Source organism: Anomaloglossus baeobatrachus, chromosome 4 (genome assembly GCF_048569485.1).
Source record: "Anomaloglossus baeobatrachus isolate aAnoBae1 chromosome 4, aAnoBae1.hap1, whole genome shotgun sequence".
NCBI classification, from domain to species: domain Eukaryota; kingdom Metazoa; phylum Chordata; class Amphibia; order Anura; family Aromobatidae; genus Anomaloglossus; species Anomaloglossus baeobatrachus.
The window spans coordinates 172,092,478-172,164,566 of NC_134356.1; the positions used below are offsets into that span (position 1 = coordinate 172,092,478).

Here is a 72,089-nt window from a genome sequence, read left to right on the forward strand (position 1 = left end):
GGTGGATCGGGAGCGGCGGCGGGGACAGCGGTGCAACGGGAGCATGGCGGCGGAGACAGCGGTGCAGCGGGAGCATGGCGGCGGAGACAGCGGTGCAGCGGGAGCATGGCGGCGGAGACAGCGGTGCAGCGGGAGCATGGCGGCGGGGACGGCGGTGGATCGGGAGCGGCGGCGGGGACAGCGGTGCAGCGGGAGCATGGCGGCGGAGACAGCGGTGCAGCGGGAGCATGGCGGCGGGGACGGCGGTCGATCGGGAGCGGCGGCGGGGACAGCGGTGGAGCGGGAGCATGGCGGCGGAGACAGCGGTGCAGCGGGAGCATGGCGGCGGGGACGGCGGTGGATCGGGAGCGGCGGCGGGGACAGCGGTGCAGCGGGAGCATGGCGGCGGAGACAGCGGTGCAGCGGGAGCATGGCGGCGGGGACGGCGGTGGATCGGGAGCGGCGGCGGGGACAGCGGTGCAGCGGGAGCATGGCGGCGGAGACAGCGGTGCAGCGGGAGCATGGCGGCGGGGACGGCGGTGGATCGGGAGCGGCGGCGGGGACAGCGGTGGAGCGGGAGCATGGCGGCGGAGACAGCGGTGCAGCGGGAGCATGGCGGCGGGGACGGCGGTGGATCGGGAGCGGCGGCGGGGACAGCGGTGCAGCGGGAGCATGGCGGCGGGGACAGCGGTGCATCGGGAGCATGGCGGCGGGGACAGCGGTGAAGCGGCAGCAGCAGCGGGGCGATCGGAGACAGCGGCGGTGAAGCGGGAGCAGCGGCGGGGACAGCGGTGAAGCGGGAGCAGCGGCGGGGCGATCGGGGACAGGGGCGAGCGGCGGGGCGATCGGGGACAGGGGCGGGCGGCGGGGACAACAACTTACCGCTCTCCTCGGCTTCTAGGGACGATCACAGGCCGCAGATCCACATTGATTGGAGAGAGCGGTCACAAGACCGGTCTCTCCAATCAGAGCTGGGGGCGGGTGAAGCATCGATCACCCAGCTCCAGCCAATGGCCAGTGCTACAGCAGCACTGATCAGGGCTGGATTTCAATGTTCCAGCCATTTTCAATGGCTGGAACATTACAGTGGCTGTAATTGGCTGAGCGGCGTTCGTCAGCCAATCACAGCCTCTGTAGGTTCGGAGAGGAGGCACCACCCCTCCTGAGGTCAGGCAGAGGTCCCCTCCTTTCCGAATCTACCGTTTAAGTAAATAAATTTCACTCCCCGGGGCTCCGGGACCGCGATTTCGCCATGACGTACTGAGTACGTCATGGGTCGTTTAGCACCATGTCACCATGACGTACTCAGTACGTCCAAGGTCGTTAAGGGGTTAAAGCTTCCAAAACAGCAAAAATATGTTTTATAGTGCAGCACGACTGTTTTGGCAAAGCCTTAAGCATCCTAGACTATTGATATAAGAAAAATTGAGGTGAATGAGAGACAGGTATAGGGCTGTGCTCCCACAACATTTCAGGCAGACAGCAGGATAGTGGCATCAATTGCCTCCCCCACCATTTTCCCAATAGTATCATTGCACAGCAGGTATGTATGGTCCAAACAATACCCAGGATGTGGCCTGGGATTTCAATTTTAAAAACCCAAAGGGAGATGAGTGACAGGATTATGCCTGCTGGTCCCACCCTTCTGACAGTATACAGAAGACTCAACTTGGAGGCCCATCTTGGAGTCTTGAGATTTAAAAACATTGCAGGCAGACAGTACAACAGTGGCATCAATTGCCCTCCTTTGCCCATACTGTCCTTCCACAGCAGGGAGGTATGGTCCATGCAAAACAAAAAAATTCAGCCTGGAATTTAAATTTTAAAAATTAAAAGGGGATGAGAGACAGGATTAACCTTGTTGCTCCCACACCCCTGCCAGTACAGACAAGACACAACTTGGAGACCCATCTTGGAGCCTTGATATTTAAAAACTTTGTAAGCCGTTAGCAGGATGGTTGCATCAATTGCCCCCAATATCTCTTGTCTTTGCACAGCAGGGAGGTATAATCCATGCAACACACAGGATGTTGTTTCAATGTCTCACATGGGTCAAAAACATCAGGCATGGTCACTTCCGTAATAGCTAATATAGATTAGGTCTGGCTCACTAGATAAATTGATTGGTGCTCAGAAGTAAAAAATACATACAAAGTTCAAGCGTATACTTCGGCACGCAAAGTCAGTAATAAAACAAAAAAAAGAAAAAAAATAGAAAAATATATTTTTCTTCCAAAGATGACTTTTATTGTGTGTTCAAAGAGAAAACAAAATTAAGGACATGTTCTTGAATCCACGTATCGGCTAATAGCCTTTTTCAAGATAAACATGTCATATTTTCTAATGTAAATGAAGACAGTACAAAAGCCATAGGTAATAAAGGGACCATGGGTGAGATTATCAATGTGAAAAACGTGCGCCATAAATAGTGTGAATCTGATGTGCTGGCCTGGAGCCACCATAAAGGCTGGGGACAAAGCAGATTACTGAAAGGTTATGTAAGGATTGTATAAATCTGATTGGAATAAAGAGGTCACCTAGGATGAAAGATGATTCAGTGGTGTAAACCACGTCATTTGGTGATGTACATCTGTAGATTATAGGGAACTGGCTCAGACTGCAGAAAAGACAAGATGGTAATTCTGCTTGGGTTTACTTGAACAAATCAAGAATTGCTTGATAATTGTAGGATAAAGAGGATAATGGCCAATATGAGCCCTTATGTGACATATATCTAATGCAAGCTATGAGTTCAAGGAAATACACCATATCGATATAGGCAGACTGTATAGGGAAAGCCGGAGGATACTGAGCTTTTAGTCAGGAGAGTGCCTGGAAATGCAGTGGTGGCAGCGGTAAGTAGAAGACCTGTGTGGGAATAGTTCTGACGGTGACACAGGAGGAAGCACCAGACACGATTGATTGGTCGGCCAGTAGTTGGTTAGGTCCAGTAATCCGCATTTTTGCACAATAAGATTCCCATAGTAAGAGATGTTGGTTGTGCATGTGCAGGTTCATGCACGTAGTAATCAAATTATTTGAATTTGTTCTTCTACTGAGTCTTTGTTTACAATGTTGCCAGGCTAGGCAACCCTTCCTGTCACCTGCAGACACGTGACCGCTGCTTGCTACAGCCAGAGTTGTGGCTGAGGATGCAGTGCATCTCATGGTTGCATCACTACATGTTTGTGTGGGAATCGCCAATGTAACATCCTTGTCTTTCTTTTCCTCCTCATCTGCTGAGCTACTCAGCTGCATGCCTCTGGGTTAACACCAAGTGGGAGCTAGAACATCATTGTCATGCTCTATGTTGTCCCACTCCTCCTCTTCTTGACCTGACATGACAGGACAGTATGTGTGCTCCTCAGGTATCTGAGTCTCATCATCATTACCTCCACCCCTGGGGGTTAACGTCAGTTGACGATGGTCAAGATCCTACTCGGACCCTACTTCATCCGGTCAAGCATCAACTCACAAAGATTTTTGCATCAGTGCAGATGCTTTCCTCCTCTTGAGTCTGGGAATCTTTGGAGCAGACCTCTGATACCCATCGGATAGAATGTGTGAACAGTTCTGCAGACTCATCTACATTTAGTTCCCCATAGTCAGCTTGCTGGATGGAGATTTGTGACGTGAGAAGAAAACAAGTGTAATTCGCTGGCACGTCTAAGGAATTAATTGTGTGTGATGATGAGATGGAGGAAGAGGATGGGAGGCCACTTGATGCAGCGCTTGCCATCCACTCTAGCATGTACTGTTTATCACCTTTATTTCGAAGTTGAAGCGATGTGCGGCTGTCAAAGAAATCTAGTCGAGTAGGCTGTCCAGTAACGGAAGTTGTTCTAATTTTTCTTGGAATAGGATGAGCCGGTGTTTGCTCGCTAGAGCTTTGGCTAGCATTAGAACTTCTCACACATACACCTCGAATACCCCGCTTAGTCACCCTTCCACCACAACCTCGTTGTGATTTACCACTCATGGGTGATGCACCCTTCCCCTTTCAAACAGATGTGTTGCAACCCTACAGCGACATTCGTCAGATACCAGACACAACAGATAAATTCTTTATTTCTTGCCTCAGATGGCAATATTGTGAAGGCACTAAAAAGTACCAATAGCTATAAATGTGGTTCAATGCGTAATAGGTCTTGGCACTTGTGAGTGCCTACTCCAATTTAGCTACTTCACTAGCAAATTTTAAGCAGGCACTACTAACTAACAATACCTAGAAATGTGGTTCACTGTGTAATTTCGAACAGGCACTAAAAAGAGCCAAGACCTACTTACCTATTTCACTATTAAATTTACAAGAGGTACTACTAACTAACAATACTTAGAAATAAAGGTCAATGTGTAACTTTAGCAGGCACTGAAAAGTGCCAAGACCTATTTAGCTAGCTCACTAGTAAATTTACAGCAGGCAGTACTAGATAACAATACCTAGGAATGTGTAATATACAAATATCCATAAATCAGATTATAGGGAAGGGAAAGCAATTCCCACCCTACATTGCACACTCTGAAAATCAAAAGAAGAACTGGGAGGACAAAAAAAAGAGTATAGTGCAAAGATTTTTATAAATTAAATATTAGTAATTAGGACTGGCACAAAAAAAGTCAGCAGCACAATCCATGGGCATGTGTAAAGTGAAATGTTCAGATCATAACACAATACTAGAATTGAGTACAAAAAAATTATTATTGTTATTAGGTACAATCAAAGTCTGAACGCAGCCAGAGCAAAGTTAATGCTCCAAAATACATAAAGTATGTGTCATTCACAAAACAAGTATGACAATAATTATATAGAGTATATGGTAGCACTTTACTATGAATAGAGAATGTACAGTGGAACATACAGGGTTAAATACCACAATTGTATGAGACACATATATAGCACATTGCCCTAGCAGCATTTGCAAATGGAGTATGCCAGTACTGCATATCGGTATAGCGCAATCCGACACCCCCATAGTTAGTATAAATACTTACCATCCAGTCTGAACATATCCATAGTTAATCACTGTTAGTTCTGGCTAACAAGTGCAAGACTGAGAAATAAAAATAACAGGTAAAAGGCCCTGCAGGTACTGATATATATATATATATATATATATATATATATATATATATATATTGCGAAAGTATTCGGCCCCCTGAATTTTTCAACCTTTTCACACATTTCAGGCTTCAAACATAAAGATACAATTTTTAATGTTATGATGAAGAATCAACAACAAGTGGGACACAATTGTGAAGTTGAACGAAATTTATTGCTTATTTTAAACTTTTTTTAAAAATAAATAACTGAAAATTGGGGCGTGCAATATTATTCGTCCCACTTACTTTCAGTGCAGCAAACTCACACCAGAAGTTCATTGAGGATCTCTGAATGATACAATGTTGTCCTAAATAACAGATCATGATAAATATAAGTCACCTGTGTGTAATCAAGTCTCCGTATAAATGCACCAGCTCTGTGATAGTCTTCCGACAGTGTGCGCAGATAGCATCATGAAGACCAAGGAACACAACAGGCAGGTCCATGATACTGTTGTGGAGAAGTTTAAAGCTGGATTTGGTTACAAAAAGATTTCCAAAACTTTAAACATCCCAAGGAGCACTGTGCAAGCAATCATATTGAAATGGATCATGACTGCACTATTGAAGATGCGTCCTCCCCAGCTTTTACCGAACTCCCCCTCCCCTCTAACTTTAACCATTTTCCCATAAGTTCTCCCCCTCCCCAATAAACGCAGGACACCAGCTTGGATAAATCGGCCAAATCGGCCTTTATTAACAAAACAACAATAAATATTTTTTCTTTTAGCGAGGAGGGATCCTGGAGCCCCAAAACAATCTGACGGATAATCCAATAATATTGGTAAGACCATCCGGCATTGCCCCCAGCCGCAACCACCAGCTCGGGGACACCACTTGCCGGAAAAACATTTCCCTAACACCGACTCCCAGGGGACCCCACCCTGGAGAGCCCCAAAGTCCGCCAGACAATTGCCATTCCAAAAGGAGAAAAGGAGAAAAGGATGGGGTTACCGTCCCCCTGACGTATAACCCCCACCACTATTTTACCACCGACTCCAAGAACCTCCCTTACCACCGCCACCGCATTACTGAAACCTCATAATGCGAGATGCCCCACCAAACCAAGCGCCCACTCTACTCCTTCCTAAATGGCCAAAACCGATAGATCAATCCCGACCGCGGTAAGGTGCACCCCATCACTTCTCCAAAAATGCCCCTCTGCTGATTCCAGATCTATGTGCCACACCACCACTCCGCCTTTTCGGGCAATGAAGCTCTCCACCGCCCTCTTCACCTTGATCCTGGTCTTATTGATCCTGTCCACCGACCTGGCCCCCCGCCAGATTTTCCTAGGCACGATATCTGACCAGACTATCCTTATCTGTGGAAACTAAGACCACAGTCGAAGCAAGTCAAAGCGGATATCTCGGATCAACTCCCTACAGGGCCGAACCCCCAAAAAATTTCCTCCCACGTGAAGCAGTAACACATCAGGGGAGACATCCAACCTGGAAAAATAATGAAAGTCTGGTGCCACATGCCACCAACTCATACCACGAATCCCAATCCACCTCACTATTACCGGCTCTCTTGGACAACCCAATTGGCACCCGTTCCTCTGCATATGAGCCCGCAAGGCCCCCCACTAAACAAACTGTGACCAAAAATCCACACTAGTCAAGCACCGCCTAGGAAATAAAAACAAATTGGAGGGGTCAGAGAGAGAAAAGCAAGGAAGTAAACAACCATGCAATAAACATTTCCGGCTATACATTCAACATTTTTTTTTTTTTTAACAAGACACAACCCCTCCAACATCCGCACACCCCTTCCCCATACCGGCCCACAAACAGCTCACACCAGGTGCGGGCGAACATATCCTGTACTTCGTGGACTCCCACATACCAATCCTGTTCACAACCTCTGCTAGAAGGCCCCACCTGTCCTCCTCAGTTGCGGCCCCAATTCAGAAGGAGTGAGCCGAAAACCTGCCGGCTTCCAGGCCCATCCGAGTCAAACATTTCCTGAAAACTGCTACGAACTGGTAGCGTGACAAAAAGGACCCATCCTTATGCTTCTTCAGCAACGGGCCAGCCCTATCAGCATCCAAAGACCAATAATTTCGCAAACACCCCACTGGACACATTAACGACCCACTCAATGCCCCCAACTTCACCATCTTTCCTCTACCAAGTTGATCTGTTTTAGACCTACATATCCAAAATTCCACCGAGTTGTCTAACACCACAACATCCTGCCCCAACAAACCACCTCCCCAAGAAAATGATGGTAGGACTAATTCCCAAATTCTCATGGCCCCAAAAAACAACCAGGAAAAGGCCAAACGAAACAACGCCTCCTAGGAATGGCACACAAATTCCAGCTGTGCACCCACTCCCTCAAGCAATTGGAACGAGACCGGTCTACGGTTGTCCAGCTTATGAAAACCTTTCTTAAAGCTCCTCAGTGCTTGACTGACCAAAAAATGCTTAGTAACGTCACTTAGACCCCGAGATTTGCAATCAAAAGAGATCCCCGCCATAAAACGATTCACCTTAGCTACGGACCATCCGTCAGACGCCACCTTACTTAACCAACACAACAACGCTCCCACGGAATCCTCCTCCTTCTGTCCCTGGCCAAATTCTATCCGCCATTCTTCCCATTCTCTCCACGCTGCCTCGTATCCCAACCATGTACCCTCTGTAAGGGATGCTCGAATTAAAGAATTCAACGCTCAAATACCAGCTCCAAGAGCTCCGCCGGCCATGTGCAGCCGTCATACTCCGCCTCTGGTGCTAAGCTTCAAAAGCGTTTCCACTGCAAACGAGATATAGAATCGGCAATTAAATTTTTTGCACTTGGTACGTGCACTGCTGTTACCAAAACATTAAGGCAAAGGCACCGTAACACAAAATACCTCAACAGCTGCACCACCGGAGGAGAAGCAGTGGACAAATTGTTAATTGCCATAACAACGGACATGTTATCGCAATGCAAACGGATCTTCTGGTTGCTAAATTATTCCCCCCAAACACACATGGCCACAACCATCGGAAATAGCTCCAATAATGTCAGGTTCCTTGTGAATCCGGCCTCCACCCACGACGGAGGCCAAACACCTACACACCAGCTGTTCCTACAATAGGCTCCAAAACCCGACCCTCCTGCCGCATCTGTAAACAATTTGCAATCAAAGTCGTCCACCACTTCTGAAATTATCAGTGACCTTCCATTGTATCGATCGAGAAAACCCGCCCATACTGCCAGATCATCTCGCAGCTCCCTTGACAGACATACGTAATGCTTGGGGGACCTTGCTCCCGCCGTTGCAGCCGCCAGCCGACGGGAAAAAATCCGCCCCAAAGGCATGATGCACCAAGCAAAATTAAGTTTGCCCAACAACGCCTGAAGGTCCCTCAACTGAATTTTCTTCATGCGACCTCCACCCGCAAATCCACAATCTCCTCATCCGGCAGCCGACACTCCAACCGTTCAGTGTCAATGGTGATGCCCAAAAAACTCAAACACGTGGTGGGCCCTTCCGTCTTTTCCTGCGCTAATGGGACCCCGAAGTGATGCGCCACCGATTCCATAGTCTGCAGCAGTGACTGGCAGACCGGGGAACTAGGAGGCCCAATAAACAGGAAATCATCAAGGTAATGAATTACCGACGATAACCTAGCCACATCACACACAACCCATTCCAAAAATGAACTGAAAGCTTCAAAATATGCGCAAGAGATAGGTGTTTGCCTATGGGATGTTCTATCTACAAAGTATGAACCGTCCCAAAAACATCCCAGCAGATGCATACTATCTGTGTGAACTGGTAACCAACGGAATGCCGATTCGATGTCCGTCTTTGCCAATAGTGCCCCTTTCCTGTACTCTCGGACCCAGCCGACTGCAGCATCAAACGAGTATAAACCACAGAACAAAGTTCTGGGTCTATGCCGTCGTTAACCGACAAACCCTTTCGGAAGGACAAATGTTGAATGAACCGAAATTTCTTCGGCTCCTTCTTTGGCACAACCCCCAAAGGCAAAACTACCAAACCGGGAATCGGAGGAGAATCAAACGGGCCTGCCATATGTCTGCATGCCTCCTCCTGCCCAATCTTCTCTCTTACCACCAATGGATGCTGGCAAGCAGAGACCAAATTCTTCAACTGAAAAGGAACCACATAAGGCGGGGAAGGAATTTTAAACCCAAAACAAAAAACGTCAAACAACAACGTCGCCTTATTCCTTTTAGGATACCTACTTAGATAAGGGGCCATTGCGGGAAGAATCACCGGACTCACCCCCTTTTCCAGACTCCCCGCCGGGTTTATTCTTGCCTTTCTTAAAACAGTGGGCTGCTCCATGTGAGGAACCTCCGCAGCCTGAACACTAATGTTTAAACCTGCAGTTTGCGCCGAACTTACACTGCCCCTCATTGAACTGCCAGCAAACTCCTGATTTTGAAACTGCGCAGTCCCCATGGGCAGAGGCCCCGCCCGTGGCATGCTGGCTGGAGGATTCAGCCCCCCCTTGAAAGGACTGCCCGTAACGAGACGGTGCCATAACTTTCAGCCAAAGCCCTATATCTTTCTGATCCCACCTTAAACTGGGCCGCGCCGCCTTTCTCTGCCTCAACTGTTCATCATACCTCAACCAGGTCTGACAGCCATAAACCCCATGAGCCTCCGCAATCGCATCCAGATAGCTAAAAAGCCCGAACAATTTCCCAGGGCCTTCTCCTCTATAACACTTGCCAAAATGGCAAATGCCTGCAGCCAATTAACAAAAGTCTGGGGTATAAGCCGCCACCTCCTCTTCTCTTCCTCCTCCTTCTTACTTTCATCCTTTTTTCTCTTGTCAAGATTAAATTTTTCTAAAGGAAGGAGGGAAAAAATCTCCACATATTCATCCTTCCAAATCTTTTCCCTGACTTCCTTCTTCAAGTGGGCCCCGAGTGGAACCTCGAAACACACGTATACCTTCTTACTTTCATCCTTTTTTCTCTTGTCAAGATTAAATTTTTCTAAAGGAAGGAGGGAAAAAATCTCCACATATTCATCCTTCCAAATCTTTTCCCTGACTTCCTTCTTCAAGTGGGCCCCGAGTGGAACCTCGAAACACACGTATACCTCCCCTTTAGCTCTATCATCCAAAACTATCCTATCCCCTTCCTTATCCTTCTCCGTCTGCACCGACACAGAAAGCCCTCCACCAGGTAACGCCTCACTCACAGCGGTGGGGCAAAGAAACAGGGACAGCAGTGTTTTGGGGAGTGTGCGGGAGTTGCTGGAAAGTTTAGAGCGTGCAAATACCGGAGCGATAGAGTCCCCTATTATCGGACCCCGACACACCCCCCCTGGCGAACAGACACTGAGACCCCCGCCACTACCTTGGGCCAAATGCAAACCCAAGGGCACGACTGATCTAGCAAGGGACATACGTAACGCAGAATCATACTCACAAGGCTGCGTCGGTGCCCGCCACCCACCAGCCGGAATTCTCGTCTCCAGGCGACGACTTGCATCTGCATCCACAAGCACTGAAGCCGCTTCAGCAGCTCGCACAGGGGGACCCCGGCAAGCCACCGCACTCGGACCTCGCTGAACCACCAGGGAGCGGACCGCATGCTGCGCTGTGTACGCAGGGGACTCCCTCCTAGACCGCGACATCCTTCCTGTAGGTGACCTCAGATGCGACGATGATCTCCTTGGCGATGGCGACCTGGACCCAGACGCCGACATCCTTCCAGCTGACAACCTCCACTCTGCCCTACTCGCAGATGGTGACCTTCTCCCTGGGGACGACTGCCTCCTGGCTGCTGCTGCTGACATCCTCTCAGACACTCCTGCCCCCCTCCCGGACCAGGGAGCGCTCCAGACGATGTGCTGCAGCTGATCCCAGCGGTCACCCTGACGGGAGCATCAACAGGAAGGACCGCCATCATCTTTGTGTAGCCCTGGACACTAGAGGCCTGGAGCAGGGGGCCGATCATGTGATCGCCGCAGGCCCCGGCTGCCTGGAAGGATTCCTTCCTCGCCGCATCCTGCGGCTCCTGGTAGCTGGAAGCGGGGATGGGCAAGAAGGGTCCCCGGAGGGGCTCCTGCGGCGCCGCCAAGGCTTAGGAGCCGCATCCGGTGACAGTCTTTCCAGCGGTCTCACCTGGCGCACCGGCCGGGCAGCTGGATCAGGGTGAGGAGACTCAGCAGCCGGACCTCCCAGGATCTCCAAAGCCTGCGCTCTGACTGCAGCTCCATCCACGCCGCCGGTAGCAGCCCGAAGTTGCTCCAGGAGATCACGGACCGATGCCATCAGATCAGGAGACCCAGGTGAGGAGGCACGGGACCTTTCCTGGTGGCCACACGCGCCGAAGTAGTAGTCCCCACCCCCCCTTGACTCTATATACTCCCACCTATTCCAACCACCCCCCCTTTGCTTCCAGAACCCACCTCCATAAACTTTTGACCCCTCTGTAGCCCGTGCTTTCCTTCTAAGCCACTATTAACCCCTCGTTGCCCTCCAAAGTGAGTCATATCTGTGGGCTCCGTTCAGTCTTATTGGAAATCTATCAAGACCATCCAAACTTTCATCTCAAACAAGGAAACGACTGATCAAAGATGCAACCAAGAGGCCCATGATCACTCTGTATGAACTGCAGAGATCTACAGCTGAGGTGGGAGAGTCTGTCCATAGGATAACAATCAGTCATACACTGCACAAATCTGACCTTTATGGAAGAGTGGCAAGGAGAAAGCGATTTCTCAAAGAGATCCATAAAAAGTGTTGTTTAAAGTTTGCCACAAGTCACCTGGGAGACACACCAAACATGTGGAAGAAGGTGCTCTGGTCAGATGAAACCAACATCGAACTATTTGGGCACAATGCCAAACGATATGTTTGGCGTAAAAGCAACACAGGTCATCACCCTGAACACACCATCCCCACTGTCAAACATGGTGGTGGCAGCATCATGGATTGGGCCTGTTTTTCTTCAGCAGGGACAGGGAAGATGGTTAAAATTGATGGGAGGATGGAAAGAGCCAAATATACGACCAGTCTTGAAGAAAACCTGTTGGAGTCTGTAAAAGACCTGAGAATGGGACGGAGATTTGTCTTGAACAAACAGACTGGCCCTAAATAAGCCCTAATCAGCCTCTCCCTACCTAGCAATGGAGGGTATGATGCCCTAGGGTTGTGGCGCCCCCATTCACCGACGGAAAACCCTGCATAAACTTATTTATTTATGGCCAGTCTGTTTGTTCATCCTCCCTCCTAGCATATGTTATTATATATCCTGCACATTATTCATTTTTTTGTTTATTTGTGATTTGGTCTATGACTTTTTAAATAACACGATTAAAAGTTATATTTTATTGGGGTTCCCCCTTTATATTTTTTGAATGTTTCTACCCCTATTTCTCATCGGCTGCGGCCTGGTTATATATAGGTTCCTTGAAGTGCCAGAGAATTATATATCTGAAATAAAGATCATGGAAAAACATGACTAAAGATTAAAACTTTAAAAACAAAGCAGAAAATACCAGGAAAATCAGGAGAGAGAGACAGTGATCGCAAGAATGGTGCAAAGCTAAGGTTTTCATTTAATCCTATAGGGGACAATGTTCCCAATGCATAAATCCAGCGTGTTTCATGCTGGGCAAGAATTTTACGTAAGTTGCCTCCCCTCGCACCTCCATGTACAACTTCGATGCCCCTGATTTTCAGAGACACCGGGACACAATCATGGCATGTGCAAAAGTGGCGTGGGATTGTCATCAAAATTGTGATGTCCACCACTATCTGGGCCGCAGCAATGTCCCTCACATGCTCCCTTACACATTTACGCATTTCCCTACTAGTAAGTCCAACATATATCATACGGCAACCACATGTGGCATAATAAACCACATTAGTGATTCCGCATGATATATATTGTCTGATGTCGTACTTGTGCTGACCATCAGCTGATGTGAAAGAGGAAGTGTGAAGGACATTGCTGCAGGCCAGACAATGGCCACAAGGGAAACATCCTTTTAAAGGACTCCTCAAATCCAAAAAGGCATAAGGTTGACTTGGAACATAGTGACTCCGTACAAAAATATCACGCAAGTTCCGTGACCTACGAGGTGTTATAAGGGGATTCTTTGGTAATAGGTCCCTCAAAGTGGAGTCAGCTTGGAGGACCCCCCCAATGTCTGCTCAAAATAGATTGCATTGTGGACCATTCATGGTTAAAGGTTGAAATGAACCGAATTTGGTCAGAACATGAAGCATTGTCAGTTCTGGTATTATTACCATAAAGTAAGGTGGAGCGAGCTGTATGTTTTGCCCGTAAATAAGCTCTTTTTATACCCCTATTGCTATGGCACCGTTGTTGAAACCTAATTTTTTGGTCTGCCGCCTGTTCCTCAAATTTAATATCAGAGGAACAGATGCATTTCATACGCAAAATAGACCCATCAGGATGGTCCGAATGGTCGATTGTTACATGCCTAATCGTCTCATGACCAAAGAGTTAACTTAGGTCATTTAACGACAGACATCAGTCTGTATAAATCTGTTGTCATCGACCTCAATGTCAATATCAGAGAAATCCACTTGTTTAGCACTACGTTTATAGGTTAGCTTGAGATTGAATGGATTTTCGCCCAGTCGGCTCATGTAATAGTCGATTTGCTCTGACCTGCCCGTCCACAAAATAAACAAATCATCAATGTACCACAGTCAGCACTACATATGGGCGTCGGCCGAACCACCCCCGTCGGAAAGCAGCCCCCTCTCCCAGTACCCCAGGAAGAGGTTTGCATACAAGGGCGTGGAGGCTGTGCCCATGGCAGTGCCAAGCTCCTGCAGGTAATGTACATCTTTAAATAAAAAGAAATTGTGGGTAAAGACAAAATGGAGCAACTCGAGTATTAAATCGCACATCGAACCATCCCTACCGGAGTTCATCAAAAAGAATTTAATTGCTTTCAGGCCATCCTCATGGTGGATGCATGTGTACAGGTATTCAACGTCTGCCATACAAGTTACATAGTTACATAGTTACTTAGGTTGAAAAAAGACCTAGGTCCATCTAGTTCAACCTTCCTCCACCAGTTCTACATTTGGTCACTAAGTCATTTATATCCAACAATGTTTTGTGTACTGAGGAAATCATCCAGCCCTTTTTTAAAAGCTGTTATAGTATCTGCCGTTACTACCTGTTGTGGTAGGGCATTCCACAGTCTGACTGCTCTAACTGTAAAGAACCCTTTCCTATTTAGCTGTCGGAATCGCTTTTCTTCCACTCGCAGTGAGTGCCCCCTGGTCCTTAGTATTGTCTTTGGAAGAAATAAGTCATGTGCCAGTCTTTTATATTGACCACACATGAATTTATACATATAAATGAGATCTCTTCTGAGACGTCTTTTTTCTAAGCTATACATATCTAACTTTTTCAACCTGTCATCATATGGGAGGCCTTCCATTCCTTGTAGTAGTCTAGTTGCCTGCCTTTGAACTGACTCTAACTTCTGAATGTCCTTTTTAAAATGTGGAGCCCAAAACTGGATCCCATATTCCAGATGTGGCCTTACAAGTGATTTATAGAAGGGTAACAATACGTTGGGATCACGGGATCTAATCTCTCTTTTTATACACCCTAAAATCTTGTTTGCTTTAGCAGCTGCTGCTTAATATTGAGTGCTGCTGCTCAGCTTATTTGTAATAAGAATACCCAAGTCCTTCTCCTGTTCTGTAGTCCCGAGTTTACATCCATTTAATGTATACGCAGTTATAGGATTACTCCGTCCTAGGTGCATTACTTTACATTTATCAACATTAAATCTCATTTGCCAAGTATCTGCCCATTCTGACATCTTATCCAGATATTTTTTTAATATTGTGCTAGCAAGGTCAGTTTTTAATATCCTACATAGTTTGGTGTCATCAGCAAAGACTGACACTTTACTATCAATCCCATCCACAAGATCATTAATAAAGAGATTAAAAAGAATCGGTCCTAGCACAGATCCCTGCGGCACCCCACTGCTGACTATAGCCCATTTAGAGAATGTACCATTTATAACTACTCTTTGTTTCCTATCTTTTAGCCAATTCCTTACCTAGTTGCATATAGTTTCCCCTAGTCCATGCTTCTGGAGCTTTAGTATAAAGCTATTATGTGGTACAGTATCAAATGCCTTTGCAAAGTCCAAATAAATCACATCAGCTGCATTACCAATATCCAAGTTTGCACTTACCCCCTCATAGAACCCCAACAGGTTGGTTAGACACGACTTATCTTTTATGAATCCATGCTGTTTGTCAGTTATTATATTATTTTCTGCAATATATTTTTGCATGTCATCCCTTAAAATGCCCTCAAACTTTGCACACTTCTGATGTCAGGCTTACTGGAAGGTAGTTGCCTGGATCTACCCTCTTTCCTTTCTTAAATATCGGTACCACATCAGCAATCCTCCAATCCTGAGGCACCAACCTAGTTACAAGCGAGTCTAAAAAGATGAGATACAGCGGTCTGTCGATTACGGAACTCAATTCTGTAACGTCCTGGAGGCGGATTCACGGGACCGTGCACCGGACTCCCCCAGAGAGGCAACCAAGAGCTATCCCCTATACAGGGACTGTCTGGTCACCCCACCAGAGGGCCAAAATGCACGGCAGCCGGAACACAGGGAGTACGGGGTACGGGTCCTTCAGAGATCGGCACGGCAGATGACTAATAGTCCAACGGGAACCGGAGGCAGGACAGATGACGGGAACCGGGTACAGGTGCCAAGTAGTCACAGCCGACGGGGTCCGGATCTAGCGGGACGTGCAGGCTGGAGCTTCCAGGTGAAGTCCAGGTGACGGGTTCAGGCTGGCGGGAGATGGCGGGATCCTCAGCAAATAGTCACCAGGACACTTCCTGGGTAATCGGCACTCTGGGACCAGGTCAGGACGGCAGACGGGCTCTGCGGAAGAGACAGGGTTAATCTGGGTACAAGGCACAGAGGGACCTGAACACCTAGCTATGGGAACACGTTGAACAGGCACCGCCCACAGGGAAAAGGAATTCTTATATACCGAGTACCTGGAATTAGCCATATCCTGTTCCCAGGATGCTGGCCCTTTAAGAAGAGGTGAGTGAGCGCGCGCGTGCCCTAATGCGCATGCATGAGGCCCGAGTGCCGGAGACCAGAGCAGGAAGCAGTGGGGAAGGTGAAGGAGATGCAGGGGAGCCAGAGGGAGTGTCCGGGGTCGCAGGGGAAAGCCGGGACCGGCTGACGGAGGGCACAGAGGATGTACAGGAGGGGGAGTGAGAGGGACCGCCATGGGCAGGAGAACCGGAAACCGGAGCGGTGAGTGACAGGCGGCGACGGGACCCGTGGAGCGTGACAAATTCCCTCAATGTTCGTGGATGAATGCCATCTGGCCCTGGGGATTTGTCAATGTTTAAATTACTCAGACGTAGGTGTACTTCATCTTGTGTTAAATTAATTATATCGGGTGGTGAACTTTGATTTTTCACTTGTTGAATGATCCCTGGTACAGTCAGTTCTTTGGTGAACACAGATAAGAAATGCCTATTTAATATCTCAGTAGTTTGTGACTATCCACAGAGATGCCATCAATCCTCTGTGACGTATCAACCGGCTGTATTACAAAGGGCCGGTATGTTTTGCAGAAGCATGGGTGCTCTGCAATGTGAAGTTGGCTGGGACCTGTGGTTCCACAGGATTGCATTACATGCAGAGCCATGGAAGGGTGTGTGATGCTGATTACACACTCCTTACCACCTGTGGGTGTGGCTCCAGGGGTTAAAGCAATCCTGTCTCTGCCCTAGACACACTCCACCTAGGTACAGTCTAGATAGAGACTAGCTCCAGACGTCCAGTGTGTGGACTGGAAACAAGTAAGAGCAGGGAGCTCTGAGTGTGTGTCTAGAGCAGTCTAGATAGAGACTAGCTCCAGACGTCCAGTGTGTGGACTGGAAACAAGTGAGAGCAGAGCCGGGAGCTCTGGGTGTATCAGCCTGTGTGGAGGCTGAACACAAGGCTCTGATTTTGGAGTCTGAGGTGAGTGCAGCCTAGCCAGGCCAGGGCTGTAGGGCCGAATCTCTCCAGGAGAAGAGACAGACAGGGGTCTGCAGAGGGCCCTGGGGGCTGGAAGGAACCTTGGCTAGAGTTGTACGCTGGCAGGAGCCAGAGAGTGGGGAAGTTGCTAAAACTTCCATTATGGACTTATTGTTTATGTTTGAGGGCAGTTTATGCTGAGTGTTTTTAAATAAACTGCCAGAATTTCTATGAAGAGACTGTGTACGTGTGTTGCTGAAGCTACCTCACACCGCTGCAAGCAAATGGAACCCCCACGTTGCAGGGCGCAACGTTACACCTCCTAAGAACGTCCATCGTGTCATGGACATATGAGGGGAGTGTCTCCACCAAAGGTTTTAAATAATAATCAATAAATGGACATACTAGATCGCACAACCCCTCAATGCTGGACACGATAGGACGACCAGGAGGACAGAGGGCATCTTTGTGGATTTTTGGCAATAGATAAAACGTTGATGTCGCGGGCGGAGGAGGGGACGCTGCGCTCACCCACTGCTCGGGTCCGGCTGCTGCTGCTGCTCGGTGGTGGCTCGAGCGGTGGGCGTTTCTCGCCCATGAGTGAAAGGGGGTGGTTTGGGTTTAGGGATATTGTCCATGACGCCATCCACGGTTGTGGTGAGATTGGTGACACCACCGCTGCTCTGGACGGGGATCCCAGGAGCGATGACAGGGAGCAGCTTGGATGTTGGTTCTCCCCTCCGTGGGTAGGGGGGTTGGTTGTCCCGGGGCCCGGTGAGGGGTAGGGATGTATGGCAGGCAGGTTACGGGACCTGGTGAGGTTCAGGGTCGCGGGGGCAGCACTGTGCCGCACGGCACGGTGGTACTCACTCAGCCAATGACGAATGCAAAGTCTCCGGTAAAACAAACGGCTGGATGGACGGGTCCCACAGACGGCTGCGGTGTTTCTCCTCCCGGCAGGTTGATGGTGACTGCCTTTCCCTGCACCTGTGTTGTGTTACGGTTCCAATGGCTTCCCACCGGTAACCCGCTCCCCAGCTTGGATGGATGCTGAAGGAGCCCCTTTTGCCCGCTGGCTCTGGCCCTGGGAACTGTAGCCTTGGCGGTGACTGTGTTTCCCTCTACGGTGTGAGCTGTTGCCTTCAATCGGGTCTTGACTGCTGGGAAACCCCGGAGGTTCCCTTCGCTAACAGATTTGACCAGTTTTACGGCGACTCCTAGCCTGGTCGGGGTCCGTAAGCCCTGCCGGATGGTGCTGGCTTCTCTTTGCTCTCAGATCCGGTACCGTCGGGCCACCGCCCGTCCACGGTCCTTACGGTTCGCTCTAATCAGCCTCTCCTGCAGACGGTCACCACCGTCTGCCAACCTTGCTGTACCGTCCGGGCCACACACCCGGACGCCGTCAGACTGCTCCTCTACCACTTCACTTCACGACTCCTTTTCCCGCCTCCAGGACTGTGAACTCCTCAGTGGGCGGGAACAACTGCCTTACCCACCCCCTGGTGTGGACATCAGCCCCTGGAGGAAAGCAACAAGGATTTTGTGTTTGGCTTCGGTGTGCCTAACCGCGGTGTGGGGTGTGTTGGTGTAGTTCTGTGACGACCTGGCTTGTTCAGGGTGCCACATTGATATTTTGGAAAAACATACCATTATTCCCTCCACAACTTGTTTATTAATAATACCCTGTTCACATGCTCTGCCAAGGATGGCCTGCAGTTGGGTGGAAAAAATTTGAACAGAGCTATAGTGGAGTCTAGTGTAGGGAGATTTATCTGGCGAAAAATCTCCCTCTCATACATTTTGACCAGCCAGATCATAATGTTTCCCCCTTTGTCCGTAGGTTTGATAACGGTATCATCCAATTTCTCTAGGGCCTCAATCGCCAGTCTCTCTGGACAATTTTTCAAAATCATTGACAACAAGCTTGATGAATATGTCCACTGCAGGAAAAAAGGACAAAGGGGGAAATCTGGTAGATCTGGGCATGACAGAGGGCGGAAACTCACCTTGATTATCAGGTGTGAAAAGCATTTTTGGAAAACATGATCAGTTATCGAACAAAACCAAACATTGCTGACTTTTAGGGAAAGTACTCAGGTTACCGAGCCCTAGCCGGACAGGCTAAGGCTCGTACCAAATTTGAAACTGGTGAACCATCATCGAACAGCTTTGCTCATCTCTATTAGAAACCACACACTCCTCCACTTCCAATTTGAGGATGCCCCACAGACGCTCAATTAGGTTTAGATCTAGAGATAGTCTTTGCCATGCTAGCACCTTTACCCTTAGTTTCTTTATCAAGGCAGTGGTCATCTTGGAGGTAAGTTTGTGGTCATTATCATGTTGGAATACTGCCCTGCAATCCCTTTTCCAAAAGAGAGGGGATCATGCTCTGCTTCAGTATGTTACAATACATGTTGTCATTTATGGTTCTCTCAATGAACGGTAGCTCCTCACAGTTTATGGTTGCATGACTGCTGCCAGCTATGACACTACCGCCATATTCTTGACTATAGGCAAGACACACTTGTCTCTGCACTCCTCATCTGGTTGCCCCAACACATGTATGGCACCCCTGAGGCTTCAGTCGCCACAGAGGTACTGCATCTCAGCCAAAGGTGTAGTATCCCATTCTTGGGTAAGTAGGGGGTTGCAAACCTGTATACACAAAACACAGACACTCTCATTAGCAACACTCTATCAGGTCATGGTTTTGCAAGTTGTACCTTTAAGGACAACACAGTCCCCTGAGCCAGGCTGGGGTGTGGAGTCTAGTTAGTGGGTGAAGCCTGTAGAAAGTGGGCCAGTCGGAAGGAACAGTGGATGAGTCAAGGCCTGTGGTTTGGAGCTGCTGCAGCTCAGCCCAGGCACACGACAGAAATGGTCCTAGAGCCTATGGGAGCGACCATACTCTTGTGGCCTCGTTCCAAATACAACGTACCATAGTGGAGGGACTTGGCCACAGTAGTGGACCGGCCCCTCAACTAGTAGAGAACTTGAAGACTCAGCTAGCTAACCGGAGGTAGAGGTTACATCAAGTGCCAAAGCCAAATCCACACATAACCTGTGAAAAGGTGACTACATAGGGAGAAAGGGATAGAGCTTCACGCCACCCAAGAGGGCCCAGGGCTCGGGGCTCTGTGTGCAGGCACGGGACAGGTGGGAGAGGTCAGCGCAGGAAGACAAGGAAAGCAACACAGAAGGGTGTACCGGGTTGTGCCTCCGATCTATCCGGGACCGGCTGGAGCCCATCACAGCAGGACCCGGCACTCCAAAGGCAGCAATTGTCTGGACGTGCTAACCTGGAACTCTGAACTGTGAGTAAAGATCTTGTCTGCATCCCTGTGTTGTCCGATTATTCCCTGCGCCCCGCTATTACAGACTACTACTCCCAACAGCCCTGGCGCCCAACTGTACCTGTGGAGAGCTATTCCAACACTGCTGAACAGCAGTGGTGTCACCTATCTTGCCGCACACCACAGGTGGCGTCACAGCATCTCCCCAGTAAATATTCTCCCCACCACCATCCTTATTTAGTGACACCGCCGGTGTCACAGAGCCAGGCCTGGCCACCATGACATCCACACGACTAGAACTGCGGCCCGGTAACAAGTAACCCTAGGCCCCGTTGCGGGCATGTCACATGCTTGCCACCATCTGAAACAAATATGTTTATCTTGGTCTCATCAGACTACAGAACATGGCTCCAGTAATCTATATCCTAAGTAGAGTTGAGCCACCCCCCTAGAGTTCGAGTTTGGTTCGGTTCATCGAACGGGGCCCCGTTCGATGAACCGTTCAACAAACCTCTCGAACCCCATTGAAAACAATGGGAGGCAATCACAAACACATAAAAACACATTGTAAATGTACACATACAATGTCTCCCGCAGCTTTTCCATTGGTAATCGCTGCGTCCTCCCGGTAACCAGCAGTGATGACAGGACCTATCGTGACGTCAAAATAGCATTATATAGAATAGAATCTGGCTCACAAATATAAGTTAGGTGCCACCGAGAAAAAGTCAGTAGTGCAGAAAGTCAGCTCGGGCACTCAAAGAAATGAAAAAACGAAAATATTGATGCTTATTGATGCCAATTTTTATTCATGCAAAGGTCTGTGCTATTATGACGTTTCGGCCATACAATTTTGGCCTTTATCAAATAAATGTACTGGAAAAACAAAAGAAAAATACAATATCAAATCTCATAAACATGTACAATCAATTTTACACGTAATGCATGCAACAAAAAAAATGCGGCCAATGCTTTTGGCGTTGAACAATTTGTACAATAAACAAAAAAACCATGATGTACACCTGTATGAATCATCAATTAATGCTTGTTCAATGAAGAGATCCTAGTATACATAATACATATGTATAAAGGCATTATAAAGAAGAAATACGTACCACAAGAAACGTATATGAGGTTAGACTGGTGAAATTAGGTTCACATATGTTGACCAATGGTACCTTAGTGATCAACCTGAAGTAGAAAACAAACCCATCTTGAGAACATTATATGTACCTCATGTATAAGTGTATGCAGGGGACCGTAAGGAAACATGAAGACTATATAAATCACATAAAATCGGTTATAAAATTTACCTTTGCTACTATCTATATGATATGTCTCTTGAAGACCCAATGTTCACTTGTAAGCTATGGTATATGGTCCGCTAAATGGCTTGAGATACAGAAAGAACGATAAGAGTTAGATTACAACCTCCATCCGGTGACGGAGGGGGGGGTGGGGAGGGGGGGGGAAAGGCCAAGGCTCACTACAGATTCAGTCACCATGTTGAGCACAAAGAGTAATGTAGTGTTACCTTAATTATCGTCATTTAACCTCTCAAAGGGGTGTTGCTGCTGTACTATGGGACCAAGTTCCTTCAGATATGGAGAATAAAAGACAAACTGAGAAACATGGAAAAGGTGAAACATGTATAGAGGATGGGATTTTGATCACTCACCACTATGTGTGTCCAAATAAATACAGCTTGTAATCCTATACATTTAGTCCTTGGTATACTGTTAGAGACTCTTTCAGGAATGGAGGCCCAGTGTCTATCGCCTCTCTTTAAGAATCTATAAGTTTTTTATATAGAGTTATTAAAATGTCATTTGCTTTTCTATTCGCCGTATGCGAATCTATTCATGGCACATTTCGAGGACAATTTTGTCTATAACCATCATCTATATGCCTCCCATGTCACCACTTGGTGCAGATATATAGATGACGTATTCTTGATCTGGCACGGCGATTTGAACTCATTGCTTTCCTTTCACATTGATCTTAATAGCTGCTTGGAGGGTCTACAATTCACGCTGCACCATGACTTACAGAATATTAGCTTTTTAGACACTATGGTAGTGAAGTGCCCGGACGGTAGACTAATCACTGATCTGTATACGAAACCAACTGATAAAAATAGCCTCTTACATTTCACAAGCGCACATCCAAAACACGTGAAAAAGGCTCTTCCAATGTCACAGATCAAAAGGGTACAACGCATAGTGTCTGATCCGGTTACTCAAACAGAACGCTGTGCAGAAATCAGCCAAAAATTTATTCATAGAGGTTACCCACAAAGTATTGCAGTCCCTTGCCCCTCTAATAGAGAGAAACCCGTGATTAAGGGCCCTAGGGTTGCGTATGTTTCTACATACCACCCCTTTCAATCGCAGATAAAAAAGGCCATTCTTGGCCACTGGTCCTTGCTGGGTAAATCTTATCCCGAGGTGCCAGCCTTCCAGAATCCACCCTTGTTTTGTGATAAACGACCGAGAAATTTGCGGGATTCATTAATTAGAGCAGATGTAGGTTCCCAAAAGAAGGAGCCCCGTCAAACGTTTCTTCATACTGCACGAAAGGGCAATTTCCCGTGCTTACATTGTATGCAATGTTCGAATATGACAAAAGGTAGCTCTTTTTCCCATCCACGTACAGGCAGAATCTTTCATCTTCAAGACTTTTATACATGTGATTCATCCTACGTGATGAATCACGTACCCCCCCCCCCCTCCGTCACCGGATGGAGGTTGTAATCTAACTCTTATCGTTCTTTCTGTATCTCAAGCCATTTAGCGGACCATATACCATAGCTTACAAGTGAACATTGGGTCTCCAAGAGACATATCATATAGATAGTAGCAAAGGTAAATTTTATAACCGATTTTATGTGATTTATATAGTCTTCATGTTTCCTTACGGTCCCCTGCATACACTTATACATGAGGTACATATAATGTTCTCAAGATGGGTTTGTTTTCTACTTCAGGTTGATCACTAAGGTACCTTTGGTCAACATATGTGAACCTAATTTCACCAGTCTAACCTCATATACGTTTCTTGTGGTACGTATTTCTTCTTTATAATGCCTTTATACATATGTATTATGTATACTAGGATCTCTTCATTGAACAAGCATTAATTGATGATTCATACAGGTGTACATCATGGTTTTTTTGTTTATTGTACAAATTGTTCAACGCCAAAAGCATTGGCCGCATTTTTTTGTTGCATGCATTACGTGTAAAATTGATTGTACATGTTTATGAGATTTGATATTGTATTTTTCTTTTGTTTTTCCAGTACATTTATTTGATAAAGGCCAAAATTGTATGGTCGAAACGTCATAATAGCACAGACCTTTGCATGAATAAAAATTGGCATCAATAAGCATCAATATTTTCGTCAAAATAGCATGTGACCAGTCACGTGTCTATTATCTCATTGTCTACAGACAGGATCTAGCATGACGTCAAAGCCATGTGACCAGTCATTGCATTTCTCTGGTATACGGTGCACGTTTGTGTATCGCCGTGTACCGGCGACCCGCTCTGGCACACGGTCGACCCCCATTCTGCTTCCCCGTTCCGTTATTGACCGACTGACACAGCCGGTCAAATACGAAGATCACCGTTGCCATAGCAACGCACCTGTTAGCAGTGACATCACCGCTAACAGCACACAGTGGCACCGGGAATCACGTGATCGGAGCACCATTGCTATGGTAACCCGTCTGTCAGCGGTGTCGTTACCGCTAACAGCCAGCAGCACTGATCACTCACGGAGTGAAAAGCCTGCACGGGGTGCAGCAGCGTCTTTCTTCCATGCAGTGCTGCTGATGGAGCAGAGCTGCATGGGTTGAAGGAGAAAGAAGACACAAGACCAGGATCGTGGAGGGATGAGAGGGAGTAATAAACATGGAGTCTCTAAGTGTGTCTGTGTATTTATTTCTATTAAAGTATTTTTTCTCTGTGTGGTGTCTTTTTTTAACCCTTTATTGGAGATTCTTAATGTCAGGCAAGTTTGACCCAGCCAGTAAGAATCTCTGACTTAATACTAGCTTTGGTTTACTAGCTAGTATTAACTCACTATTACCCAGCGAGCAACCAGCATCAGGGCAGCTGGAAGAGTTGGATACAGTGCCAGAAGATGGCGCTTCTATGAGAGCGCCATTTTCTGGGGCGGCTGCGGACTGCAATTCGCAGCAGGGGGCCCAGAAAGCTCGGGCTAACCTGTGCTGCGGATCCAATCCCCAGCTTTCTAGTTGTATCTGGCTGGACACAAAAATGGGGCGAAGCCTACGTTGTTTTTTTTTTTTAATTATTTCATAAAATTCATGAAATAATTAAAAAAAGGGCTTCCATATATTTTTAGTTCCCAGCCGGGTACAAATAGGCAGCTGGGGGTTGGGGACAGCCGAACCTGCCTGCTGTACCTGGCTAGCATACAAAAATATGGCGAAGCTCACGTCATTTTTTTTGTAGTTTTTTGGCAAAAAAAAATAAAAAATGCTTCCCTGGATTTTCCATTGCCAGTGAAGGTAACACCAAGCAGTGGGGGTTAGCAGCCAGTAGCTGCTTGGATTACCCTTAGCTAGCAATACAAAAAATGCAGCGGGAGCCCATATATATATATTTTTTAATTATTTATTTAAATAACTAAAAACAAAAAGGGCTTCCCTGTATTTTGATTGCTGGACATCACAGTGCTGTAAAAATAAATCATTAAAAAAAAATGACGTAGCGCTCCGCAGTATTTTTGATTCTCAGCGCAGATAAAGCAGACAGCTACAGGTTGCCACCCCCATCTGCCTGGCGTTATCTTGGCTGGCAATCAAAATACAGGGAATCCCATTAATTTTTTTTTTTTTAAAAAATAGTTAAAAAAAAATGACGTTGGGTCCCCCCATTTTTGATAGCCAGCTAGGGTAAAGCAGAATGCTGTAGCCTGAAAACCACAGCTGGCAGCTTTACCGTGGTTGGGGATCCAATTTGGAGGCAACCCCAAGCTCTTTTTTTATAATTATTTTAAAAATATTAAAACACACCCCAAAACTTTCCCTCTTTCACCAATTTATTGTAAGGAAAAAAAATAAGGGGGACCCACGATGACTCTGGACTGCCTAGAATATGGGGGGATACGTTCAGGGAACGTATCCCCCCATTTTCTAGGAGTGCAGACCCTCCATGTGAGGAGTGTGGGTGCAATGAATCTGCACCCACTCTCCCCGGGTCCTCAGCAGCAGAGTCCATGTCGTAACTGTCGTTACCAAAGCTGCAATGCCCTGCTCATGAGGTAAGGGCATGCCCAATCAGGAGAACTATTCTACATTTCCAAATATTGGTACTTGCTGATATTATTGCTATTCCACCTACTATATATTGGGGATAGGATCTTTGAGATGGAATACCCCTTTAAGTCCAGTTATCCAGCTGAATGAATACTAAACAACAGAGGTCGCTATTTAGACATGTTTTCTTGTGGCGTATAACGGACTCTCATGTTTGGTAGTCATTCAGCAGGGCAACTATAAAATCAAATACCTCCATTTGGAAATGTAGTATAGCTCTCCTGATTAACTATGTTCCTTTTCTCATGAGCAGGGCATTGCAGTAGCTTACAGATGCATGGTTACCACCACTCACTGTGTCTGAACACAGGAAGCTGAGCTAACAGCCGTTCTTGGCATGCGGCAGCATCTATTGTGAAGGAGGGGGCCGCGGGGGATCAACGCTGCACAGGTACCGTGGGACACCGGGGAACACTGGTGTGGTTATAGGGGGTGACCTGGCAGGGCCTGGGGAGGAGTTTTCTGTCGAATGTGTCATGGCCCCTGTGTGCGCGGCCATCTTGGATTTCCGGGAGGGGGTCGGAGGGAGGCACTTTGGCGACAGCGGGGGACCGGGGAGGAGATTTATCTACCATCTGAAATGTTTGTTCATGCCAGATGGGAGATAAATAATTTTTTACCGGCGCTGTCCTTTACTGTAACGTGATCATCGGTATACTGTGTATACCTGTGATCATGTGAGCGGGGACTGGAAAAACTGTCCTGAATCATGATCTTCAGAGTCTCAGCTACCCCTGAAACCCCGGAGATTTTCTGACGCTGGGGGGCGCTATTCACTTATTTCTGCCTGCTGTTTATAAACGGAAGATCAGAATAAGGCTGCATTCACACGACCGATCCGTTTTTGCGGTCCGCAAAAAAAGGTCCGTTTTTTTCACGGGTGCATCTGTGTGGCATCTGTTTCTGTTCCGTATACGGTCCGTATGTCATCTGTATGTCATCTGTTTGTCATCCGTGTGCCTTCCGTTTTTTTTGCGTACGGCAAAAAAACTGAAGGAGGGAAAATACATAAATTTACCCAGGATCCATAGTTTCAACCGACATGAGGCGGTCACATGTTCACTCCAGTGCCATTTTCTACTGCTTTTCACAGCATAGAGCGCTCTGTTGATTTTCCTGTGCTTGTACACTTCATATCTGTCTTTTCTGTCATTATAATGGCAGAAAGACACAATGTCCCACTCTCCTGCATTTTGTGATTTTGTACCCTTTGGTGCCTTTCATGTAGCACTAAGGGGTGCTTAGCCTTGTATTTAGGCAAAAAAATAAATAAATTTTAAAAAAAAGGACGTAGGGTTCCCCCTATTTTTGATAGCCAGCTAGGGTAAAGCAGACGGCTGCACCCTGCATACCACTGCTGGCAGCTTCACCTTGGCTGGTAATCCAAAACTGAGGGCACCCCACGCTGTTATTTTAAATTAAATAAATAATAATAAAAAAAAACAACTCATGGGGTCCCCCCAAAATTGGATCACCAGCCAAGGTAATGCGGACAGCTGGGGTCTGATATTCTCAGACTAGGGAGGTCCATGGTTATTGGACTCTCCCCAGCCTAAAAATAGCAGGCCGCAGCCGCCCCAGAAGTGGCACATCCATTATATGTGCCAATCCTGGAGCTTCACCCCAGCTCAACCTGTGCCCTGGTGCGGTGGCAAACGGGGTAATATATAGGATTAATACCAGATGTGTAATGTCACCTGGCATCAAGCCCTGGGGTTCGTGAGGTCAGGCATCTATCAGATACCCGACATCACCAACCCAGTCAGTAATAAAAAAAAAAAGACGACAAACACATTTTTATTTGAAAAAACACTCCCCAAAACATTCCCTCTTTCACCAATTTATTAGAAAGAAAAATAAATCCAGGTCTGGTGTAATCCACGGGGGTCCAACGACGATCCATACCATAGTCAATGTCCCAGTCAATGAAGAGCAGAATGTTCCCCATTGGATGGGAGAGCAATGCAGTGACCTGAGCTAACATCAATAGGTCAGCCCAGGTCACTGCAGGGCATGAGAAGTGCTGCTGTCAGGAGGATAGCGAGGTACATTACCAGCGGTGACGAACTCCTGCACTGCTGATAGCAGAGCTGTCACTGACTTCAATGACCGCCGCCTTCACAGCCAAGTATCGCGGGAGCCTGTGACATTACGCTAGTGACAGTCTCGGGTCGGCAGCGAGAGGAGGAGATGTGACAAGCGGCGGCCATTCAGGACAGTGACAGGGCTGAGGTCGGGAGGGCGGGACTTCATAACCGCATGTAAGCTGAGCAGGGCAATGTGTGCAGAGTGCGAGGTGGGTGGAGCCAAGCGGGGTAATGTGTGCGGAGTATGAGGTGGGTGGAGCCAAGCGGGGTAATGTGTGCGGGCAGCGGAGTGCAAGGTGGGTGGAGCCGAGCGGGGTAATAAGTGTGGAGTGCGAGGTGGGTGGAGCCAAGCGGGGTAATGTGTGCGAAGTGCGAGGTGGGTGGAGCCAATTGGGGCCATGTGTGCTGAGTCCGAGGTGGGTGGAGCTAAGCGGGGTAATGTGTGCGGAGTGCGAGGTGGGTGGAGCCTAGCGGAGCCATGTGTGCAGACGGCGGAGTGAAAAGTGGGTGGAGCCTAGCGGGCCATGTGTGCGGGCGACGGAGTGCGAGGTGAGTGGAGCCTAGCGGGGCCATGTGGCACTGAAGATGTCAGTGCCGGGGACTGCATGGCTGGGGACAGGTGAGTGTGAGTGTGCGTGTGTGTGTGTGTACATGCCGAGTGCGGAGGGGGCGGAGCCGAGCGGGGAAGTGTCGGCTCCCTGCACACGTAACCAGGGTAAATATCGGGTTACCAAGCAAAGCGCTTTGCTTGGATACCCGATATTTACATTGGTTCCCAGTTTACCGCAGGCTGCCAGCGATGGCTCCCTTCACACTGTAGCTGTAAAAAGCCCTGCTTTTGGTGATCGAACCGTTCTCGAACGTAACTTGAACTGTCGAGCTTTTAGCAAAAAGCTCGAGTTCGAGTTCGATCTCGAGCACGCCCCAAAATCACTCGAACATGAAATTGGCGAACTTCGAACCACGAACATCGCTCATCTCTAATCCTAAAGGGGGCTTTACACGCTACGATATTTCAATCAATATCGTTAGCGATGACAAACAATTAGCCACGCCCATGTTTTTCGATCAACCTTGTTCAATTTGCGTTTTTGTCGTCTAATAATGTCACACTAAACAATCGCACATAAGTCGTTAATTGTTTATGGTTGTTCAGCATATCGTATTTGGTAGTTTGTTTAGTGTCACACGTTTTTTTTTTCCAATCCGACCTTCATCTTGTTTTTCGTCATTTAAGTACCCATCATCCACCTTTCCACACGCCATCAGAAATCCCACATGTGCATTCAATTTAACATAATTCGCACATGTTCCAGGCTTGATTGTTTCTATCGCATTAAAAAGCACTCCGCTGGCTGTTTATTGTGTCTTCTTGGCATCTAGTGTAAGGTAGGTCATTGTGATTGTATCTTCGGATACATTATTGTTATTTTAATTCTTTTGTCTTCTTAGTTTCATGACTCATATTTGTTTTAATTTTTGTTAATGTGGGAAAATATTTGGCAATGAGGTTGCTTTCAAAACCACCAAAAAAAATACAAAAACATTTAATGCATTTACCTAAGGTGTAACATTACTACTTAATTTGTATCTGCTAAGATATTACTTTGGTAACGTTTTATTATTCATAAAGTCTTTAAACCTTTTATGCGTAGGAAAAATGCCGTTATCAAGTGAGGATTTCATGCGTGATTTCATTGCGGAGTATCATCAAAATGAATGTTTGTGGCGTGTAAAATCCCCATCATACAGTAACAAGCATTTAAAAAAAGAAGCTTATGGCAAGTTGGTTTCCATATGTTCTGAATATCATCCTGATGAACAATTCAATGAACGTATTATTAAGAAGAAAATTCAGGCAATTAGAACTGTATTTAAAAAAGAACTTAAAGTAGAAGAAAGCAAATGCTCAGGTGCTGCAGCAGAATCCATTTATGTACCCAGACTGTGGTACTTTGACCTGTTAATGTTCACTAGAGATCAAGAAATGCCCCGACAATCAATGAGTATCATACCACCACTACCAGTAAATCCTGTTGTTCTTCCGCCTATTAAACTTCCTGAAGAGGTATTTGTTTTTTAAAAAATTTTTAAGCATAATGTGTTTGTATGATTTTTAAAAATATGTTGGAAATGTTTTTCAAACTCCACATTTTTTTTTCTTAGTAAATATTTTATTTTTTAAACAAATACTATTTTTTCGGGTTGTCTAATCAGCCAAAAAATGTAATCATTTTACTCAGCTTTCTAAATTTAATGCAAAATTTTGCAAAAATGTATTTAAAATAAAGTATAAAAAAATTTAAGTTGCTAATATAAAGACTCAAATTTCCAATCATATTTTACATTGTTTTTATGAAACAAAATATTTTGAATATGAATGGCTAAAACATCATCTTTATATTTTTGATAATATATTTGCACATTAGGAACCAACCATTTTTTCTAACTTTGAGGATTCTCTTGAAATATCGGCAAATGAAGAGATAACTTCAGACTCATTACCAACGCAGACAAGCAATATTACAGACACACCAGGGCCATCTCAAGTTTATTGCAGACCACTTAGGCAAAGGAAAAGGTATTCATCATCACTCACAGGTGTTGCCCAGCTAGTAGAAATGTCAAAAAATATTCTGGAAAACGCCAAAAAGATCCTGTGAGTGGTTATGCCCAAATGATTGATGATTTGTTTAAAAAAATGTCACCCGAACCAGTCATGCATGCGCAGAGAATAATGCTTTCGGTAATGCATGCCGGCCAAGAGGGGAGATTAAATGAGAATACATGTATCTCATTTATCACTCCACTCGAGTCTGATTTTGATAATGCTGATCTAATGGCCGCAAATGTAGAGCCACCTGTTGTTGAAACCTCTTCTATTGCTACACACCAAACCTCTCGTGTGTTCAGAAAAAAAACACGTAAAACAAACAAATAAAAAAAAACCTTCACAAATGGTGATTAAATTTATAAATATGTAATCTTAATCATGGAAAAGTATCAGTTTATATCAAATGGTGTGTATGTAATAGCCACTTGATGTTTCTAATCAATAATTTTTTATTTTTTTTTTTGGTTTCCTTTTTTTTACATTATAAAAAAATGTTATAAAATAATGGCTTTTTTTTTAAGAGTTAAATTACATGCAATCAAAAAGTCAGGTATGACGCAATTTTTGTTTATTTTTTTGTCAAAAATTTCTCAAGTTTAATTAAAAACTGTAACATATATAGAATAAACAATTTTTTTTTTTAAATTTAAACTTTGTGTCTTATCATTATTATATTTTAGTAATATTATTATAGCTTGCATCAGTTACATAAAGAAATTAGAAATTGTTGATGTCTTTGTCCCTAAAATAATTAGAACCTAAAGAAAACTAAACATTGATTTTCTGTAACAATATTAAATGTTCATTGGCAGCTTCTAACAAACGAACTCCAGATTCTAGGACTTCTTGATATGATGGTCTTTCTGTATTAAGGATAAACAGAGATTTTTAATTTTTTTTTTTAAGTTTTTTTGTTAATTTTTTTTTTTATAATTTTTAAACAAAACATACCTCTTAATATACCTCTTAATATTCAAAAAGGGGACAAAAACTGAGCCAGGAAATTATAGGCCGGTAAGTTTAACCTCTACGGTTGGTAAAATCCTTGAGGGTTTCTTGAGAGATGCTATACTGGAGTATCTCAAGAAAAATAACCTTATGACAGAGTATCAACATGGGTTTATGAGGGATCGATCCTGTCAAACTAATTTGATCAGCTTCTATGAAGAGGTAAGTTCAAGCCTGGACCAGGGAAATGCAGTGGATGTTGTGTATATGGACTTTTCAAAAGCTTTTGATACGGTGCCACACAAAAGGTTGGTACATAAAATGAGAATAATGGGGATAGGGGAAAATATGTGTAACTGGGTTAAAAACTGGCTCAGTGATAGGAAACAAAGGGTGGTTATTAATGGTACGTACTCGGACTGGGTCTCAGTTCATAGTTGGGTACCACAGGGGTCAGTATTGGGCCCGCTTCTTTTCAACATATTTATAAATGACCTTGTTGGGGGCATGCGGAGTAGAATTTCAATATTTGCAGATGATACTAAACTCTGCAGGGTAATCAATACAGAGGAGGATAATTTTATATTACAGGGAGATTTATGTAAATTGGAGGATTGGGCTGAGAAGTGGCAATTGAAGTTTAATGTAGATAAATGTAAGGTCATGCACTTGGGTAGAGGAAATAACATTTATGATTATGTACTTAATTGTAGAACACTGGGTAAAACAGACACAGAAAAAGACTTGGGTGTATGGGTGGATGGTAAACTTCACTTTAGTGGACAGTGTCAGGCAGCTGCTGCCAGGGCTAATAAAATAATGGGATGTATTAAAAGAGGTATAAGTGTTCATGAAAAAAATATAGTTCTACCTCTGTACAAGTCACTAGTGCGACCGCACTTAGAATACTGTGTACAATTCTGGTCACCGATATATAAGAAGGACATAGCTGAACTGGAGAGGGTGCACAGAAGAGCGACCAAGATTATTAGAGGAATGGGTGGGCTGCAATACCAAGACAGGTTATTAAACTTGGGGTTATTTAGTTTGGAAAAACGAAGGCTTAGGGGGGATCTAATCACAATGTATAAATATATGAGGGGACAGTACAGAGACCTTTCCAAAGATCTTTTTACACCTAGGCCTGCGACTGGAACACGGGGGCATCCGCTACGTCTTGAGGAAAGAAGGTTTAACCCCATAGCGACGGCCTAACGTCTCAAGACGTCGGAAAAACAGGGTACTTATTCTGTTCCGACGTCTTGAGACGTCAGGCCGGAAAAAGCTTGTAGCGCCCCCCAGTGACGAAAAATCTCGGGGGTTTCAGCTACCGGAGGTAGCTGAGACCCCCAAGATTATGAATCGTGGTGTTGTTTTTTTTGGACCCCGATAATGTGATCGCTGGTATACACCGTATACCGACGTACACATAAAAAAAAAAAAAATGGCAAACAATACTGATTTCTTTCTCATTGGACATGATCAAACATGTCCGATGAGAAAGAAATATAATCCTTTAGTGCCCCCAAAGCCCCCGGTACCGGAGAAATCAACCCCCACCCCCCCCCACCCCCACCGGACATCCAAAATGGCGCCGACGCGCGCCGAAAACTGCCGCCGCCGCCGGCTCTGCATTCATTTCCCTCCGATCTGAAATGATCAAACATTTCAGATCGGAGAGAAATGTCCTCCCCCTGACCCCTCCTCCGGTGCACCGGAGATCTCTGGTCCCCGGAGCCCCCTCCGGTTCTACAGAGCGCTCCCCCTTCCCCCCTCCGGAGCATGCAGGATGGCGGCGTGCAGCACGCGGCCGCATATATCCTCCTCTTTCTGCCGCATGTGACACGTCACATGCGGCAGAAAGGTGTCCCCAGGTCCCGCCGTCACCCCCAGTCACTCCCCCCCAGCCCCAGCCCCAGCCCCAGCCCCCGGTCTTACGTTACCTGGCGGCTGTTGCTGCTCCGTCCCCGCAATCACTCCCTCTGGAAAGCTGGCGGCGCATGCGCAGACAGCGGCTGTCAGCTGGATCCCTGCAAGCAGGGACGCTGACGTCGCTGCTGCACAGGCTGCTCCACTGTGGACCGGGGGAGAGTGAGTGCAGTAATCTGCAGCCACACTCCTCACATGGAGAGACTGCTGTTCCAGAAAATGGGGGGTACGTTCTGTGAGCGTACCCCTCATATTCTGGAATGAGGTTACTGCAGGTCACTCTGCCCTAGGTTGGACCGGGGCAGTGTGAGTGCAGTATTCTCAGATTACTGCATCCACACTGCTCATGGAGAGCTTGCTCTTCCAGAAAATGGGGGATACGTTCCCTGAACTTGCCCCCCCATATTCTAGAAGGTCCAGAGTCGTCGAGGGACCTCCAAAATGGATTACAGCGACCGAAATTTATTTATTTTCAATAAATTGGTGAAAAAGGAATGTTTCGGGGAGTTTTTTTTTCAAATAAATTTTTTTTTTTGTCTTTATTTTTTTCTATTACTGACTGGGTTAGTAATGTCGGGTATCTGTTCAGATGCCGTGACATCACTAACCCCAGGGCTTGATGCCAGGTGACATTACAGCTGGTATCAACCCCATATATTACCCCGTTTGCCACCGCACCAGGGCGCGGGATGAGCTGGAGCGAAGCGCCAGGATTGGCGCATCTAATGGATGCGCCACTTCTGGGGCGGCTGCGGCCTGCTATTTTTAGGCTTCGAAGAGTCCAATAACCATGGCTCTTCCCACCCTGAGAATACCAGACCCCAGCTGTCCGCTTCACCTTGGCTGGTGATCTGATTTGGGGGGACCCCACTTTTTTTTTTTTTTTTTTTTTTAAAAAACGCCCGGGGAGCCCTCCAAATTGATCACCAGGCAAGGTGAAGCTGTCAGCTGTGGTTTGCAGGCTACAGCTGTCTGCTTTACCCTAGCTGGCTATCAAAAATAGGGGGGACCCCACGTCGTTTATTTTAATTATTAATTTTTGGGGGGGCTAAATACAAGGCTAGGCACCCTTTAGTGCCACATGAAAGGCACTAAAGGGCGCCAGCTTAGAATATGCAGGGGGGTGGGACGTTATATATGTTTGACATCTATCCATTCATCCATTGTAGCATTTTACGCTGTGTGCCCACAATCAGGGTTTGCAGCGTTTTGGGCGCAGAGTGTTATCCCTGCATCCATAGCGCTGCATTGTGCAGTAGACGCACAGTGGAAGGATTTTTAGAAATCCTATGCCCAATGTGCTTCTTTTCTCCGCAGCATAAACCGACCTGTGGTGCAGCTTCCCGAGCCTCCGCATATCAATTTATGCTGCGGAGACTGCAGGTAGCATAGAGCTCCACAGCAGCCTGAACCCAAATCGTGGGCATGGGCAGCTGCTTTCTCCCGTGGATAACACTCAGATCTCTGCAGGAAGGCTGACACTGTGTACTAGATGCCGTGTCGCTGGATCATGGCCAAATAGCCTAAAAGTGAGAAATTTGTTGCTACAGCAACATTTTTGTGAAGTACCTGTGAATTCAAAATGCTTACTATACTCCTGAATAAAATCCAGTTTCCATAATGGGGTCACTTGTGGGGGGTTTCTGCTGTATAGGTACCCAAGGGGCCCTGCAAATATGACATGGTGCCCACAATTTATTTAAACTTTTCCAGAATTCAAATAGTGCTCCTTCCATTCCAAGCCCTCCCATTTATCCAAACAGAGGTTTTTGGCCACATGTGGGGTATCCCTGTGCTCATAAGACATTGGATAACAACCTGTGGGGTCCACGGTTTGTTGTTGCCTCTTGACAAAGTAAGAAATATGATGCTAAAGCAACATTTTTGTGAAAAAAAATGAAAATTTTCAATATGGCAACCTAAGCTTATCAAATTCTGTGAAGTACTCTTGGATTCAAACTGCTCAATATACACCTAGATAAAAGCCTTGAGGTGTCTTGTTTCCAGAATGGGGTCACTTGTGTGAAACCTCCACTGTTTAGGCACCTTAGGGGCTTTCCAAATGCAACATAGCGTCCGCTAATGATTCCAGCCAATTGTGCAGTCAAATGGCGCTCCTTCCCTTCCGAGCCCTGCTGTGCACCCAAACAGTTGATTTTCATCACACATAAGGTATCAGCATACTCAGGAGAAATTGCACAATAAATTTTATGCTGAATTTTTTCCTTTTACACTTGTAAAAAAAAAAGCTACCTGGCTGAAGTAACAATTTTGTGTTAAAAATGTATTTTTTTATTTTCACAGCTCAACATTATAAACTTCTGTGAAGCACCTGAGGGTTCAGGGTGCTCACCAAACATCTAGATAAATTCCTTGTGGGGTCTATTTTCCAAAATGTGGCCACATGTTTAGGAGCTTCACTGTAAAGACACCTCAGGGGCTCTCCTAATGCAACAATGCAACATAGCGTCCGCTATTGATTCCAGACAATTTTGCAGTCAAATGGCGCTCCTTCCCTTCCGAGCCCTGTCATGCGCCCAAACAGTTCCACCACATATAAGGTATCGCCAAACTCAGGAGAAATTGCACAATAAATTTCATGGTGATTTTTTTCCTGTTACCCTTGTGAAAAAAAAGCTACCTGGTTGAAATAACAATTTTGTGGTAAAATTTTATTTTTTTATTTTCATGGCTCAATGTTATAAAATTCTGTGACGCACCTGGGGGTTCAGGGTACTCACCAAACATCTAGATAAATTCCTTGAGGGGCCTAGTTTCCAAAATGGGGTCACTTGTGCAGGGTTTCTGCTGTTTAGGTACCTTAGGGGACCTCCAAATGCGACATGGTGCCCGCAATCATTTTCAGCCAAATTTCCTTTCCAAAATTCAAATATTGCTCCTTTCGTTCCAAGCCCTCCCATTTGTCCAAACAAAGGTTTCAGACCACATGTGGGGTACCACCGCGCTCATAAAAAAGTGGTTAACAAACCTTGAGGTCAAATTTTTGGAATTACCTCTTGAAAAAGTGAGAAAATTGATGCTAAAGCAACATTTTTGAGAAAATTATTAAAATTTTCAATATGACAACGTAACGTTAACAAAATCTGTGAAGTACCTGTGGATCTAAAATGCTCACTATACGCCTAGATAGAAGCCTTGAGGGGTCTAGTTTCCAAAATGGCATCACTTGTGAGGGGTTTCTTCTGTTTAGGTACCTTAGCGGACCTGTAAATGCAACATGGTGCCCGCAATCTATTTCAGCCAAATTTGCTTTCCAAAATTCAAATATTGCTCCTTCTGTTCCGAGCCCTCCCATTTGTCGAAAGAGAGGTTTCTGACCACATGTGGGGTATCGGCGCGCTCATAAGAAAGTGGGGAACAAGTTTTGTGGTCCATTTTGTTGTGTTATTTCTTCTAAAAGTGAATAAATTTGGGTTAGAGCAACATTTTTAGGTAAAATTTAATTTTTGCTTTTTTTTATTCCACATTGCTTTTGTTCATGTGAAGCACCTGAAGGGTTAATAAACTTCTTGAATGTGGTTTTGAGTACTTTGGGGGGGTGCAGTTTTTAGAATAGTGTCACTTTTGGGTATTTTCTGTCATCTAGGCCTATTGAAGTCACTTCAAATGTGATGTGGTCCCTAAAAAAATGGTTTTGTAAATTTTGATGTAAAAATGAGAAATCGCTGATAAACTTTGAACTCTAACTTCCTAACAAAAAAAAAATTTGTTCCCAAAATTGTGCTGATGTAAAGTAAACATGTGGGAAATGTTATTTATTAACTATTTTGTGTCACAGAAATCTCTGGTTTAACGGTATAAAAATTCAAAAGTTGAAAATTGCAAAATTTTTGCCAAAATTCAATTTTTTTTTCATAAATAAATGCAAAAAATATTGTCCTAAATTTGGTACTAACATGAAGTCCAATATGTGACGAAAAAACAATCTCAAAATCACCAGGATCCGTTGAAGCGTTCCAGAGTTATAACCTCATGAAGTGACACTGGTCAGAAGTGCAAAATTTGGTCTGGTCATTAAGGTGAAAATTAGCTCCGTCACTAAGGGGTCAATCATAATCACAGACGAGGATTCTTTACTGTGCGAGCAGTGAGACTGCGGAACTCTCTGCCGCATGATGTTGTAATGAGTGATTCACTACTAACATTTAAGCAGAGCCTGGATGCCTTTCTTGAAAAATTTAATATTACCAGTTATGTATATTAGATTTTATGACAGGGTATTGATCCAGGGAACTAGTCTGATTGCCGGATGTGGAGTCAGGAAGGAAATTTTTTCCCCATTGGAGCTTATTTGACACATTGGGGTTTTTTTGCCTTCCTCTGGATCAACATGTTAGGCTACAGGTTGAACTAGATGGACTTAGTCTCCCTTCAACCTTAAAAACTATGATACTATGATATATTATCCTCATCCTCATCAACATTGTTTGTAGATCTGGAGCTTAATTCCAAGTTCAAGTCTGATTGAGTGACATATAGAAAGGATAATGTCAAGGCCAATTATGGTACATTTATTTTTGTGCATTTGTGTACATTAATGATCTTTCTCTCAATTTGCTAAAATAATTGAGATTTACCACTGGTCTATCTGCCTGAGATGTTTGGGCTGGGTGTGGTGTGAGGCGTTTCATTTTCATTTGAGCCATGATTGGTAGCGGCGTCAGAATCATCTTTATCCTCCTGCTTTTTATTTTCCCAGCCTAAATAAGGAATAATTGTAGAATATGATGTAATTTACATTTTTTAAATAAATAATCATTATTGCTAAATTCAATGGGAAAATAAAACCAACATTTGTTACCTGCTAATCTATGTAATCGGGTACGCATATTCACAACTCGACTCCAAGATCTATACTTTAAATCAGACCATTTTTTCCTGATTTGAACTATGGTGCGCATTACTCCATAATTTTTTGTCAGGCCATGTTGTACGCGGCGTAATACTGCCCTTTTATGCGCCATGGGCCGGTCATATTTACGTATGCACTCAAAGTCCCATGCATCCAGGCATTCTACCATAAATTCTATTTCGCATTGGCCCCAAATGCTTGCTCGTGAAGAATTCGCCATATTTAATTTTTCTGAGAGATAGGTATTCGACAAATAATGGCTGAGATATAGACTGAATGAATATACCTGCAGAAAAACCACACAAAGGCAAGAGAAATATACATTGATTGCACACTTTTAAAAGAAAAAACAATTTACTTTTCAAATAAATGCATGTGTCTGCAGTCTATCGTTTAATTTTTCGATTTAGGTATCTTTGATAATCTTACAATTATGCTAATTATTTAAATTAAGATAAAAGATAATTAAAACAAAAAAAAAATTGTTATGACATTTTTGGTTTTTACAAAAAAATAATGCCGTTATTTACTTAGTTGAAAATTTTTACATTTAGTTAATGCTCACCAAAAAAATGTATTACATTAATTAAATAAAAAAAAGAAAATTATACATACATGTCTTTTGATTAACTAATTTAAAAACACTTCCAACCTGTTATGTTTTTTTGGGGGGGGTTTTTTAAGCTTAGTTTTTAATTGGCAGAATGATTTAGACTAATTTTTGAATTTTTTATCTTACAATGTACAGATCCCGGCCCAATGAAATAATTCAAATAATTTTCCCGATTCAACTTAATTTCATGGCGTGCACGCCCACTTAAGGGTAAATGATGAAGGGATTCCAAAGACGTGGATTCTTGACGCCAAACACCTGGCACGATTTCACCTGTTTGATTATTGATTGTGTCATCAAAGCCTGCTGGTGTGTATTGATGAACATGCAACTTTCTAAGTAAATTGTGCAACACACAGCAGGCTAGGATTACACGGTCAATTGAATCAAGTTTTAAATTAATCGCAGTGAGAAAAATTTGAAAACGGCTAGACAATATCCCAAATGCGTTTTCAACAACTCGCCTTGCCCTGGAAAGGCGGTAGTTGAAAATTCGACGTACTACATTTAAACTCACATGTGGATAGGGCCTTAATAAATTTTTTTGCAAAGGAAATGCCTCATCTGCTATAAAATTAAAGTTCAAATGTCCAATTGTCTGATCATTGGATGGCAAAAATAAAGAATCATTATTTAACCTTCGGCCAAACTCGGTATAATCAAGGGCTCCTCCGTCCGAGACACGCCCATTTATGCCTACATCAACATAAATAAACTCATAATTTCCATTTACTACAGCAAATAATATAACACTAAAATAACCCTTATAATTATAAAAAAAAAGAACCACTATTGTGTGGCTGCTGGATGCGCACATGTTTTCCGTCTATTGCGCCGCCACAATTAGGGAATTGCCAACGTTTTTCAAAAGAAGATGCAATCGCCAGCCAGTCTGCTTGGTTTTTAGGAAATTGCATATAATCACATAGACAGTCAATGATGGCTTGACAGGTTTCAGGGATGAGGCTGCTTAACAGAGACCGTGATATGCTTGAGGAATATTGCACATCTGTTAAACTTCTACCTGTAGTAAAAAAACGCAATGTTACACCCAGTCTTTCTTCCACAGGAATTGCTTTTCTCATCACTGTGTCCTGACGTTTGATATATGGTGTTATACGTTGAACCAGGAACAGGAAGGTAGCCTCAGACATTCTCAAATAATTACGAAAATCCTGTGGGTTGTTTTCACGCAAACTGTATATTAGGTTGATGTGGCTGTATTGGTCCCTCTTTAACAACCACTGTCTTGCCCACATGCGACGGCATTTGTTTTGTTGCCTTAATTGTGCCTCGATTTCTTCTACTGCAATTGCAGTAGTTGTTAGTAATGTTGCACATACTAAATTGTGTTGTTGTTCATTGAGCATTTTTAAATTGTTTTCGAAGGGTTGTTAAGAATGCAGTTCTTAAATTAACGGTTATTTTCTCTTCTGTGCATGCAAAAAAATAGGAAAAATTTAAAATATATTAACCCCTTCACGACCGCGGGCAGTAAAATTACGTCCTATTTTAACGTGACTTAACGACCAGGGACGTAATTTTACTGCCTAAACTTCATTTGATTGCCGTGGCCATAGCAACGGCTTTCAAATGATGTCCCCTGCTGTTTCTTACAGCAGGGGACCTTTGCTTGACCCCAGGGGGGGTGGCATCGCCACCCCCTATCGACGATCGATGTGATTGGCTGTTCAAATCGGAACCGCCAACCACATCGATCGCACTAATTTCGGCAAAAATAATGCCCGAATTAGTGCGATCCTGTGAGATCCAGCTATGAGATGCCGCAGCTGCTGCAGCATATCATAGGTGGACCTCAAACATGCCGCCCCCAGCCCCTGCAGCACTGATTGGAGCGATCGTGCTATGACGCGCAATCGCTCCAATCAGTGTGCAGTGGGGCGGTCTGATCTGCCGGTGGCCGCCCTCCCCAGGCCTGTGCTGCTCTGGGGACCCTCCCCCAACATGGCTGCAGCGTGGAGTGGCTGGTACTTTTGGTACCACGCCACCGCTGCTGCCGCCGCAGACGCCGCCTCTGCTGTCACCGCGCCAGCTCCAAAGGTAAGTATTGCGCTCCGGCGATGGCCCCTGCGCGCTCCCGTGAAGGCCCCTGCGCGCTCCCGTGAAGGCCCCTGCCCGTGCCCCCCCAGATCTGCCCCCCTACGCCCCGATCTGCCCCCCTACGCCCCGATCTGCCCCCCGGCATCCCGATCTGCTCCCCACGCGCTCTGCCTGCCTCCTCTGTCATCTGCTTCCAAGGTTCCTTCCTTCTGCTTTTGCTTCTCCGCCCCCTCTGCTCTCCCTCTAACCCCCCCCATCTGCCCCCCCCCTCTCCCCATCCCCCCCTGCCCCCCCCGACGTCCTCTTACCTGCCTTCACGGGTCGTCCGAGGTCTTCACTGGCCCGATCACATCTGCCTCCATCGCTGGGTCCTTCTGCTGATCTGTCCAACGTCCTGCCTGCTGCTGGTGTAAAGCTGTCTATCTCACTGCCTTCTTGTTCCTCTGCAACTCTTCTGGTCAGTGATCCTCTTGGTACTGTGAGTATAACTTTTTTTTTTTTTTTTTTTTTTTCTTGTATCCTGTCCATTTTTACACTTCATCTGTCCGTGCGTCCCGCCAAGCGCTGATCAGGGATGCAGATAACGGATCTGCATCCGTGGTCAGTTTTTGGCATGACTTTTTTCCGTATTCGCGACGCTTTTTGTATCGCGTCCGTCCGTGCGTCCCGCCGAGCGCTGATCAGGGATGCAGATAACGGATCGGCATCCCTGCTCAATTTTTGGCGTGACTTTTTTCCGTATTCGCGACGCTTTTTGTATCGCGTCCGACCGTGCGTCCCGCCGAGCGCTGATCAGGGATGCAGATAACGGATCGGCATTCCTGCTCAATTTTTGGCGTGACTTTTTTCCGTATTCGCGACGCTTTTTGTATCGCGTCCGACCGTGCGTCCCGCCGAGCGCTGATCAGGGATGCAGATAACGTATCTGCATCCATGGTCAATTTTTGGCGTGACTTTTTTTTCCGTATCCCCAACGCTTTTTTTATCGCATCCGACCGTGCGTCCTGCAGCGGCCGATCAGTGCACTGCGTCTGTGCGTTTGAAAAGTCAAATGGCACTCCTTCTCTTCTGAGCCCCGCCATGCGCCCAAACAATTACTTTCCACCACATATGAGGTATCTGCGTACTCAGGAGAAAATGCACAATACATTTTATGGTGCATTTTTTCCTGTTACCCTTGTGAAAAAAAAAGCTACCTAATTGAAGCAACCGTTTTGTGGTAAAAAAATTTTTTTTTCTTTTCACGGCTCAACGTTATGAACTTCTGTGAAGCCCCCAGGTGTTCAAAGTGCTCATCAAACATCTAGAAAAAATATTTGAGGGCTCTAGGTTTCCAAAATGGGGTCACTTGTGGGGGAGCTCCATTGTTTAGGCACCTCAGGGGGTCTTCAAACCCGACATGGCGTCCGCTAATTAGTGCAGCTAATTTTGCATTTAAATGGCGCTCCTTGCCTTCCGAGCACTGCCGTGTGTCCAAACATTTGATTTCCACCACATATGAGGTATCTGCGTACTCAGGAGAAAATGGACAATACATTTTATGTTGCATTTTTTCCCGATACCCTTGTGAAAAAAAAAGCTACCTAGTTGAAGCAACAGTTTTGTGGTAAAAAAAAAATTTTTTTCTTTTCACGGCTCAACGTTATAAACTTCTGTGAAGCCCCCAGGTGTTCAAAGTGCTCATCAAACATCTAGAAAAAATATTTGAGGGCTCTAGTTTCCAAAATGGGGTCACTTGTGGGGGAGCTCCATTGTTTAGGCACCTCAGGGGGTCTTCAAACCCGACATGGCGTCCGCTAATTAGTGCAGCTAATTTTGCGTTCAAAAATTCAAATGGCGCTCCTTCCCTTCCGAGCTCCGCTGTGCACCCAAACAATTGATTTTTACCACATATGGGGTATCGGCGTACTCAGGAGAAATTGCACAATAAATTGTAGGGTGCACTTTCTCTTTTCTCCCTTGTGAAAATGAAAATTTTATGGCTAAAGTAACATTTTTGTGTTAAAAAGTAAAATTTTCATTTTTTCCTTCCACATTGCTTTGGTTCCTGTGAAGCACCTAAAGGGTTAATAAACTTTTTGGATGTGGTTTTGAGCAGAGTGAGGGGTGCAGTTTTTAGAATGGGGTCACTTTTGGGTATTTTCTGTCACCTCGGCCTCTCAAAGTCACCTCAAATGTGATGTGGTCCCTAAAAAAAAATTATTTTCTAAATTTTGTTGGAAAAATGAGAAATTGCTGATGAACTTTGACCCCTTCTAACTTCCTAACGAAAAAAAAATTTGTTTCGAAAATTGCGCTGATGTAAAGTAGACAAGTGGGAAATGTTATTTAGTAACTATTTTGTGTGACATATTTCTCAGATTTATGGGCATAAATTTTCAAAGTTTGAAAATTGCGAAATTTTCAAAATTTTCGCCAAATTTCCTAAATTTTCACAAATAAACGCAAAAAATATCGGCCTAAATTTACCACTGACATGAAGTACAATATGTCACGAAAAAACAATCTCAGAATTGCCAGGATCCGTTGAAGCGTCCCAGAGTTATAACCTGTCAAAGTGACACTGGTCAGAATTGCAAAAAATGGCCCGGTCATTAGGGTGTTTTAGTGGCCGGGGGTGAAGGGGTTAAAAGACAAAATTAAGTTTTCAGGGTTACATAAAAATAACATCCACATGTAACCAAATAATTACCTTAATTAATGCAGTTCACAATGTTGACCAACGCAGAAACGTTGAGATGATATAGACACCACTCAAGATGGAAGTATCGGCGACTATCCCACGTCAATAATCTTTATACACAACATACAACCAATGAAACTGACAAGTTAATTTAAGCAAGCTATGCACGTGTGTAGTGGATTAATGTGACGTTTCTAGAACAACCATGTTGTTGATGACGCACGCATGTGCGATATTGTTGATGTTGCAAATGCTTCACACGAAACAACTTGAGATGATAAAGCACTCGAACGAACAATTCCAGATGGCCTATGACGATTTTTGACTTTTGAACAAGCTCTCCACGGAGACCGATTTTGAACAATTTTGCGCTCGTTCACAATCGCAAGGACGTTTCACACACAAAGATATTGATCAAAAGGCCGGATGTGCGTCAGAAACGACATGACCCCGACGACTTTTTAAAGATGATATCGTAGCGTGTAAAGCCCCCTTTAGTCTTCCTGTCTTCAGCAAACTGTTTCTAGGCTTTCTTGTGCATCATCTTTAGAAGAGGCTTCCTTCTGGGATGACAGCCATGGAGACCAATTTTATGCAGTGTGTGGTGTCTTTTCTTAGCACTGACAGGCTAACCCCTACCCCTATAACAACTGCAGCAATTCTGGCAGCGCTCATACTACTATTTTGAAAAGACAAACTCTGGATATGATGCTGAGCACATGCACTCTATAACGCCAGAGTCCCGGCACTGTCCCTCCTCCTCCTCTTGGCAGAGATGCTGACAAACTCAGCCAGGCATCTGGGTCTCTCCTATGTCTCTCTCCTGCTCCATCCCCAATCTTCTCTTGCAGGTCTCCTAGGAGTCACTGTGTATTGAAGGTGTCGCAGGCGGGGAGGACGCCACTGCGCTGCGCTCGCTAACGCTCGGGTCCGGCGCTGCTGCGTTTGCTGCTGCTCGGTGGCTCGAGCGGTGGGCCGGATCCGGGGACTCGGGCGGCACTCCTCGCCCGTGAGTGAAAGGTGGGACGGATGGTGTACTCACTCAGCAAGAGATGCACAAAGTCCTCGGTAAACCAAACGGCTGGATGGACGGGTCCCGCAGCCGGCTGCAGTGCCTCTCTCCCCGGACAGGTGATGGCGGCTGTCTTTCCCTGCACCTTGATGTACTTGTTTGACTACGATGGATTCCCAACGGTAGTCCGCTCCCCGGTGTATGGGTGTCGGAGGAGCCCGTTTGCCCGCAGGCGCTGGCCCTTGGGTCTCTAGCCTTAGGCGGTAGCTGTTTACGCTCACGGTGTGGGCGGTTGCCTTCAATCGGGTCTTTGGCTGTTAGGAAACCCCTGGGGTTCCGGTCACACTCGGATTTGACTATTGACTATTGTCGGTGGTTCCAAGCCTGGTCGGGGTCCGATGGCCCTGCTTGTGTGTGCTGGCTTCACTTCGCTCCCCGGTCGGTACCGGCGGGCCATCGCCCGTCCCCGGTCCTATGGTTCTGCGTTGCTCCACCACTCCTGCAGACAGCAAGGTTGGCAGATGTTGGTGGCCGTCTGTGCCTGGGCCACAAACCCAGACACCCTAGTGTTTACTCCTCACACTTCAACCTCCTAAGCTGTTCTGTCACTTTTCCCGCCTCCAGGCCTGTGAACTCCTCGGTAGGCGGGGCCAATCGCTTGGCTCCGCCCCACCTGGTGTGGACATCAGACCCTGGAGGGAGGCAACAAGGATTTTGGGTTTGGCTAATGTTACTGTCTAGTGGGGGTGGGGTGTTTGTGTGTTATCTGTGACGACCTGGCTAGGCCAGGGCGCCACAAAGGCACCTTCCCCTGTAAGTAGGTGCCTGAGGAATTAAAGTCCTAGTGTGCTAGGTAGCACTTGAACATCTGTCTGCTATTCATCTGTGAACCTGATCCTGTCCTGCCTGTCTCCAGTACCTACTTCATCTTGCCTATCTTCAGTACTTATTTCTTTATGCCTGTCTCCAGTACCCACTCTGTCCCGCCTGCCCTCCCATGCCTGCGTCCCTTATCCTGGATCAATTGCACAGTACAAGGGGCTTCCCAAAATTGGTACCTGGTGTCTACCTATAGCACAGTCGATCCTCAACATCAGACCCCCTGGTGAAGACCTGGTAGACCTAGTCATTCCCCGTCAGAGTAAGCCCGGTTCATGGCGCAGTGGCTTCACATCCACTAGTGTAACACACTGAACTTTTCTGGTTTACCATGGTGAAGCCTGCTGTGAGTGGAACCTGTCTTGTTAAACTGCTGTATGGTCTTGGCCATTGTGCTTCAGATCAATTGCAGAATGTTGCCAATCTTCTTATAGTCTGTGCTATCTTTATCTAGAGCAAAAAAAATTTTTTTCCCAGATCTTCAGAGATTTTTTTTGCCATCAAGTGTCCTGTTAAACTTCCAGTGACCATTTCGAGAGTGTGTGAGTGAAAACATCAAATTTAACACAAGGTCTCAGGTGTGAATAAGAAGCCGGTGTAACACTAATGAGTCATATGACACCATGGAGGGAAAATGGCTACTTGGACACAATTTGACCATTTTCACTTGAGACTGTACTCACTTTTGTTGCCAGTGGTTTTGACATTCATCTCTATTTGTTGAGTTATTTTGAGGGAACACAAAATTTACATTGTTATACAAGCTGTACAATGGCTACTTTACATTGCATCAAAGTATCCTATCTTCAGTGTTCACTCATGAAAAAATATAATAAAATATTTACAAAAATGTGAGGGGTGCACTCATTCGGTGATTTACTGTATATATATATATATATATATATATATATATATATATATATATATATATATATATATATATATATATACGTAGTGGCATTGTGGCATTCCCCAGGATACCAACTAAGTGTCTCTCTGTTTGTCTTCCACTCTGACATTCTTGCTCTCTCTCCCACTTTCCCTCTCTGTCTCTTTCTTTCTCTGTCTGTCTCTCTCTGTTTCTCTCTGTGTCCATCTTTCTCTGTGTGTGTCTCTCTCACTCTGTCCATCTCTGTCTTTCTCTCTGTCTTGCTCTGTCTCTCTCTTTGTCCTTCTTTCTGTCTCTCTATGTCTCTTTCTCTCTCTGTCCCTCTCTCCACTGAAATAGTATAAGACAGCTTATGTGTTGTAATACGAAGAATGTCCTTCGTTGCCTATAGCAACCAATCAGAGCTACTATTAATGACCTGTAGCAAAATAGAAACAGAGCTGTGATTGGTTGCTATAAGCCACCGGATAAATATCAAAGGTAACTGTGAAAACAGCTACTATATTACCTCAAACATCCAAACAGTTTCTGTGTGGGCATCTCTTTTTGTGTGGGTGTCTCTTTCTGTATGGGTGTCTTTCTGTGTGGGTGTTTCTTTATGTGGAGGTGTCTCTTTCTTTGTGCATCTTTCTGTGTGTCTCTTTCTGTCTGTGCCTCTTTCTGTTTGTCTCTGTTTCTGTGTGTGTCTTTCTGTCTGTATCTCTTTCTCTGTTTGTCTCTTTCTGTCTGTGTCTCTTAATTTCTGTGTGTGTCCCTTTCTGTGTGTGTCTCTGTCTGTGGGCCTATTTCTGTGTGTCTCTGTGTGTCTCTCTTTCTGTGTGTGCATCTCTTTCTATGTGTGTGCATCTCTTTCTGTCTGTGTCTCTTTCTGTCTGTATTTCTTTCTGTCTGTGTGTGCCTCTGTCTGTGGGCCTATTTCTGTGTGTCTCTTTCTGCATGTCTCTCTGTGTGTCTCTTTCATTGTGTGTGTCTTTTTCTGTATTTGTGTCTCTTTCTCTGTGTGCGTATGCGTCTTTCTGTGTGTGCCTCTCTTTCTGTCTGTATCTCTTTCTGTCTGTCTCTTAATTTCTGTGTGTTTCTTTCTGTGTGTCTGTTTGTGGATTATTTCAGTGTGTCTCTCTCTGTGTGTCTCTCTTTCTGCCTGTGCATCTCTTTCTGTGTGTGCATCTCTTTCTGTCTGTGTCTCTTTCTGTTTGTCTCTTTGTGTGTGTGTGTGTGTGTCTCTTTTTGTGTGTGTGTGTGTGTCTCTTTCTGTCTGTATGTCTTTCTTTCTGTGTGTGTCTTTCTGTGTGTATCTCTTTGTGTGTGTGTGTGTGTGTGTGTGTGTGTCTTTGTGTGTTTTCTCTTTCTCTGTCCATATTGGGAGTCTATAATAACAGATCTGTTCCAAGCTCGATTGATTTTAATGTAAGCAGTTTTTTTTTGGCAAGTAGAGGCCCCGTCACACTAAGCAACATCGCTAGCAACATCGCTGGTAACGAACAACTTTTGTGACGTTGCTAGCGATGTTGCTGTGTGTGACATCCAGCAACAACCTGGCCCCTGCTGTGAGGTCGTTGGTTGTTGCTGAATGTCCTGGGCCATTTTTTAGTTGTTGCTGTCCTGCTGTGAAGCACAGATCGCTGTGTGTGACAGCGAGACAGCAACAACTAAATGTGCAGTGAGCAGGGAGCCAGCTTCTGCTGAGGCTGGTAACTAATGTAAACATCGGGTAACCAAGAAGCCCTGTCCTTGGTTACCCGATATTTACCTTTGATACCAGCCTCCTCCGCTCTCACTGTCAGTGCTGCCGGCTCCTGCTCTGTGCACAGATAGCTGCAGCACACATCAGGCAATTAACCCGATGTGTGCTGTAACTAGGAGAGCAAGGAGCCAGCGCTCAGTGTGCGCTGCTCCCTGCTCTGTGCACATTTAGCTGCAGCACACATCGGGTTAATTAACCTGATGTGTGCTGTAACTAGGAGACTGGGGGCTGGTCACTGGTTGCTGGTGAGCTCACCAGCAACTCGTGTAGCCACGCTCCAGCGATCCCTGCCAGGTCAGGTTGCTGGTGGGATCGCTGGAGCGTCGCAGTGTGACAGCTCACCAGCAACCTCCTAGCAACTTACCAGCGATCCCTATCGTTGTTGGGATCGCTGGTAAGTTGCTTAGTGTGACTGGACCTTAATTGTAAAGCGCGGGATTAAATTTTCCCCTCAAAACATAATCTATAATGTTCCCTGAGTCAAATGAGGTAGCTGGGAAAAATGTTGTGATTGTAAATGCGACAGTGCGGATTCTTTTAGCGGACATACACACATACATACTGTACATACATAAATACATACACACACACACATACATACATACACTCAGCTTTATATTATACTGGCTGTAGTACCCAGGGGTTGTCCGGGATAGTAACTGTCTCTCTGTCTCTCTCCCAGTCTCTGTCTGTCTGTGTCTGTCTGTCTGCCTCTGTCTGTCTCTGTCTGTCTTTCTGTCTGTTTGTCTCTGTCTGTTTCTGTCTTTTTCTTTATGTCTCGGTGTTTGTCTTTCTGTGTTTGTCTGTCTGTCTGTCTCTGTATGTCTGACGGTCTCTTTCACTGTCTGTCTCTGTATGTGTGTCTGTCTCTATCTATGTGTGTCTCTGTCTCTGTCTGTCTGTGTTTATCGCTGTGTCTACCTCTCTGTCTGTTTGTGTCTATCTCTCTATCTCTATGTGTGTCTGTCTCTCTATATCTCTGTGTCTGCCTGTCAGTCTCTTTCTCTGTCTCTTTCCCCATCTATCTCTTTCCCCATCTGTCTCGTTCCAGGTCTGTTTCTTTCCCCATCTGTCTTTTTCCCAGTTTGTCTCTTATCCCGTCTGTCTTTTACCCCATCTGTCTCATTCCAGGTCTGTCTCGTTCCAGGTCTGTCTCGTTCCAGGTCTGTCTTGTTCCAGGTCTGTCTTGTTCCAGGTCTGTCTTGTTCCAGGTCTGTCTCTTACCCCGTCTGTCTCTTACCCCGTCTGTCTCTTACCCCGTCTGTCTCTTACCCCGTCTGTCTCTTACCCCGTCTGTCTCTTACCCCGTCTGTCTCTTACCCCGTCTGTCTCTTACCCCGTCTGTCTCTTACCCCATCATTCTCTTTCTCCGTCAGTCTCTTTCCCCGTTGGTCTCTTTTCCCGTCGGTCTCCGTCTCTTTCCTTGTCTCTTTCCTTGTCTCTGTTTCTTTCCCTGTCTATCTCTTTACCTGTCTTTCTCTCTCTGTTTCTCTGTCTGCCTCTTTCCCTGTCTGCCTGTCTCTTTGCCTATCTGTCTGTGCCTGTCTTTTTCCCTGTCTGTGTCTGTCTGCCTCTGTCTGTCTCTTTGACTGTCTGTCTCTCTCTGTCTCTTTCCCTATCTGCGTCTTACTCTGTCTGTACCTATGTCTCTGTGTCTTTCTGTATCTCTCTATCCGTCTCCCCACCTCTTATTATCTCACACATAAGCTTCTTATATTAACAATTTATTTTGTTCCTATAGCAACCAATCACAGCTCCTATTAATAACCTGTAGCTCGCAGCTCCATTGACTTTAATGGACGCAGATTTTTTGGATAGTAACTGTAAACTGTAGGGTTAAATTTTCCCGTCAAAACATAGTCTATGACATTCCCTGAGTGACATGGGTTGTCTGTGCAAAATTTCGTGATTGTAAATGCGACAGTGCAGATTCCTTTAGCGGACATACACACACACATACATACACTCAGCATTATATATTAGATACTATCTGTAGTACCCGGGCATTGCCCGGGATAGTGAACAACGAGGAAAAAAGGAAGTTGGACCTAGCACTGATTCCAAAAATAGGATAAAAATTTACTTTACTTTATTGGTACATTGTTAAAATTCTCATACGAAGACTGTGGATGGAAGGTTCAGTGCATAGGTAAGCTGAACGCGTTTCGGACTTCATAATAATAAAAACAAAACAGAGTCCTTAATCATAAGTTATGATTAAGTCCGAAACACGTACAGCTTACCTATGTACTGAACCTTCCATGCACGGTCTTTGTATGAGAATTTTAACAATGTACCAATATAGTAAAGTAAATTTTTATCCTATTTTTGGAATCGGTGCTGGGTCCAACTTCCTTTTTTCCTCGTTGTTCACTACAAGCTGGTTTGGACTTACCAGCGGACTTCGTGCATCCCTGAGATTCTGCAGCATTGGGTGACAGGTGAGCTGGAATTACTATCCCGGGCAATATAGTATAAAAAAAAAGTAACTGTCTCTCTGTCTCTCTCCCAGTCTCTGTCTGTGTGTCGCTGTCTGTCTCTTTCCTTGTCTGTCTGTGTCTATGTCTGTGTCTGTCTCTATCTCTCTGTCTGTCTTTGTATCAGTCTGTCTCTATCTCTGTGTCTCTGTCTGTCTGTCTCTCTCTGTCTCTTGCCCCGTCTGTCTCTTGCCCCGTCTGTCTCTTGCCCCGTCTGTCTCTTGCCCCGTCTGTCTCTTGCCCCGTCTGTCTCTTGCCCCGTCTGTCTCTTGCCCCGTCTGTCTCTATCTCAATTTCTAGTAAGGATGACAGCGTGCCTCTGGGTGAAAAAACATGCCATTCTTTATTCCATCAGTTGTTTTACAGCAACGTTTCAACCTGGTGGTCTTTGACAAAGACCACCAGGTCGAAATGTTGCTGTAAAACGACTGATGGAATAAAGAATTGCATGTTTTTTCACCCAGAGGAACGCTGTCATCCTTACTATTGGTATGTTATTTTAAGTGATCCCTTGATCTTGGACGTGCGCTCCTGAGGTGCTGATTGTGCTGTTGCACAGGCACATGTCTTTTACCAAGGTGCTGTGGACTTTTCTTTTTTTGATATGTCTATCCCAGTCTCTGTCTGTCTGTCTGTCTCTGTCTGTCTGTCTCTGTATCAGTCTCTCTGTCTGTCTCCATCTCTGTGTCTAAAAAACAAGAAAGCTGCGGAGACACCATCACATGTTTCTCAAAGCTGGCAGAAAACTAGCCATGTCTTTCACTGGGAAGGAACAACCATGGGAAGGGCAGTCTCCAGTCAAGGAAACCGCCTATGCCAAAACATGGTATCTATCCACAGACAGCTGTTTCGGGGTATTTGCCCCTCATCAGTGTGGAGTAGGAAAACTGGCTAGTGGGAGCAATGCCTAGTAAAAGGCTACATAGGTAAGGATGTTTGACTTTAGGAAGATCAACATCCAGCACCGCGGAGACACCATTACGTGTTTCTCAACGCAGTAATTCTAGAACAATGCCCCCTGGGAAATATGCAAAACAAGAAAGCCGCGGAGACACCATCACATGTTTCTCAACGCTGGCAGGAAACTAGCCAGGTCTTTCACCGGGAAGGAACAACGACGGGAAGGGCAGTCTTCAGTCAAGGAAACCGCCTATGCCAAAACATGGCAGACCTGGGCAAGGGGCGGCCCGTCTTGCTGAGCTTTGGAGGCGTGGCCTGATCTATGCTTCAGCCCCGCTCTCACCACCGGGAGCTATGTATTCCGCAGTGCAGTGATAAGCAGCTCCACGCCCCCCACTCTGCCGGTCACACCCCTCTTGCTGCCAGTTATGCCCCTTCTCTCTGGATGCCTTCTATGGCATCTATGCTGCTAGCCACGCCCATTCTGCTGTCGTCCACGCCCCCTCTCAATGCTGGACACACACACTCCTCAGATGCCTTCCTTGTCCCCTCCTGCTGCTCTCTTGATGCTGACTACGCCCCCTTTGCCTTCCCCTTCTACCCAGTATCCTTACATGTGACCGGCTCATCTCCACAGTGGCTGCTTCAAAATGTCAGTTCTACAACTGAGGTAAGTGCACCTGAAGCAGCAGGGAGAGAGCAGTGTGAGTGCAGGAAGAGAGAGCAGGGGAGCAGCACTTTTGTCTTCTCAGGTCCCCCTGTGCCTGCAATAGAAGAAGCAGACACACAGGGGACTCAGAGAAAGCAGCCAGAGGAGCCCTCAGGCTCTGCTGCTGCAGTGCTGCCTGCCTGTGCCCTCAGCACCCCTAGGGCCAGTATGTATGCCCCACTGGCCACCACTGTCAGTATGTATGCCCCACTGGCCACCAGGGCCAGTATATATGCCCCACTGGCAACCACTGTCAGTGTTGGTCAGTGGGGCATACATATTGACAGTGGTGGCCAGTGGGGCATACATTCTGACAGTGTTGGTCAGTGGGGCATACATATTGACAGTGGTGGCCAGTGGGGCATACATTCTGTCAGTATGTATGCCCCACTGGCCACCAGAGCCAGTATGTATGCCCCACAGGCCACCACTGTGTACCAGGTCATCTGACGCATGTTTCACTGTTGTATATTCATGAAGGGCGTATGTGAGGGGCCTGAATGTGGGCTTTAAATATTCCAGGTCCAGGCACAGATGCAGCAGTTTTTCCAGCTTTGCCTCAATGCCCAGAATCACTCAGCTTGGTGTCCCGCATCTAACGCCATAAAGGGAAGCCAGGAGACGTGAAGCTGAATGGATACATCACCCTGGAAATCCAACAGCTCAGCACAAACCGCAGTGCACACTGCTGCCCAGAGTAAAGGTGCAGTGCTTAATTAATAATGTATTAAGCCCAAACAGCTCCAATACCACAATACACACCATCAACAGTGGCTCAACACTCTGGTTTACTATTCATATATATACACTGTATATAAATTAGCTTTGATATAAGAGTAACTTTTTTTAAGAGTACACTCCCGGAACCAATTATGCTTGTAATCCAAGGTTCCACGGAATGATATATATATATATATATATATATATATATATTGTGACGACCTGAGCCCTGAACGTCTTGGGGCACACGTCTGGCAGCGGGATCAAGACACACACAAGCACTTTGTCACTTAAAGAATCTCGGTGATTTATTCACATCCTCATAAACCACGCAGTGTAATGGGCCACAGCCACTTTCCCGCAGGTCAATGTCTCACTGTCTGTTTAAACTGCTGATTGTTCATACAGTTCATTCTCTGGCATCAGCCAGTAAAGTCCACCTTTGTGGGGTGTTACCTGCCAGTAGGTTTGCAGGCTGTCAGTCTGCCTCCATCCAGTCCAGGGAGACTCTCACACTGGGCTCACTATCCTGGCCCTTGTACACGTTCCAATTCCTCAAAGCCTCAGTGGATTCTGCAGCTCCCTGACATTTCAGAGCCCTCACTAGCTCTGTATGCACAGGATCTCCTGCACATGTGCTCCAACCAAGATGGCTCCCACCAGCACACGGAGATCATGTGACAAACGACAGCTCCATTAAATCCCATGAGACACACCTACGTATGGGAGGTATGTGGATGGTCAGTCCCGCCCATCACTTCTGACCATCCCATGAACCCAGCCCTGAATGTGTACAACAATCCTCATGGAACTACAAGTCCCAGAGAAACATTCCAGGTTCAGATCACAGAGGATTTCCCCCTCTGTGACACATACCGGCCATCTACCACATTGCATCCTTACATATCCCCCCCCTCTGTTCCAACTTGTAGGATGGAACACTCGACAACCTACAGCGACCCTGAGACAGGGCATTAGGGAAACCATACCCTACCAGTCGAATGGGCCCTCTACGAAAATTTTGAGTTTCTGCTCCTGACCGACCATCTGCCACTGTCAACAAACCCTCCTCAGTGAACCCTCTTCTCAGACACGTCCGCCGGTCCGACATATCGTTCCATAACTGTCTCCAACGGTCAGTGTGGTAGTGAGACACTCCATCAGTCAAAACTACCGTGCGGCCTGACTCTGCGCTAACCAGTCCACTAGAGGGGCTCTTGTCCAGGTACCTCACAACCGAGCCGACAGGAGATCTCCCACAACTAGACCCTGCACACTCTCTGTTTGCCAATCTACTATGGCCTCTTCTCTCATGACGTCTTAGGTCACCTTTCCATCTCCGCCTTTTCCCACCACCACTTTTGGCTATGGACCAGTCACTCCCTCCATCTTTTCTTTTAGATTTTGTTTTAGAGGGCTTGGACCCTTCAGAGTCTGTGCCATAGCCTGATTTATACGTAGGTCTTCTATGACCTAGGCTCCTTTCCCTACAGGACCTACTTCCCTTGCCAGTGAAGGCAACACGTTCATCAGGTGGACCACACTTTTTCTCTGGGCCCTGGCCCGAAAGCGGTCGTGACCTCAAACTCACTTGACAAAGTGTCTCTGCAATCTTCTGTCTTTCAAGATCCATTTGCTTTAGTTCTTCCAGGTATCCCAGGCGGTATTCTAGGAGAACTCGTACGTTTTCAACACACTCCTTTGTTCCCGCCATGACACATGGAACCATACCAACTTCACAGGGTAACCTGGCTTTATGATAAACCTTAAGTCTTACTCTCGTCACACCGGATGTATCAACCATCTCCTGCATGACTCTTCCATTTCTGCCAATCAGTTTCTTGACAAGTTCTCTGGGCACTTGTGTGACCTCTTCAACAAAGTCCAACAGCCTTCGAGCTGTTTTCACTGCTTCTTCAGTTTTCCCATAGATTTGGAATGTTCCACTGTGCTCTTCTAATTCAATCGCTGTAATACCTGGAACCTTCCTGGCTTGCTGAATGTTACTTTTCAGCGCTCTTAATGCGAGCCCAATTAATGATTTCTTCACCACGACAACTTCCTGAAATTCTGCAGTGAGCTGCTTCATACACTCCAAGCACCTGGTGTCTTCTTCCATCTGTGCCGAGATGAGCCAGTTCGTGCGAAGACACTGCAGGTGCATGTCACTCAGGATAGCTACCCGCTTCTTTGTGACATTACTTGCAGAGCACACCACCAGCTGACAAGTCTCTGGTGCAAAGTACACTTCACAGGCCCCTACAGCCTTCTTAAACGTCTCATGCATCGACTTATGGGCACAGGCTTTTCTTAGGTCTTCGGGCACATCTACCATGCACTTAAAGAATAGACAGGTTTCTTGACCTTCAAGGAAATTAGACCATTCCTTTGGTCTCTTGCATCTATCTTTTTCTCTCATGCACGGCTCCACCTCTTGAGTTACACACTCTTCCGGTTCAGCTCCAGCCTCAGAGCCTTTGGGTTTGCTATTGTTCTTAACCAAGACCATCTCTATGTCTTCCATCTTGGTTTTACCAGGCAGGTCACTCAGGCTATCAGTTCCTGATAAGACCTCTGGTCCAGACTTCACCTCATCAGAGACTCTTTTCACTTTTGCAGCACCAGCTGTCTCTTGGGTCTTCACTGCGTTACCTTCAACTTCCTTGCGGGTCTCTGCAGTGTCACATTCAGTCCTCTTTTTTTTCTGCAAGGGTGTCACACCCTTCAGCGTGGTACTCTGTTCCTCTTAGACCTTTGACCCCGTTTTCACCCTTTATCACCCCAACACTGGGTAAGTTACCGGTCTGCTCACCATGACCTCTATGGATTTGTACTTCACCAACTTTCTCCAGGATTCCTTGTCCTGTATTACCCTCTAGGATTTCACCTCCTACAGTGCTCTCGTCCGACAGACCTTCTGCTTCATGCTTGGAATCTATAGGAGACACCACCATTACTGCTTTGGTTGGCTCATTTTTTGACATTTCACCCTGCTGATGTCTGTCGTTACAATGTGTCAGTTCAGTTTCTGATACCTCTTTCTTGTGTAGGACATCGCTGTCTGACTCTACCTTAGCAGTTGCTACTGGCAACGTGTTTTCCTCGACCAGGTACTTCACTTTCTCTGCACCCTCAGACGGTATACCTTGCACGAGCTTTTGGCGCTTATTACGTCTCCGGCGTCTGGAGGAGGTTTTACCCTTCTCAATTGTCTGTATCTCACTGCACTCTCTTGTCTTTTTATAAGAGTCAGTGTCCATTCTGGAGTCATCGTCACTCCCCCTGGCGTCCTGGACTATCATGTCCCCACTTAACCAGATATCTGCCTCCCTTTCTGGAGCTACCCCGTTTTTAACGGTCACACTATTGGTTATTCCCTTAGTCCCTATGTCACTAAGTTGGGTCCATCCATTTTCTTTGGTCACCCCTAACTTAGGACAGTCAATTTTAGAAGGTACTATCTCCTCCTTACCACACATAACTCCACAACCAGGACCCCGTTTCACCTCCCAATGTGGTAGGGTTTCCTTTGGGCTGTTCTGGCTCTTACACAAGCAACCGGATACGTCCCCCTGCTTCCACAAGTGCACAAATAATTTAGAGTCCCAACCTATAACAATTGGGTGCAGTAAATCTGAGACTACACCAACATCATGAGAACCACTGTCCCTGGCTGTCTTAATGACCACGCTGGATACCGGGTATTCTGTCTCATTATTGTGGGTGCAGCCGATGTGGATCTTCCTTCCAGGAATCAAGTTGACATCAGAAGTGGCCCTCACCAGGGTCACCAAGCTCCTTGAGTCTACGACCCCTGTTACAGATTCCCCATCCACTTCCACGGAACACAGACGTGGCTTCTCGTCGGATGGGTGCTCTATACCGCAAACCGGACACTTGTGGCATGAACACTGTTGTCCCTGGCTACAGTCCATCTGCGCCACTTCACCCTTGGATTTGGGATGCTCTGCACTATTTTGGGGGATCACCGCTTTCTGGGACTCCTCCCCCTTTTGGGCATCCACCCCTTTATGGGACTCCATCCCCTTATGGGCAACCACCCCTTTATGGGACTCCATCCCCTTATGGGCAACCACCCCTTTATGGGACTCCACCCCCTTATGGGCTTTCTGTGGCTTCCTTGCAGTGTCCTTAGATCCCAGCTCACACCGTTCCCCTTTATCTCCCTGGGTACCCTGTGCCCGTACTGGCCCCAGAAGGGAACTCACAAACTGGTCCACTGCTGCCACATCTCTGCGCACTGACAGCTCCTGCTGTCCACACACAAGGAACTGGTACAGCTCCTCCATAACGTCCAGGCTTGCGGCTCCACTCATGGTCGCTCAGCTTTCCCGGAACTTCGTGGACCCGCCGATCCACCACAAGCTGCTTGAGTGCGCCGTCAGTTTTCGTGGACCCGCCGATCCACCGCAAACCGCTTCAAAAAGTTTTTTTTCGTGGACCCGCTGATCCACAGCAAGCAGTCCGTATCCACAAGAATATGTCCTAGGCCGTTGCCCTTAGCAACCAGGCTGCGTTGCCCTTAGCAACCAGGCTGCGTTGCCCCCGCGTTCTCCACCATAATGTGACGACCTGGGCCCTGAACGTCTTGGGGCACACGTCTGGCAGCGGGATCAAGACACACACAAGCACTTTGTCACTTAAAGAATCTCGGTGATTTATTCACATCCTCATAAACCACGCAGTGTAATGGGCCACAGCCACTTTCCCGCAGGTCAATGTCTCACTGTCTGTTTAAACTGCTGATTGTTCATACAGTTCATTCTCTGGCATCAGCCAGTAAAGTCCACCTTTGTGGGGTGTTACCTGCCAGTAGGTTTGCAGGCTGTCAGTCTGCCTCCATCCAGTCCAGGGAGACTCTCACACTGGGCTCACTATCCTGGCCCTTGTACACGTTCCAATTCCTCAAAGCCTCAGTGGATTCTGCAGCTCCCTGACATTTCAGAGCCCTCACTAGCTCTGTATGCACAGGATCTCCTGCACATGTGCTCCAACCAAGATGGCTCCCACCAGCACACGGAGATCATGTGACAAACGACAGCTCCATTAAATCCCATGAGACACACCTACGTATGGGAGGTATGTGGATGGTCAGTCCCGCCCATCACTTCTGACCATCCCATGAACCCAGCCCTGAATGTGTACAACAATCCTCATGGAACTACAAGTCCCAGAGAAACATTCCAGGTTCAGATCACAGAGGATTTCCCCCTCTGTGACACATACCGGCCATCTACCACATTGCATCCTTACAATATATATATATATATACACAAACACACACACTATACTTAACCTATATATATATAACACTGAAGGGTACTTTGCACGTTGCGACATTGCTACTGCGATCTCGTCGGGGTCAAATCGAAAGTGCCGCACATCCGGCGGCGGTAAAGACGTTGCAACATGTAAAGCCTAGAAGCACCGATAAACGATCGCAAAAGCATCAAAAATCCGTGATCTGTGTAGTGTCGGTCATTTCCATAATTTGGCTGCAGCGACAGGTACGATGTTGTTCCTCGTTCCTGAGGCAGCACACATCGCAGGAAGCCGCAGGAGCGAGGAACATCTCCTTACCTGCGTCCCTCCTGCAATGAGGAAGGAAGGAGGTGGGCGGGATGTTTACGTCCCGCTCATCTCCGCCCCTCCGTTTCTATTGGCCGCCTGCCGTGTGACGTCGCTGTGACGCCGCATGACCCGCACCCTTAAGAAGGAGGCGGGCCGCCGGCCAGAGCGACGTCGCAGGGCAGGTAAGTGCGTGTGAAGCTGCCGTAGCGATAATGTTCACTACGGCAGCTATCACAAGATATTGCATCTGCGACGGGGGCGGGGACTATCGCGCTCGGCATCGCTACAATCGGCTAGCGATGTCGCAGCATGCAAAGTACCCCTAACTGTGGGCACATTAGAAAATCATAAAAAAAAATATAGTGAACCCCCAAGGCAGGGTGATTAATAGAAGGAAAGGTGAGGAGTACAGAAGTACATGTATATTACTCCTCAAGGAGAAGAGAAACAAAAATAAGCAATTAAGTAATACATAGATAAACATGAAGAAAATAAATATAAAAGGAAAAATAAGGAAAAAAGTAAAAATAAAGAATATATGTAACAAGACTGGCCACTACGCGCGGAGCTGTTCTTTAAATGGGCAACCCCTGGGGCCAGGGGCCAATCCCCAGGAATAAACTCTCAAGGCCCAGCAGACTGTCAGGAGCGGTATGTAGGGGGGCGGCCCATCGTTTCCATCACCCTGGATGGGATCCCGACCTTGCACTCCTTGATACCGGCTCCCAGGTAACAACTATTCCCTATGTACTGTATAAGAAATTTTGGCTTGATGATGAACTCACCCCACCAGATGACAGCATTATCATCTACGCCGTCAACGGGTTACCGGTGACTCAAATTGGGTTTAAGGAAGTGACCATTAAGGTGGGCCGGGTAGAGTTGGAGAGGCAAGGCCTCATAGTCGTACAAAATTACCTTAGTGATCGAAACCCTAGGATCATTCTAGGTACCAATGTGATTGAAACTGTATGGGAGAAGTATTGTTTTTGCTTCAACAGCTGTCTGAAACTGCAGGAGCAGCGTGACAGAGGGTCCTGCAATGTGAGATCCGAGCCCTCCTGCAGTGGCAACAGGTGAATCTCTCTGGAGGTGAGATAGGTAGTGTGTGGGTAATGGATGTGGCCCCTCTGATAGTGCCCCCACGAAGCGAAATGATGATATGGTGCAGGGCAGCTGTAGGCTCCCGTGGACAGGATTACCAGGCAGTGGTAGAGCCCCTGCCTTCAGAGCATTGGCCCACTGTGTTTATGGCCAGGGGGGTAGTTGATGCCCGGAAGGGGAGAGTGCCCGTGCGAGTGTTGAATTGTGGGGAAGAGGAGATCACACTACCCAGATACGCCACTATTGGCAAGCTGTTTGTAGTCAATGCCGATGCTATCCATGCAGCAGGTTCCCCAAATCGGTCCTTCAGTGTCAGCCCCCAGGAACCGTTAGAGAAATGGTGTCAGGAGCTACATGTGGGCACCGACTCTACACCCAAACATCATAAACAAGGGGTCTACAGGGTTGTCCAGGAGTATGAGCAGGTGTTTAGTAAACATCCACTGCATTTTGGGCGGATAAAGGGAGTACAACATCACATACCCACAGGCACTCACCCACCTATCAAAGAGAGGTATAGGCCCATACCACCTGCCCATTACCAATGTACCAAAGATATGCTCAGGAGCATGAAGGAAGCTGGGGTAATCCATGACAGCTGCAGTCTCTGGGCCGCCCCTCTGGTACTTGTGAAAAAGAAGGATAGTACTATGGGAATGTGTGTAGACTATCGACAAATTAATAAGATCACCCAAGATGCCTACCCCTTGCCCCGCATTGAGGAATCGTTGGCTGCCCTGAAATCTGCTACTTACTTTTCTACCCTTGATCTCACTAGCGGATACTGGCAGGTGGCTGTTGGCAAGGAAGACCGGGAGAAGACCGCGTTTGCTACCCCGATGTGACTGTGTGAATTCAATAGCATGCCATTCGGGCTGTGCAATGCACCGGGAACATTTCAGAGGCTCATAGAGTGCTACTTGGGCCACTGCAATTTAGAGACGGTCTTTCTGTACCTGGACGATGTCATTGTATACTCCAAGATGTACGAGTCACACCTGCAACACTTGTCAGAGGTATTGGAGGCACTGTCTAAGTATGGGATGAAGCTCAAGCCATCCAAGTGCCACCTGCTGAATCATACCTCCCAACTGTCCTGGATTCTGCGGCACTGCCATGATTTTTGAGGTGTGTCCCGCACTCCCGCGGCTCACAGCTGATGTCCCGGCTCCTCCCCTCAGTGCAGTGAATAAATTAAATTAAATTATCATCGGCTCTGGATTTTCGGGGCGGCCGGGACTTGAACCCGTGGAACTGTGAGTTCTACCACTGAGCTACTGCCTGTATTGAAAACCATAGGAAGATTTTGTTATCTTGACTTCTATACTGCAGGTGAGACACCAGAAACAGATTATTCAGCTGCTAAGATTGATGGAGGGATAGAGGGAGGGATGGATGGATGATAGAGGGATGAATGGAGGGATGAATGGAGTGATAGAGGTAGGGATAGAGGGATGGATGGATGATAGAGGGATGAATGGATGATAGAGGGATGGATGATAGAGGGATATATAGATACATGACAGATAATAGATAGATACATACATGATAGATATATAGTTAGATAGATAGATAGATAGATAGAATCCTAGATAGATAGATAGATAGAATCATAGATAGATATAGGGATAGATAGATAGATAGATAGATAGATAGAATCCTAGATAGATAGATATAATCATAGATAGATAGATAGATACATACATGATAGATAGATAGATAGATACATACATGATAGATAGATAGATAGAATCCTAGATAGATAGATAGAATCCTAGATAGATAGATAGAATCATAGATAGATAGATAGATACATACATGATAGATAGATAGATACATACATGATAGATAGATAGATTGATTCTATGATTCTATCTAGGATTCTATCTATCTATCTATCATGTATGTATGTATCTATCTATCTATGATTCTATCTATCTATCTAGGATTCTATCTATCTATCTAGGATTCTATCTATCTATCTATCTATCTATCCCTCTATCTATCTATGATTCTATGATTCTATCTAGGATTCTATCTATCTATCATGTATGTATCTATCTATCATGTATGTATCTATCTATCTATCTATGATTCTATCTATCTATGATTCTATCTATCTATCTAGGATTCTATCTATCTATCTATCTATCTATCTATCCCTCTATCTATCTATGATTCTATGATTCTATCTATCTATCTATGATTCTTAGATAGATAGAGGGGATAGATAGATAGATAGATAGATAGATAGATAGATAGATAGATAGATAGATAGATAGATAGAATCATAGATAGATAGAGGGATAGATAGATAGATAGAATCCTAGATAGATAGATAGAATCCTAGATAGATAGATAGAATCCCAGATAGATAGATAGATAGAGGGATAGATATAGATAGATCGATAGATAGATAAATACTGTATCTCAATGTAGGTGAAGGAAAGAGTCAGATTCATTTGTTCCCATAAAATTACTATAAAGAAATGAGGAAAAAAATACAAATACAATTTTTTCTTTTTATCTTCACCACCTTGGATTCAAACCAGCAACGTTCATAACTTGTGTCCAGCAGCCTCTCCTAGCTTTCCTAGCTGCTCTAGCTGTTGAGCCACTAGGATTGATGATGTCAGAGGGAGGATTTTACATAAATGAACCTACAATGCAGCCTCTTACACAGCAGATTACACAGGACACAGCTCCATTGTACATAGCAGCGTCTCTATCTCCTGTATTCTAGACGTACAATGCAGCCTCTTACACAGCAGATTACACAGGACACAGCTCCATTGTACATAGCAGCGTCTCTATCTCCTGTATTCTAGACGGCGAGGAAAAGAGGATTTTTTTTTCTTCTAATAAAATTACTAAAAATAATAAACATTATTCTATTTTTTTTATTATTTTATAAAAAAGTGTAATAAAATTACATCTCAAATCAGCAAATAACATGGACATATTTGGTGTCCCTGTAATCGTAATGACCTGAACAACACAGCAATCAGGTTATTTATGGGGATCGGTAAATGGCGGGGAAGAAATGGCGCAATTTATTATTTTTCTTTATTAAAACCCATAAAAAATGTAATAAAAATGTATCACTGAGGCCGTGTTTACACATAGCGTAAATGCTGCATTTTTTATGCAGGTGTCCGCGCCACAAGCGCAATAACAATCTCCTCTGAATATTGCGTGTCTGCGGTATTTTTTATGCATTGTTGCCTTATTTGATACATGTTTGTTGCTGATGTGAATCCTGAAGCTTATAAAGGAAAAAACACCAAATCCGCAGAGTTCAGCGACGTCTTTCCACGCACCCGGGGCAGAGATTTCAGGACGTCTCATCCACTTTGCTTGGACAATTAGTCCGTGTTAACATGTAGTGTAAATGCTGCATTTTTTTCTGCTGTTTTTTTGCACATTTATGCTGCTGTGTTTAATTGTCCAAGTAAAGTGGATGTGATTCCATGAAAAGACGCCGCTGAATTCTGCGGTTTTCAGGGTTTTTTTTCTCTGGAGGTTTCTATGTGGAGCTTCAAAAAATGCAGGAAAAAGCTTCTCAGTACAATAAAAACACCTAAAAACGCAGATTCACATCTGAACCAAAAACACATTAAATAGTGGAGAAAAGGCAGAAAAAATGCAGCAAAAATGGAAAAAACAGAGAAGATAGTTATTGTGTAGTTTGGTGCAGACAGAAACAAAAAGAAACAGAATTTATGCAACGTGTCAACACGGATTTATAGGCACAAATAAGCAACATGTCATATAGTGACACATAGAAATATAAACAAATTCTGACTGCTATGAATATGAATGAACAGTCCGGGACAACTGCTGAATGACCCTTACTGCCAAATGGGTGTGGCTAGGGGCGTGGCTAGGGGCATGGTCAAAATTTGCCCCAGCGCGCATACTTTGTCCCTCTTTCCTTTCTTAAAAAGTTGGGAGGTATGGCTGAAGCCGAAGGTACAGTACTTGGGGCATGTGGTCAGTGCTGTAGGTGTGGCTCCAGATCCATAGAAAATTACAGCTATCAGAACTGGCCAAAGCCCAAAACTGTCAAAGAGGTGCGGCAGTTCCTGGGCTTGATGGGGTACTACCGGAGGTTTGTCAGGGGGTACATACAGATGGCGGCCCCTTTGCAGGACCTTCTGGTGGAAAAAAACCATGCATGGCAAGTCCTTGGGCCCTCCGTTCCACTGGGGCAAGGAACAAGAAGAATCTTTTGAGCAGATGAAGTCTGTCCTGACAGGGGATGAAATTCTGGCATATCCCGACTACGGTCTCCCGTTTATACTGTACACGGATGCTAGTAACGTGGGGCTTGGAGCCATCCTGTCACAGGTGCAGAAGGGCAAGGAGAAGGTGATAGCCTACGCCAGCCAGAAGCTGAGGCCCACGGAGAGGAACCCGGAGAACTATAGTTCTTTCAAACTGGAGTTCCTGGCACTTGTATGGGCTGTGAAGGAAAGGTTTAAGCACTACCTTGCTGCTGCGAAGTTTACTGTGTACACAGACAATAACCCGTTGACTCACCTGGATACGGCAAAGCTGGGAGCCTTGGAACAGCGATGGGTAGCAAGGTTAGCAAATTATGATTTTAATATAAAATACAGAGCTGGCTGCAAGAACACTAACGCTGATGCACTATCCAGGATGCCTCATCTGTTTGATGACGGGGAAGACGAAGATGACCTGGAAGAGATTGAATTGCCTGTACTCCATCAGCCCATTCCCAGGGAGTGGCCTTGACCATATGCCCATCAACAAGAAATGACCTGTGATCCCTTGCCTCATCACGGTTGGCAGGAAGCCCAGGATGGGGACCCTGCAATCAGATTAGTCAAGGCACTGCTGGCCAGACCTGGTGCCCGCCTTTAACCGGGCACCCCAGAAGAAGCCAGGAAACTGTGGCAGGACCGAAGTCGGCTTTATCTCCATCAAGGCAAATTGTGCAGAAGCTTAACCAACCCCAAGACCCACGAGAGGATCTGCCAGATTGTGATAGCTCGGGCGTATGTTCCCGTGGTGCTGCAAGCGTACCATGATGGAACTGGGCACTTCGGATGGAAGAAGCTGGAGCTGTTGCTGAGAAGTCGCTTCTACTGGATAGGAATGAGAGACTCCATAGAAGCCTGGTGTAGGAATTGCGATCCCTGTGCCTTGAGAAGGCATGATGGCACCAGTCAGCGAGCACCACTTCAGCCGATTGTCACCAAACAGCCCCTGGAGATTGTGGCCCTGGATCATGTCAAGTTAACCCCCAGCAGGAGTGGGTGTACGTATGCGCTTACGATGGTCGACCACTATTCACGGTTCTTGGTAGTGGTACCCGTTAAAGATTTGACTGCCAGCACCGCGGCAAAGGTGTTCCAAGCGCTCTTCTGTAGGCCGCATGGGTATCCCGATCGAGTCCTTACTGATCAAAGTCCCGGATTTGAGGCTGAAATCTTCCAGAAGTTCTGCAGTCTGCACAGGTGCAGAAAGATACGCACCACACCCTATCATGCACAGATAAATGGGATGTGTGAAAAAATGAACCACCTAGTGATCAAGCTGCTGAAGACTCTTTCCCTTGAGGAGAGAAACCAGTGGCCTCAAAAGCTGCCAGACCGTGTGGACATCTATAACAACATCCCGGTGGGATCCACCAAGTGTACCCCGGCTTACCTGATGAGAGCCAGACCTAGAAGACTTCCCGTGGACTTGGAGGTGGAGGTTGAGTTGCCTGAAACCTACTTGCCCGGAGCGGATTGGGACTCACGTCGCCAGATCCAGTACAGACAGATTCAGAAGTGCGTTGAAGAGAGTTTGAATCAAACCAGGGAATGGCAAGAAAGACACTTTAATAAGCAAGCAAAAGCAACCCCCTTCTCACCAAGCGAGATTGTGCAGAAAAGAAAAAGAAAGCTGCACAAATTAGATGACCAGTGGGAAAAGGAGCCATATGTGGTGCAACCATCCGACTTCGACAATCAGAAGACCTACCTAATCAACAAGGACCAGGGAAGGACCACGGCTACTGTCTCCCGAGACCACCTGAAAAGATGTCCAGATCCCTTACGAGTAGCAGATGAGCCCCAGTCTCAACCTCAAGTGGTTGAAAGAAGGAAGAGAATGATCCGTACTATCCTGTGTGACTTTCCGGAAGATTGGCCAATGCAGAATGGAGCAGTAATAGTCCCTGTGTCAACATTCCCACAACCCGTGGAAGAACCAGAACAGGAAAGGCTTACTGACACTGCACCCACTTCAACACCTAGAGTAGCACCCGTTCCCTTGCCACGCACACGGAGAGTCCTACCAGCTACACCTAGTATTGAGGGTGAGGAACCTGTAGGCGATCTTGTCATGTCACAAGAGGGGGATGAGGGTGAGGAACTGAGAAGGTCGACCCGGGCTAACTTCGGTCAGCCCCCACGAAGGTACAGGGAAGAATGTTAAAAGTACCAGTAATGTGTTATGTTATAGCAGAACTGTTAGGTATCTGTGTTTCGTTTATTATTTTCCTAAGTTTGTTATTTTTCAGATAGAGAATGTTAGAAGAAAAGTGTCTAATCAACAGGGTTTGAAAGAAAAGAGTAAAAGTTACCTGATTAACGAGAAGATTTATTATAGTGTGTACACCCGGTACATGGACTTCGTTATATATATAGTAGTAAACATGGACCATGGTCACAGGGCTGGTTGTGACCAACACAGACTTGTGTTCTTGTAAATAATTGCACCTCCTGTGCCCACTAGAGTCGTCTATTACAACACCCAGGACCTTAACCTGGTCACGGACCCACCATAGGTATGCAGCGGGTCAGGTTGTTTGGGTGGTGGGTTAATGGGATTCGGGAAATTGGGACTGGACTGTTGAAAGAAGAGGCTGCAACGGAGCAGGTTGAGCCTCCGCTACTAACTAAACCGGTAGCATTCCATCGTTGGAACGATGAACTCTAAAGTTTTGCAATGTTCAAGTATCCAGCCTCCCTAAAAATGTTCCTTTTTCCATTTTTGCAGTTAAAAAAAAATAAATAAATAAACCTCTGATGTCCTGTAGCTCGAGGATGAGCTACGTTTAACCAAGGGGGAATGTGACGCCCTGGACTATCAGGTCGTCACAGGGTATTGTGCAATCTGCCCTTCTGTGCAATATCCACCTCCTCTTTGGTTATGGGTCTCAAACTATATGGTGTTGGCTACAACTTCTAGTCAAATCCTAGGTACACTCTGCACCACACCCACCAGACACACCAGTGGACGGCCTGAGTGGAATAGGGTCGCCCACTTGGGAGGTTGGTAAGGGGAGGTCAGGAATGTCTGAAGTCAGTCAGAGAAAGGGAGAGTGAAGTGTAGGAGGTGAAGGAGAGAGGAAATCAGGAGCCAGACTGCTTGGAAGCAACTAGGCAGCAGACGGTAGTCTGGGCCTAGTAGGAGCTGGACCCCCGGTCGCAGGGGATCATGACAAGGGGCACGGAACTGTTGAGGTGGACATTGTACCATCACTAGGCTGGGACTAGGGCACGACGGGGTACGTGGACCCTAGGTCAGGGAGTAGCTTCAGGCAACCTGACAATTCACCCGACGAGAACGGAGCCTTCATGCTCTGCTCTCCACCCACTCCAGAATCGGGGTACTAGCGCAACGAGGGGGATAGGACTTTCCACTAAAACGGTCCAGAAAATCCCAAAAGTGAACCCTGAGAGCAAAGCTCCCACAGTTAGCCACACTGGGAAGCGGGACCCGACTAGTTTTACACTACCGGGACCAACTGGCAAGTGAACTTAGTGCCAGGAGGAAGGTCACGGATCACCAGGCAACACCAGTGGGGATGGGACTCAAACTAGCTCCCCTCAGCAGCAGCGGTGTACAGAACTTTGGTTTATCCAGTTGTCGGTGTCAGCTTTATGGACTGAGTGAGTACGCAAGTGACCCCTTCACTCCCAACGGCACTCCCCAAACACCATCACCGAGTCCCAGGGCATCCCCCAACCCGTGGAGCGTTCCAACACCTAGTTGCCCCACTCCATCGCCCCTGGGTACTCCCAACTGCAGCAGTGGTACTCCATATTACCACACACCACGGGTGGCGTCACAAACTCTAAATATACAATCCCCTGTAAATACCACCTTCATTTGAGTGGCTGCACGGCCCCCGGATCCGGACGCCCTTCGAGCCACCGCAGATCCGAATCCGAGCAGCCCGCCTGCTGACATAGGGGCGGCACACCTCTGCCACTGCTTTTCTACTTTCAGGGACCACTCATAGAGCTGTTACTCGCATGACAATGTCTTTCAGGTAGGAGTCCCTTCTTTGCTAAGGTCCCATTTTCGCTAGTCAACACTGCCTCTGCACATTTCACAAGCTTGCCTCGTAAGAGTCCCCTCTACTGCCTAAGATATTCATAACTCTGGAGAGGTAACTCTGCATTTTGAGCCCAGTCTACTCACAAGCATTCTTTACATGTTCTTTCTCCTTCACTTCCACCACACAGCAACCCCTAAAACAGGAACTACCTTTCCTCATATATTACCTACTCCACCCCACTGTGGGCTGGCTCTGCAGTTATCTATCCATACTTTCCCTGTTGATAAAAAAAGACACACTCTCTCTGAGTACTTTACACACAATGAACTGGAAACCAGTGACATCTTGTGGAAATTGGCAGAACTGCAGCACTGAGTAGTGATGGGCAGTCCGGCTCGTTTTGGTGATCCGATTCCCATGGCTCCTCTCAAAGCCGGCTCTTTCATGGCTCCCTATTAAATATGTGTTCCCCGCCAAAATCACGCCCACCCGTGGCTAAACCCCGCCCACCCACAATGAGCCAATTAATGTGCTAAATAGGCAGGGTTTTGTTTGGTGGGCGGGGTTTCACCTACCAAACACCCATATTTTACACCCAGCGAGAGCCTTTAAGAGAATTTAGTGGCTCTCACTGGGGGTCTGTCTCCTGTCAGTCACAGCAGGGAGCCGGATCTTTGTATCGGATCGTTCCCGACTGACACATCACTACCACTGAGTGGAATTCAATAAATTACCACAACTTTATGTGGCGCCCCAGGACCTGGTCGCCACAACAGCATTGCCCCTCCAAAGGGTTAATGCTGAGCCTGGAGGTAATTGGAGGAATCATTGGCCAGTAAGTTTAACATCCAACGTAGTTTCTCCCTCAGGCCAGCAGGGGGAGCTCTGAACCTGGAGTTGCAGGGAGCATTCCTTAAGTCTGACCTCAGGGAGGAGTTAGAGTTCAGTCTGTAGAGAGAAAGCAGAGAAAGCAGACGCAGAGTGTGCTGTCTTGTGTAACTGGGGCCTGGAGCTGGGATAGCTTGGCCCAGTGAAGCAAGATTTGCAGAGAGGCACAGAAGAGACTCAGACATCGGAGTCTGTGGTTGCCAGGGTATAAAATCCTTCCCTGGTGGCCGAATCCGGAGGGCAGGAGAGCTGCAAGCCCCCTGGCCCAGAAGCAATCTGAAGGTACAGCTGCATCCCAAGGGCCCGGTGTGGACTCCAGCAGAGAAGCACCAGAGAGGGCCTGCGCAGCCTACCACACAGAAAAAGGGACGAACCACCGGTCCCAGCAGCAAGAGGGCCATTGCTAAATTCAGAGTGCAGGGTCCTGTAGAAGAAAAGAAAGATTAGGGAGTAGTAGCCTCATACTCAACTGGCCAAGGATATCACCCCCAGGCACTTCCAGGCCGGCCGGATCATCTTTACCACCTGTGATGGTCTCCCTGGACTAAACTGTTGCCAAGTAAAAGAGGAGAAGGTAAAGAGACTACTGTTTGTGCCTGTTTCTTTCACTGCCTGTCGGCCCTGCACCGTATTACTCACACAACATCACACCATAGACTCTCACGAGCACCAACTGTTGCCCCGGGGTACCGCTCCACCTGTGGGGAGCAAGACCATCCAAGCTGCCATTCCATCAGCCCCAGAGGCCCCATACAGCAGTGGCGGCTTAATAGCCGCAAACCACAGGTGGCGTCGCGACAACCATAAACTTTATTCACCAGCCATATTTAACTGACACCCACCAGGGCCACGGAGTCGGGCTCTGCCACCACTGACAACCCCCGGACTAGTCCGGCCTGGCACCGGGTGTCCCATAGCCCTGGGGTGGGCGAGTCAACTTTGGCGTCACGAACAGGATTTCGTGCCCGGTCCCACCGGGTACTGTGCGCCTGCAGAAACTGTGCTTAAAAGACTGTGTAACTGTTTGAAAACTGCCGCCGCCATTAGCCTCGCTGAGCGCAGGAAGAAGGGGGGCGTGCCCGAAAAAGAGCGCGAAGGGAGCACGCCATCAGAGCAGAGCGCCGTTAACCCCGCGCGACCCAGAAGGGAATTTGAAAAGTGAACGGAGCCTGGTAAGGTTCACTAAGGGGGAGGAAGATGTCAGACTCAGAGGAAGAGCAGGTGGCTGCCATAGCCCGAGACGCCGCAGCACCAGCCGAAGCAATCCCAGTCGCCGTCGCCCCAGCCCCCGCTGTAGCGCCGGTAATGCCGATCACAATGCCGTACATCCCGGGAGCAGAATGGCTGCCGCAGTACTCCGGGGAGTCACATACCCTGAGCGACTTCAGAGAAAGGCTGCACAGCTTGTTTAGAGTGTATCCTCTGACTGAGAGCCAGAAGGTGGGCATATTAATGGGGCAGCTAGCCGGCGCGGCCCAGCGTGAAGTGAAGTCCTGGCCTGATACAGATAAAGGGACAGCAACCCAGATACTGGCCAAGTTAAAGAGTACTTTTGACACCCGCACCACAGCAGAAATAAAAATGAGATTCTTTGGGTGCAAACAACGGGCCACAGACAGCATACGGGACTATGCCTTAAACCTGCAGGAGGCCCTGAGAGCAATTAAACAGGTGGTCCCAGAGAGTGTACGTGAAGAAGACAAACTCCTAACTGAGCAGTTCATAGAAGGGCTCCTGTCAGACGCCCACAGGACACAGCTGCGTATCATGGTCCTGCAGAACCCTGCTCTGGGCTTTGCAAAGTTTAAGGACCAGGCCATCCGGGTATTGAGAGAATCTATACCGAATGACCCAGTACCCCTCCGGCCTCTTGCTATCACGTACCCAGGGGTGGTGCCTACAACACGAGCCGCTGCGGGGGCTGAGGCGCAGTCCCTGGATAAGGATCCCGCTGCAGAGCTCAGACAGCAGGTCCAGGAGCTGACCAAGACTGTAGCTGCCCTTGCCAAGACCGTGCAGTCTCTACAAGTGACCCCATCGCCTGCAAGAATCGAGTTAGCCTCCAGCCCAGATGACGTCCCGTGGATGCGACAGAGGAGGATTCCGCCAACCCGAGGAAAAGACACAGACCGGTATGATTCAACTGGACAACCGATCTGCCGCCGCTGCAGCCAGGCGGGCCACATTGCAAGATACTGTCCTTTAAACGGGCCGAGCCTGGGGCCAGGAGCCAACCCCCAGGTGTAAGGAAGCCCGGCTCAAACCCCAGCCGCAGCAAGTATGTGGGAGGACGACCGGTCCTTCCTATTGTGCTGGATTGGATCCCTTTGAATGCCCTCCTGGATACGGGGTCCCAGGTAACAACCATCCCCTATAAACTGTACAAAAGATATTGGGCTGATTCAGACATTGACCATGGCCCAGATGATGATTTAACAATTGTGGCCAGTAATGGTCAGCCCTTGCCTCAAATTGGGTATAAGGAAGTAACCATTAAAGTGGGGCGGGTAGAATTGCCATGTCAGGGGATGATAATTGTAGATATTGATCGCAAAGAATCTAACCCACTGCTAACCATTGGTACAAATGTGATGGAAAATTGTCTTGCCGAAGTGATAATTTTGTTGCAGCAGGCGTCTGAAGGTTCCAGCTCCGGGCAGCAGCGTGCCCTACAGAGGGAGATCAGAGCCCTGATGAGGAGGCAGCAGGTAGAACTGGCCTCAGGAGAAATTGGCAGTGTAAGGGTAAGTGACCCTCTCCCCATTGCAATCCCCCCAAAAAGTGAAATGTTGATATGGTGTCGGGCAGCAATAGGCCTCAAGGGTCAAGATTACCAGGCCCTGGTGGAACCTGTGTATTCAGAAAGTAGGCCTGGAGTCCTGATAGCCAGAGGGGTAGCAGACGTCCACAAGGGAAGAGTGCCCGTCCGCGTCCTGAATTGTGGGGAGGAGGAAGCCAAATTGCCCCGGTACGCCACTGTAGCAAAATTGTACACTGTCAGTAACAATACCATCAAAGCAGTGGAACCCTTGATCCCGTCCGACCAGGAGGAAGACAATGGCTCCAAGGGACAGCTGGAGGACTGGTGCCAAAAATTACATGTGGGCACCGACTCCACCCCCTCACACCAAAAGCATGGGGTTTACCGGGTGGTACAGGAGTACGAGCGAGTCTTCAGCAAACACCCCCTAGATTCTGGGCAGGTAAAAGGGGTTAAACATCAAATCCCCACAGGTGATCATCATCCCATTAAAGAGAGATACCGCCCTGTACCCCCAGCACAGTATCAGCGTGCCAAAGAAATGTTACGGGAAATGAAGGAGGCTGGGGTTATCAGAG

General features: G+C 46.5%; 1 pseudogene; it reads right to left on the reverse strand.

Moving 5' to 3' along the window:
- Positions 1-37,909: 37,909 nt before the first annotated feature.
- LOC142302348 (RNA-binding protein FXR1 pseudogene) lies at positions 37,910-55,818 on the reverse strand (annotated as a pseudogene).
- Between the last annotated feature and the right edge of the window lie 16,271 nt (positions 55,819-72,089).